Genomic DNA, 54,588 nt, shown 5'->3' on the forward strand with positions numbered 1-54,588 from the left:
TCTGGGCCAGGAGTCCCACCTCAAAATCGCTGTGCACAGTCACGAAGTCTCTCCTGCTGTAAGGACCATGCTGGTCAAAGGGACTGAGATGGGACCATCTCTGGGAGAAGATACTAGCACCGAGTGTGGCCCTGCAAGATCTCCTACTGTGGGCCTGTCTCCCTGACCCCAGCACAGAGGTGTCAGTTCACTGGCTTCCGCCTACTTTACAGAGGACCAAAGGTCCCGCTGGCCAAATGGGGTATTAATAGACCCTCAGAGTCTGTGGAGGAAGTCAGGAGAAGGAAGCTTTGCACTTGAGGTAAGATATACCACACACGGCTCTTGAAGTGGAGGCAGGTGGATTGCTGTACATTTGAAGCCAGCATGAGCCACACGGAGAGTTCCAGGCCAGTCAGGACTGCATAGTCTCTCTCTCTCTCTTGCACTCTCTCTCTCTCTTCCCCCTCTCGCTTTCTTTCTCTCTCTCTCTCTCTCTCTCTAGCACACACACACACACACACACACACACACACACACACAGATTCACAATGTATATCCTTCACACAAAAGCAATGAGCAAACTCAAAGATTCCTCCAATCCTCCAGCAGCCAGTGAACCAAACAAAACAAAGTAGTGTGACCAACAGGTGCAATTGGCCTCTTGTAAGGGACAAAGCCTGAGGATCAGAGTGGATGGATCCTTAATCTGGCTGCAGGACCTAAACCATGTGCTGTTTAGACGAAGAGGAACGTGAGAAGGAGAACAGTCATGGACAGTGATGAGGTCAGTGAGTGGGGTGTTTGCCTAGCATGGGTGAGACCTACCTGCAATTTATCCCCAACAGCATTAAACTGGTATGGCAGCCTACCCACAATCCCAGTAATGGGGAGTTGGAGCCAGGAGAGCTGGAAGACGAAGGTCACCCTCAGCTACGAAATGAGCTGAGTCCAGCCTGGAACACAGAAGATGGTCTCACAAAACAAATACATAGCCACACACAGGCCTGTCATTCCAGCACTTGAAAGAGAGATGCAGGAGGATTTCTATAAGTCTGAAACCAGCCAGGTATACTACACAGCAAGTTCCAGGCCTATCTGGACAACATAGTGAGATTCTGTATCTAGAAAGCAAAACAAAACAATAAACAAAAAGAAACAGAATAGAACAGAATAGCAAAAGTACAATACAGAAGCTGGGCAGTGGTGGCACACGCCTTTAATCCCAGCACTCAGGAGGCAGAGGCAGGCAGATCTCTGTGAGTTCGAGACAAGCCTGGTCTACAGAGCTAGTTCCAGGACAGGCTCCAAAGTTCCAGAGAAACACTGTCTCAAAAAACAAACAAACAAAAAAGGGAAAATACAGTGTCAGCATGAAATGCTGGGGAAGGGAAGCAGTGACTTTCATGGTGGGTGGAGATGGAAGTGGCAAAACAACCCGGAACACAGACGGTTCCTTACACCCTAAGCATATACGTACACCATAACCCAGAAATCGTACTCCCGGGCACTTTCCCAGACAAATGAAAACATATGTTCACACGAAAACCTATATACGAATGTTTATAGCAGCTTTGTTTTGCACTTTCCCCAAACTAGAAGCGATCCAGCTGTCCTTTAGCCAGGGATTGGCTAAATAAACGGTGTGTGCCCATCCCCTGGAAGACAACTCCAAAAGCAAAACAAGAGGCAGGTTCTTGACACCTGAACCCAGTTTGAAGGAACACAAAGAGGGCCGTTGACTTCGAAATAACCTCACAAGGGTTGGACAGGTCATTTTCTTTTATATTTTTATTTACATTGTCGTGGGGGAGGGCATGCTGGCGCCATGGTCCATGTGTGGAGGCCAACGTCTTAGGAAGTGGATTTTCTCCATCTGTTTTACTGCAAAGCTGAATCTCTCTCGTTTCTGCCTCCAGACTACAGGATTCCAGGCTAGCTGGCTCTGTGATTGCTGGGATTACAGATGCCATCCATGGGGATGGAACTCAGGTCTTAGGCTTGTGGGACAAGTGCTTGTGAGCCATCTCCCTGGGCCAACATGTGACCTCTCTGAGCTGACAAGTTGTAGAAGTGGAGAACAAGGAAGGAAATAATGGCGTAAGACACACAGCATGTTCTTGCAGTGACCGAATGTCCTCTATCTTGACGATAGCTTTTGTCTGTGTGCTGGTTATGACCAGCAGGGGAAATGGGTCCAAGAGAGCTCTCCATTGTGTATCTTGTCTTTTTCTTTATTTTTATTAAACAGGATCTCATGGAGCCCAGCTACATGTCATCTAAACCCTATTCCTTCTGCCTCTACCTCCCTAGTGCTTAAAGTGTGCACCAACATGCCCAGTTCATTTTTTTTAACACTTATTTATTTATTGGGGATGAGGGATGTGGCATGATGCCTGTGTGTAAGACAAAAGATAATTTTCAGCCAGACAGTGGTGGTGTATGCCTTTAATCCTAGCACTCAGGAAGCAGAGCCAAGTGGATGTCTGTGAATTTGAGACCAGTCTGGTCTACAAAGCAAGTTCCAGGAGAGTCAAAGTTGTTACACAATGAAACTGTCTTGAAAAAAAAAAACTCTCAGGAGTTGGTTCTCTTCTTCCACCGTGGAGGTTTTGGGATTCAGACTAAGTTCGTCAGGCATAGTGGCAAGTGTGTTCACTGCTGAGCCACGGCGACAGCTCTGTATTCTTTTTTTTTTTTTAAGATATTCTTTATGGGGCTGGAGAGATGGCTCAGTGGTTAAGAGCATTGCCTGCTCTTCCAAAGGTCCTGAGTTCAATTCCTGGCAACCACATGGTGGCTCACAGCCATCTATAATGAGATCTGGTGCCCTCTTCTGGCCTGCAGGCATACATGTAGACAGAATATTGTATACATAATAAATAAATAAATAAATAAATAAATAAATAGAATCTTTTTTAAAAGATATTCTTTATGTGTATGACTGTTTTGCCTGTGAGTATATGTGTGTGTACCGTGTGTGTGTCTGGTGCCAGTGGAGACCAGAAGAGGATATCAGATCCCCTGGAGAAGCGAAGCTACAGGCAGTTGTGATCCACCATTGTGGGTGCTGGTGACTGAGCCTGGATCTTCTGCAAGAGTAGCCAGTGCTTTTAACTTTGGAGCCATCTCTCTAGGCCCCTGCATTATTTCTTATAAGTTCATGTTATATCTACAAAAAATCTCAAAATGAGCCAGGCACGGTAGCACATGCCTTTAATCCCGGCACTGTGGAGGCAAAGGCAGGCAAATCTCTGTGAGTTTGTGGCCCGGGCTGCTGGACAGTTCCAGGCAAGCCAGGGCTACGTAAGTAAACTAAAAAGAAGTTTAATTTGAAAGAGAGGTGGTGAATGTGTGTGTTGTCACACTTAGAGGGCACCTGGATGGCCTTAAGGTCCCGCATCACCATAACCTTTGCCCCCATGTCCCTATAGCACCTCAGGGACCTCAACCCCACCTCAGACCCCCTTTAAACACAGCCTACTCAGCCTAGATACCTCATAAACACTTAGGCCCCAGGTTTTGCTCCAGCCTGGACTCTGCCAGGTGAACCTTCCTCTGCCCTGCAGGAGCTTCCCTTACTCCTGGGCTGTGTGGACCCCTGAGTCTACTCAGGATTTGTCTGGGTCAACCCCTCCTATGGTGTGGTCACCAAGAGAGCTGGTACCTCAGCCGTACCAGAGGACACTAACTTCTAAGTCTGGGTGATTTCATTCCAAATGAGCAAATGATGGGAGAGGAAATGTGTTGTGAGGAAGGACACAGATGGGCACAACTGTGTTCTAGAACTTTCAACCATATCTACACATGAAAATACAATAGCCAGGGACAGTCTGCACTGAGTCTCGCACCTGGAAGCCAGGACCCTGGATAGGCTTTCTGGCCTGGGAATTCCTGATCCTGGAGTGACCTCTTCATTTCCTACCACCACACGACAAAGGGAGAGTGGAGGTAAATAAAAAAAAATCACCTGAGACAAAAGGGTGAGGCGTGTTAAGGCACGGAATGGTGTGGAGTGTTCGGTATTCCCACAAGAACAATTGTTGAGCTGCAAAATGGGGATGGCAGAGAGCCGTGGAACTGTGCTGGGTCCCCGGTAGACAAGGCAATCCGTGTTTTTCTTCTAATCAAGAGGATACTGGTGTCGCCCAGATCGCTACAAGCTTTTAAAACCTTAGCCGGGATATTTGCAAATATGCCCGTGACTCAGGACAAGGACTGTCAGCTCACAGCTGGGAGCTCTCCGAGGGCATTTAAGTGCCATCTATGAATGGGTTCTAGGGGGTTCTGGCACAAGGGTGACCTGGAAGCTCCCTACCAGGGGGATGGAACACACAGCTTGCGCAATGAACGCAGTGGTATACAGGGAGGAGCCCGCGCTGCCCGGATGATGGGCGTGTCCGCAGCCCCTTGAGCGCCCCAATTCTTCTAGCTAGAGACAGAGCCTTCGCCTGCTGGGCGGGGCCTCTCAGGGGCGCGGGATCCGCGGGCGTGGTCTCTGGTGGGCGTGGTCTCTGCAGTTCCTCCTCCTCCCCTCGCCCCCCCCCCAGCCTGTCCTGGCTCTGCGCGGTGGTGGCTGCTGCGGCGGCGGCTCGGGGACGCAGGTGAGCGGCGGTCGGTTCTCGAGGCCGGGAGGGAGGGAGGGTCCCGGGTCCGGGGAAGGGGGCGGCACGCTCGGTTGGAGAAAGCGAGGCCGGGGCGGCGCCGCGAGTGCATGTGTGCGTGTGCGCGAGAGTCCCGCCGAGCGCCCGAAGGTGGGATAGGGGTGGGGGCGACCTCTAGGCAGAAGCGGCCCCTGGAGAAGTATAGCCTCCCCGTTAACCTCCTGGGACCTTCCTCGTTCGTCTCTCAGAGGCCCCCGCCCCGCCCCCTTCTCTCGGTATCTTGAGTTTCTCTCCATCTGTGTGGGTGGGTCCCGTTGGGGTCGGTACAGCCCTCTGCCCAGATGCCTAGCCATCCTATCAACCTCCCTCCATACCAGCGTGTCTCCTCCCTATCGCAGCTTGCCTCTTCCTCTCCATTGCCCCCCCCCCCTTAGTAGAGCAAACAAAGATGGTCGAGGGAGGGGGACTCTTGTTTCCAAGCTATTCCTGGCTCAGGTTGTGACCCCCCCCCCCCCACACACACACACACATCCTCTGGCCTGGGTCTCCAGCCACCTCCTGGCAGGGAGCTGGACAAGGGCAGTCGATAATCCCACACAGGCAGAGGCCCCAGGGTGGGAGCCCTTAGGGGGTCTGTCACCCTCACTGGCCATTGACAGCAGATAGGGACACCTGGCAGATCAGCCTGGCCAAGGTCTGAGCCAGTGACCAAATATCATCTCATATGAGCAGGCCCTAATGCTTTCCAAGATTTTCCTTGCCAGAGCCAGGGTGAACAAGAAGCGCAGGGCTGTGGGAGAGTCCCTGGCCTGCAAGCCCCAGGAAACCGACTCACTCCATCCTGCCCCCTGAGCTTCCAGATCGCCATCTGGCATGGGTAGGAGAGACACTATAAGGGATTGTGGAGACTGTGGCTTGATCTCAAAGTTAGGTGATTAGAGATACGCTTGGCTAAGAGCGAGCCTTCACCTGCCTCTGTGTCCAGGATCCCAAAGGCCCGGGCCTGTTCCCTGGACTGCATACAGAGAGGCCAGCATCTCACTGTGGCCCTCCTAGGATAGGCTAGGGGTTCTTCCAGTCAGGTCTCTGGCCATCCCTGGTCCTCTCTGAGGATGCTTGATTCACAGACTGCAAGCTCCTGGGTTATCCTGGGATGTTGCCGGGGCCCTAGGAATCTGCGTTTATCACATGGTCCCTCAACCCTGGTCAGGTGCACATTGAGGTGTGAGCCTCGTTGAGAGAAGGCTGGTGGACAATGGCTCAGTCTCAAGAAGGGTCCCTGTTAGTGGCCAAGGCTCGGCTGTGTCCCTGAGCCGGCCATTGCTCTCTGAGAACTTAAGTCCCGTTGTCAGGGGCTATGACCTCCTGAGTGCTCCTGCACTCAGTATCCACTGCTCTTTGTTGAATTGTGGGGCACAGGTTGCTATGAAACCAGGTGAAACTGAGCAAACTCTGAGGCCCACTGCCGAGTGAGTGTGTGGCTCTAGGCAAGTCGCTCTGCTTCTCTGATCCTCAGTGTCTCCATCTGAAAACAAGGAGTGTTTCTACCCACACTGGGTCCCTCGGGAGGACCCACTGATGTGCCCAGAACGTGGAGGTACCAGCCACCGGGTGGGTAATGATTGTTTTCAGGATAACTGTGTTAATGGAGGGTACTAGGGACAGTTGCATTTCCTCAGTAGCAGGGAAAGTGTTTGTGCAGATGCTCGCTGGCGAATGGCTTTTGTTTCTAATGGGTAGCTTGAAAGGCCAGGGCTGGCCTGGCCGGAAATGCCTGGGGAGGCTGAGCAAGGAGCTCAGTGTGATGCCAGCCACTGTGAGTAAAGCGGGGCCAAGGGGTGACAGTGGAGCCACCTGGACGACGCCCCACCCAGTCGGAGAGTCAACCCCAGACCCCCTCTAGATGTCCCACATTCCAGAATGCCCATGAGACCTCCATTAGGAAAGTGATCGCTTCTTAAAGACCTTCCCCAACCCCGCAGGTGGCTGGAGGGATGGGGGATGGGGCTGAGACCTACAGAGGAAGCAAGGCACACACGACAAAAGGATGCAGAGCTGGAGATTCAGAGGAGACTAACCCTGGGTTAAGCAGCAGGGTCAGGGAATCCTGCCCTGAAGCTCAGGGTGGCCACAGGGACCCTCACTCCCCATTCAGAGGCGGGAGATGGGAAGTCAGAGTTTGTCTGGAATGAGGAAGTGGCTCCATAATGACAACGTGGTGCTTCTCTCTGTTAACCGCATTCCTCTTTCGCGTCTCAAAACTGGATCTGGATGCGGGACTTTCTAAGAGCTGGGGCTGGGGCTCAGTTAGTGGGTGCTTGCCTAGCATCGACAAGGCCCTGGGTTCGACGCCCCGCACCACAGATGATGGTGCATACCCATTACCCCAGCACTAGGAGGTGGGAGTGGGGGGCAGAATGATCAGAACTCTAAGGTCGACTTCAGCTTCGTAGTGAGATTGAGACCCTGACATGTCTCCAAAGGGGCCTGACCTCCCCCCACCCCCATGCGTGTGAGCTGTGGTCCTCTCCTGCAGAGTGAGAGCTGAACTAGATGGTTTGGGGACTAACTGTCGGGATCTAGTCTGCACACCTTCACTAGCCCCCGCCTTGGCATATTTCCCAGCCTCTGGCTGCCTCCTGTTTTTTCTATCTAATGATGAGAATGGCCACTTTACGTTCATCACGAGAACTAAAGGGTAGTCCCAGCCCAAGTCGTAGTGTCGTTGTGGGTCTTGATATCGGTGCTGAGGTTGATGTAGGTGAGAGAAAGGAACACATATCCATGCAGTACAGGTACAAGGAACCTTCCGCAGCTCTGTGCCATCTATCACCCCCCTCCCGGAGCTTCACTGCCCTGAGCCTACTATAAGCCTGGGTCTGACTCGAATGAACCAAAGCCATCCATCATGGTCACTTCTTGGTGGAGAGACATGGCTCCAGCTTGATTATGCCAGGTGTGAGGGAGCTCTCTTCCCTGTGATTGTTAGTCTAGGACTTGTCCAGATACCAGTCCCTGTCTCTGTTCCCTGGACGGTGGCTGCTGCCACCTGCAGCCATACTGGATGTCAGCAAAGTCCTCGGTTCTTTATAGCACTGGTTATATCTGGTGTCCAGCTATCACGTAACCTACGCATACCTTGTAGCTGCAAGGGAGTCCGAGAGACTGAGGGTCTGTCGCTCCTCTTTTAAAAGATGAATGGTGTTTCACAGAGATGAAACTCTTCAACTACACAGTGAGGCATGTGAGGAGGCCCCTTATTAGAAGATTGTCCAGTAGGCATACAGAGACTTTGTCCCATTTGGTTCTGCCCCAAAGCTTGACTCACTCTGAAAGGAACAGGTGTCCCTGTGTCTTGATCATCTGCTCTGAGCCAGGCTCCGTGGGAGCTTCCCTGGCCTCTGTCTGCTCTCCCAACAGTCCATGAGGTTGTTGTGACTCTGCCCAGTTATCAGATGGGCAAACTGAGACCCAGGGCCAACAAGGAGAAGGGCCAGGGCTTAGACCCAAATCTCTGTAGCCAGCCACGTGACACTTGCCATACTGATATACTTAAAGATAAGGACATGAAGCCTTGCCGTCAGGGGCCACCTTGTGGGCTCCTTGGATCCCAGCATGAATCACATGCATTTTTCTAAAAGGTTCTCAAAGTTTGCCTACTAGATTGAGGCCATCTTTAAATTATAAAAGCATTTTGTCAAGCAGAATGAATGACCCTGCATCCAGGGGACAGTCGAGGAAGAAGACACAAGAGAACACCCAGCCTAGAAGACAGCCCTCCTCAACTCTAGATCCGAGTTTGAGACCTGGCTCTATGCTGGACACGCTCTTTGAGTCTGAGGAGTTACTGCCTGTGCTTTAGTTTTCTCGTCTATGAAACAGCTTTCTTCTCCGTGTAGCTGCAGAGAGTGTGATGGGCAGCCTACAACACTGGGAGCCAGCATAGCCACTCTTGGCCTTAGGCATGCCCTAGCGAGGCAAATCAGAGGCACACAGACCTGCCTCTGTGTTGCCCTCTGTAGGCCCTGTGAGGCTGCGCTATGGTGACCCCACTGTCCAGATGCAGATGAGGCAGTGAGGTCAGTATCCAGGACCCAGGTCACATGGCTGGAAGACAGTCTGACTCAGATGGACCGAAAGCCGCCTGTCATGGCTACGTCGTGGTCGGGAGATACGGCTTCTGCTTGGTATTTCCAGAAGCGAGGGAGCTCACGCCCCTCTGACCGTTAGTCTAGCACTTGGATTGTGGTGGTCACAGCCCCTGGTGCGTGGTCTCAACGGTGCCAGGAGAAGACAGAGCTTTGATCTTGCGTCATGGGAGGGGCCGCAAGGCTCCTGTAGAGAGGGGAGACGCCCCCACGTACCGTTCATAGCTGTGTCCACCCTGCTCCTCTTCAGCCAGCGCCGGGACTGAGAGGAGAGAAGACCCTCCGGTGGGCCAGTCCTGTGTCCCCCACGACACCAGCCCAACTGTACACAGCCTGGAAGGAGACTCCAGCCTCACTGCACCCATACCCTCAGACCTATACCATTATTCTGAGAGTTTGAGTTTGGGCTCAAAACGGGGTCTTACTCTCTAACCCAGGCTGGCCTGGAACTTGTTTTATAGTCCAGGCTGACTTCAACATCTCAGCAGTTCCCCTGTCTCAGACTCCCATGTGCTGGGGTTAAGGATGAGCAGCCACCATGCCCAGCTTCTGTTTTCATTTTTGGCATTTTTTCCCCAATAGATTCTATCGTGGGGTTGTGTCTACAGCCCCCAGCCTAAATATGTCACCAGGTGGCACGTGTGTCCTGCTTTTTCATAGGATGTCACTCTAATTTCTTCACTATTTCCTAGACAATGCCCAGTTCCTACCACGCCTGAGTTCTTGGCAGTGCAACACCTGCACTGTGCACATCCTCTTCTGCAGACAGCCCTTTGCAGGATTCTCAGGGCACACAGATGTGACAGTCCTCTGCATCTGTCAAATGAGACCTAGAACACTGTATCTCGGTGGCCTTGGGAGGAGTGAGCCTTTGATGGGGTGTGATGGGAGGTGTCTGGCAAGCTGCAAAGGATTGCATGGTAGCTGCTATCACTGTGGTTGCCGTGGCTGAGTTGTTGTTAGAGCCTTTCTTCTTACAAAAGTGGTTGTCCCTGCAAGAGGGGACCAGGTCTTACTTTCTGAGCCCACCTGACTTGATGTTCTGTGGTTTCCCAGCTTGAATGAACCTCTGTATGGACAAAGGTCCAAGAGCCACTGCATTCCGCAACCTCTTCTTGTCCCCCACGAGTGGGGAACATTAACCCCACTGTAGAGCCAGGTGCCAAGATAGGCCTTCCCAGGATTACGTGACAGGAAGGGACATCCAGGAAGGCTTCCTGAAGGAGGTGGCTAGTGTGGAGCCAGCAGGTCAGAGTCTAGCTGGTATTCTAGGTAGAGTGAAGAAGGGGGCTTTATGTGAGGGGCCTGGCTAGGCCTAGCATCAGCAGGGTGCAGCCGGATAGTGGCGTGGTGGGGTTGTATGCCCTGAAGTCACCTTGGATCAGGAATGAAAGGAGCTGTCCAGCTGCACGTCCTGGCACCCGCCTCTCTCATGACTTCAGGCCTGGACAAGAAGGGGTGTAGTACGGGCTCCATGGCTGTAGTCGCCCGCCTGGGACCTCTTCCATAAGCATGATAAAATATTTATCAGGAGGCAGGCAGCTGGGTTTCCCTGCACAGACTGCCATGGGCAGCTCCCACCGAGGCTGCCTGCAGCCTCCCCAAGTTCCGCTGAGTCACAGCCCAGGAGCCCTCTGCCCAGCCCTCCTGCTCGCTGTCCTGTGGCCTCATGGATTCTTCATAATATGTAAGCCATTGGGTAGCCCCATGACCAGGGCACCCAGCACAGTGAAAATGCTGACCCAACTTCAGGCCTCTCTGGACTGTGCAGGCTTCAGCCAAGGTCACGAGCAGACAGGCTACGGGCACCCCATCCCTCGCCCACCCTGCAGCCTCTGACTCCTGAGCAAGGTAGGTCCTTAACCTCTGTAGGATGAGGCCGTGTAGAGGTCAGATGGGTCTGATCTTTGAGGACCTGGTGGCCAGAGGAGACTTGGCATTGAGGACTCGGACTCCGATAAGAACAAGTTTCTGTGTCCACCCTGATGTGACAGTATTGGGACTTTACTTCGGGATCAGCAACGGCAGAAACAGCGGCAGATGGTGCCTTCCCTCTGGTGTGAGGAGTGGGAGCGCGGCCCAGGCTGCCGAGTCTTCTGTTCACCCATTCATAAAACCGTCTGCACATCCGGGCCAGCCAGCTAGCTTGTGTCGTGTGTGCACACTGGGCTGTGTGACCTTGGATAGGTTGCTCTGCCTCTCCGAGGCTCAGTCTCAGATCTGTGACTTTTTGGGGATACATCTGGATCTCCTTCATGCCCTCATATCCCCGAGACCAGATAGTCCTCAGTGGGCCTTTGGAAAGGCCCTGGCAAAGCCTGAGGCAGGTTTGCCAAGCAGCAGACCAGAGGCTTGAGGACAGAATTTGCTGGGCTGGATGGAAATGTCTCCAAAGTTGTCAAGTTCCCCAGGGAAAGTCTGTGGTCCGTGGAGCTGTTGCCACAGCATCTGGGGGTGAGACAGGGAGCTGGCCACACCAGCCACTAGTGGGGACCCTGTGGGCTACCAAGCCAGCACCACGCCCCAGCTCTGGCCAGGCCATCATGCCCCTGGCTCCCTGTGGTGCCTGCTAACCCCATTCCGCCTCCTCAGCTGCCCTTGGTAGCCCTCCCGCTGCTGCTGCAGCTTCTGTCTGTTCCTCCTCCAGAAGGGCACCATGTCTTCAAGCTTCTGCAGGAAGCTGTCCTGCTCCAGGGAGCCCTCCTGGCTGTTCAACCCCCCCACCCAGTCATGTGACCCAGTGCCCTCCCATGCCAGCCACGGGGTCCTTCTCCTGGCTATGAGAGATGATTGCTACAGGCCTCCCTTGCCACACAGGGCTCTGCGTGAAAGCTCCTGGCCCTAGTAGCTCCGTGTGGGTTTCCTAGAGTGTCTGTTAGGTGAAGACAGGGACTGCGGGTGGCAGGTGTGCAGTGAAGGCATCGTGGAGCAGAATGAACCCCTGCCTGTCTGTACAGGCCCCAGCAAATGGCCTCTGTTAGCCTGGTTTTCAAGGGTAGAAGCTGGTGGTGGGTTGAGAATAAGGGCCTGGGAAGGCAGGTGGGCCTGGGGCAGAAGATACCTTGCCCCATGTCCAGTGGGCAGGCTCAGTGTTGTCTACTCTAAGTAACAGGCAGGGGACGGGCAGGCTGGGGCCTGTCACACCCCTAGTGGTGACTGACACATATGCACAGCCTGGCGTGGAAAAGAACGACAAGGAAATGCCCTGGAGGGGGCAAAGCTTTCTCTTGTGGCTCCTTTCTCTTCCATCTGCTTTTGAAAAATATCCTAGAGGTCCTTCAGTGACTTTGGATGTATTGAAAGTCCTGTGACAAACCCTGAATTCAGTGGCCACAAGGACATTCGGGGACACAACCTGACCACAATCTGATGGCAGAGACCCGCAAGCCAGGGTGTCAGGTCAGGTTCACCAGATGCAGCCTGATGGGAGAAGCTGGACAGATAAACTGATGGAGGAAGCTAACCACCAGCCAATCTGATGGGAGGGGTTGACTGATGGTCTGACAAAGCCTAGTGGCTTGCCAAAGTGGCCCTGCAGATGAATTCCTAGAGCAGCAGTTCCACCCGCAGAACTGGGCATTTATCCCAGCATCCACATAAGGGACCTGTGCCTGTCACTTCCAGATGTCTGCTCGATGAGAACTGCACAACCGAGGGCCAGCTCCCCTCAGTTAGGCCCCCAGGAGCCCTGTGCTTTGCAGAACACAGGCACAGTAGGTGTGGGATGCTCTTTCCCTGCGTGGAGAGACCAGCAGGCTCTGCTCAGCTCTGGGGAGGTGAGGGCCTGATTTAGCTAGCCTGCTTCAGCAGTCCAGCCTGGAGGGGAGGACCCTGAACTGCTTGGGAACGCACTGAGCTGTGCCGTTGAGTGTGATGGCTATACAGGTGGTTGGCCAGTAGGTGGCAGCCTATTTCAAGGTGTGTAATCACCCCCCCCCCCCCACACACACACACCTACACTGTGAAGAGTGGGTCAGGGCAAAGGCCAGCACAGACCACTTTGCTATGGCTACTGAGCAACCCCATCTGGTCCAGGTGGTGTTAGGCTGTTTTTTCACTTGACAGCTCTGGGCCTCAGAATTACCTGGCTAGCACCGTGCAGCATAGGAGCCCCGCTGAGTATCACTGCCCATCTAGAGCTTACCCTCTGAGCTGGAGCCTGGCTCCTCCTGTTGGCCTGCTGACTTATCCATCCTCAGAACTCCAGTAGGGTGAGGAGTGGCGCTACAGGGCTGTCACAGCATCTGTTAGATGGCAGATATACCCAAGTGCGTGTACCTCAGCGACATGTACTCGGAGTGGGGAAATGAGGACTGTGCCTCATGGAACACCATGGGGGCTCCACTCTCAGAGGGAGCACCGTGAGGCTCCATGCTCAGAGGGAGCACTGTGGGGGCTCCACTCTCAGAGGGAGACCGTGAGGCTCCATGCTCAGAGGGAGCACTGTGGGGGCTCCATGCTCAGAGGGAGCACTGGGGGGGGCTTCACCCTCAGAGGGAGCACCGTGAGGCTCCATGCTCAGAGGGAGCACTGGGGGGGGCTTCACCCTCAGAGGGAGCACTGGGGGGCTCCACCCTCAGAGGGAGCACTGTGGTGCTCCACCCTCAGAGGGAGCACTGAGGGGCTCCACCCTCAGAGGGAGCACTGTGGGGGCACCACTCTCAGAGGCACTATTGTTGGGGTTCTACCCTCAGAGGGAGCACTGTGGTGCTCCACCCTCAGAGGGAGCACTGTAGGGGCTGGGCATAGGAACTTTTCTGGAACATTTTGTCAGAGGAGCAGGAACAGGTGGTGCTGGCTAAGATGTCTGGGGACAGGGAGCAGAGCATATCCCATGGAGGGAGGGAAGTGGAGAGGGAAGAAGATCATGTGACCAGTGACCAGGAGGAGAGATGAGAGGCAGAGGAGAAGGGGCCTAACATGAGGAAGCCCTGCTCTGCAGTAGTTCAGAGTGGGCCCTGGCCATTTACTTCCCTTCTCAGAAAACAGAATCCCTGGCCCCAGGGCCACCCAGCCCAAGATCCTCAAAAAGCCAAGGGGGAGGAGGCCTGAAAAGAAGGCTGAACTAGGTCAAGGAGTCAGAGGGCTTCTGCCAAAACAGAGCTTGGCGGTTGGGCAAGCTGGAGCCAGAGGTGGCGAAAGTGGGCAGGCCAGCTGCATTAATGGTGTCAAAGTCAAATTGCACTATATTTCTTTGCAGTGCTCAAATCTGTGATACCCCAGCCCATAAAAATCAAAGGTATAGGGCCAACAAAGTGATTCTGTGCGTAAAAGTGGGGACCGTAGTTCGATTCCTGGAATCCACATTGTGGAGAGAGAGAATGTATTCCCACAAGCTGGTCTCTGACTTCTACGTGTGTTCCAGGTGTATGAGTGTGCACACACACAATAAATAATTAAATGCAATGAATATGTTTAAATTAAGAAGTATTTTGGCCAGGCTGCCATGGTACATGCCTTTAATCCCAGAATTTAGGATGATCTCTGTGAGTTCGAGGCCAGCCTGGTCTACAGAGTGAGTTCCAGGACAGGCTCCAAAGCTACAGAGAAACCCTGTCTCAAAAAAAAAAAAAAAAAAGTGCTCTGATGAGCTAAGGACAAGACTCAGTCACAACCACATTGACCCCAGGCTGAGTCCTTTCCTCCTCAGAATCCCAGAATTCTTCAGTGAGGCCTAGCTGGACTGAGCAGAACCGGAAGCATGGAGTCACAGGATTAAAAATGCCAGACCTCGTGACCCATGCATATGATACTTTCTGGGGCAAGAGAAGCACTAAGAGTTTGAACTCTGCTAGCCAAGGCTACCTAGTGAGTTCCAGCCTAGCCTGCGCTACACTGCGAGACTATGTTTCATTTTTCTAAAGATTTTACCTTATTTTTTACTTGTGTGTGTATGAGCATCGTATGCAGGTGCTCACAGGGGCCAGTAGAGGGCGTCAGATCCCCTAGACTTACCGGCGGTTATGCATCCTCACCATGTGGGTAGTGGAAATTGAACTGCCTTCTACATAAGCACCAAGTGCTCTTACCGGCTGAGCCATCGCTCTAGCTCTCCTGCAAATGATTTAAACACATAAATAAGCAGCCCTGGTCGCAGTGTAGCCTGGGTGATCGCTGTCTAGCTTCTGTTCTGCAAGGTGGTCCCAAACTATTCCTGTTATGTGGGAAATGATCTGATTCCCGTAAGACATTCACTTCTGGTCCAGTATATGACCTGGCCACTCTAGAGGAGGCTCTTCTTTGGGGGTGTCCTGTCCCTTGAAGCTCTGAGTTTGCCATTGCTTGGGGGTGCTTCTGTACCTTGTCATAACAATGGTTGTCTCTCAATGTTGTTGGGATTCAAGGTGACTGCAGGTTTAGGGCAGCGATTGGAGACCTTTGGGTATCTTTCAAGGTCTGGAACAGGACATTGTAAAAGTTAACTATATCTGCCTTTGTTTGTGATTTTAGCCTTGAAGCAACATTTCTAAGGGAAAGGGTACAGCTTTTAGGCAACCCTTGAGTGACTGGAGTATCTATGCAGAGAAGTGAGCAGGTGACCCTGAGCGAAGGAGACAGACAAAAGGAAATGAGGGATGCTGTGCTTCCTTCCGCCTGTGTGCTTGTCAGCAAAAGTAGCTCTCGGGTGCCTGTTGCAAGGCTATGTCCAAGCAGGTCCCAGAGGAAGTCCTGAGGCCAGAGGCTGCTGGTCCCTATAAAAACTCTGGGGGGCAGCAGAGAGCCAGGACCCCTAGAGCCCCAGCCACATTGCTTAGGCATCAGTGGTGGATCCAGCTGTCTTCAAGTGAGTTCTGGTCTCACTGCCTGATATTAGGGAAGTTGGGTACAGAACGGGCAACAGGAACTCCAGCATCAGTCCTAGCCCCCGCCTCTCACCAGCTTGTGACCCTGTGGTGACCTCAGGATTTGGAACCTCAGATGGGCTTCAGTGGTCGGGGCTGGGTGTGGCAGGTAGCTGGGTAAATATCACTGCTTTTCTTGACCTTGGTGCCCAGATCCACTGGGGATCCCACCCTCCAGGGATTTTCTCCTTTACGGAGATTTTGAAGGACCCAAGTTTTGACTCCTGGGTTTGTCTCCGCCTCTCCCCACCATGTGACTTGACCCCTCCCCCAACTCAGGGATCTCTAATCAGAAGACCTTTTCTCAGATACTCATTTCTTGGGTGTAGAAGTCCAGGAGTGGGTGGCTTGGGGAATACCACTCTGTAAAGCAGCACCCTCCCCCTGGGAGGCCCCGGGTGGCATCCAGACAACCCGGGGTTGGCTCTTTGCGCTACAACCAGGAAGTGAGGGACACGGGCCAAGGGTTGGTTCTCCCTGTTCCTATCGCCCACATTGGATCTGGATCCCTGACAGGGAGCAGCTCTTCCTACCTCGCAGGGCTGGGTACAAGGGTCAGACAGTCAGAGAGGAAACGGACTTTCTCCATTCAGAGCTCCTACCACGCCTGCGCCTGTGTACTGTCTGCGCTCCTCTCTGGTAGCGCCTGCAGGAGCTGATTCCTAAGTCACTTTCATTCTTTCCAAGAATTCTTCTAAGAAAAAGCTACTGGCAAGAAGGTGCCTTGAGGAGAGCACAGAGCAGGAAGGCAAGCTGGCAACCTGCCGGTCCCCACTGCTGGCATGGGGCCTTCCTCCACGGAGTAGGGACAAGCCCCGTAGTCAAGCACCCACATGAAGCAAGGTTGCCATGTCCAAGGCTAAGGTTGCGGTGCGTTTGGCAGGGCTGGAGCAGATCTCCCTAAGGGAATCAAACCTTAACTTTCTGCCACTTCCAGATTCAGCTCCAGGGTTCAAAACCACCCTCCCCAAAGAACCTTTGGAAACTGATGTCCAAGACCTTCACTGAGGATTAGAGGCAGAGAGTGTCTTGGGGTCACATGGTTATGGTGACGGTGGTGTCAGATCCGAGGGATCTCTGCTGGTCAGAATCCCGCAGCAGCCAGAAACACAGGAGGGAAGACATATTTAGGACAGAGGACCAGGACCAGCCAGGCGAGGTTTCAGGAGGACCTGAGGGAAGATAGCATAGAGTGAGGAGGCAGATGGCACTGTCTGTTGCTTCTCACAAGCCCAGTGGACGCCTGTCCTGTCTAGAACGCTGACTGGTCAGCTGGCTTTGGGGTACAGAGAGAAGGGCCTCCAAGAGCCTAGCTTCGTCTTACCCTATGGTGACAGGTTCCTGGACTTCTGCAGCCCTGGCTCACTGCCCCTTCCCATTGTTCCTCTCTAACAGGAGTTTCCAAGCTCCTGGTTTGACGTACAACTTGTAATTTTCCTGTTTCACCATCTTCTGCACACCAAGGAAAGGATGAGACATGGCCCCGGGGGCACAGGCCAGAGAGGCAGAGTCAGGCATGTTCTTTAGCTACCTACTGGTCCTCTCCTGGGTATGTGGGACCCCGGAGTTAGGAGCCAACTCTGCCACGGCTGCTAGAGACATGGTACTAGTCAGCTTTGGGGAACTGCCAGGCCTTGCCAACCGGGCAAGTGCTCCCTCTAGGGACTCTCAGGAGGAGAGCCTAGTGAGGGTGTGTTTGGGGTGGGTAGGTAACCATGACTGAGCTGGGGCTGTGTCTCTCCTGCTCACCAGGCCAGGCTCCAGCTTCAGCCATGCCTCTTCGGCCACACAGATTTTGCTCATGTGTCCCAAAGCCTCCATTTCTCTCCTGGGACATGGGATCCCCTCACCTCCAGAGAACAGCACAGCCTTTGGAGCACCAGGTGGGGCAGTGTGTTCAAGTCCTGCCTTTCTGCCCTGTCTCTTGTCCTTCCCACCCCTGGCAGGGACCCCTCTTAAACTGGTTTCTTCAAATAAGTTCTCTGTCCCCTGTCATTGTCACGAGCAGGTGAAAGTGCATTGTGATCTTGTCCTAGTGGACAGAGGTCTGGATTGGAGAGTACTCCGCCCTGAATGTGAACCATCTGGGCCAGCCCCTCAGTACCTTCATACCCCATCCGTTGGAGAGGGCTGTGGGGAGTGCGGGACCCCTGCAGGCTGGGCTTCAGTTTCTTCCTTGACCCTCACATTCTGAGAAGCTGTCCATCTCCCAAATGGATTCCCTGAGTCCCTAGAGGTCAGCTGACCTGGCAGCAAGGTTAGATGGGCCCCAACCCCGGCTGCTCACTCAGGGTTCACTCCCAGCAAGACAGCCCTGATGTTCTTAGAGTCTCACTTCGTGGGCAGGATCCTGTCTCAGGGTCCTTGCTGGCCAGTTGGAGGTTGGATAACACTTGAATCCCATGAGAGGAGGCTGTGGTTCTGAGGTGGGGACACTGGCATCTTAGGGGATGTGTGAATGAGTTCACTTGTCTCCCACGTCCTTAACCAAGAGCCTTAGACACAGGTGACTCTCGTCAAGGTTGTTCCTAAAATCCCACAGGTCCCCATTGGTGCCTGGAGGGCCCAACAGGGCACACGAAGTCCCTGTGCCTACTTACAGGGGTGATAGCTATACCAAGAGCTGTCTAGGAATTCTGCCAAACGGGCTCTCTGACCCTTTGACCTACCGACCTACCAAAGCTGGCTTCTTAGGGGTTGGGTTTGTTCAGGCCCCAGGAACAGTTTTGGGGGTCACACTTGCTCCAAACTCCTCGGTTGTTTTTTCCAGGGAACTGTAACAGCCTGATCTCCTCCTAGACTCTGCCTTGGATTTCTAGGCCCAGAGAGCTTTGCCCTTTGCTGCCTACCGCCAACTCTCATCCGCGCTTCCTACCACCAGCCCCAACACCTGGCAGCACTGCACCCCCGCGTCTCTGTCACACTTCTGCGTTGGGCTGTGGGTGTAGCCAGTGTAAGTCTGCTGGGGCGGGGACAGCTCATTTCTTCACTCTTTCCGGAGATATTTTCTCTCTTCTTTTCCTTACTTTGAGACATTGTTGCCTAAGAGTCTGTGATTCACTATGGAGCCCAGACTGGCTGCAAACTCAAGGCAATTCTCCTGTCTCAGCCTTCCAACTACCAAGATTACAGAGGAACACCCCTACCCTTGGCTCTAGATATGTCTTCTGATTCTCACAACTGTGTACCCCGTACCCCTATTCAGCATGTTATTTGTCCTCTGAGACCCTGGCTGCTCTCTAACCTCTTCCTCAGGAGCGCCCTGCAGCTCACTCCCCACCCCACGCCCCTGTGGTCTCCCCTCACCTCTTCTTTTCCTCTGGTTGCTCTTCCAGAGCAGCCCAGACTGCCTCCCTGTTCCCAGCCAGCCACTCCTTCGAGACAGGTAGCCAGAGGTCAGTCCTGCACCTTACCCTGCCCATCTGTGCTGGGTACAAGGTCAGGCTTCTCTGAAGAGCCCAGGGTTCTTCTGCAGTTACATCAGCGGTAGAGACAGGGCTGCCTCACGTCTGTCTATGGGTCTTGGTTTCCACCTATATGGCCTAAAATATGAGATGAGTATATCTAGCCATTCCTATCGAGCACCTACTATGTGCTAAGGATAGAGAATGGGGTTATGAGCATGTCACAGCCCCTGGCTCTGATAGGAAATGTTTAGAAAGCCATCCTAAGTCTGAACAAGGGCAGAGGCGGTCAGAAGCGGGAGATGACCTTGATCTTTGGTGTTCACTGAAGGATGTTCTGGAGATCAGGGAGACATGGAGGTCTTGTAGGCATCTCATGGATTGGCAGCCTCAGACTTGCTCTTCAGCACAGTGGGAACTCAGGAGGGCAGCGTGTGCCACGAGCAGCTCCAGCTACTGTTCGTGAGGGCAACAGGTGTGACTTGGAGAGAATGGTTGGGAGGGGTCTGTAGTCCAGACTAGAGATGCTAAGGACTAGGGATAAGGAGGAGAGGGACAGTTAGAGTCAAGAGGAGGGTCTAGGAAGTGTTTCCAACCTCTTTTTTTATTATTTACAATGTTAATTACGTGTCTGTGTGTGTATCTGAGTGTGGACTTGTGTACTTGCATGCAGTGCCCGAGTGTGTCAGATTCCTAGAGCTGGAGTTACAGGTAGTTGTGAGCTACCATATGCAGGAGCTGAGTTAGGGTTAGGCTTGCGAGTTGATATTGTCCGACATCCATAGCTATCCCCATAAAGAGTTCGTGGGCAGCAGATTGGACACCTCTGATACAGGATGAAAAATCCTCAGGGCCTGGCCTGCGTGTCCTGAAGTGACGGGGTGAAGCCAAGATTTTGTGGCCTTCACTTTCCACACAGGAAACCGAGACCCTAGAGAAGTGACTTACCCTAAGGCTCCAGCTAGTCCAGGGGCCGAGAGCACCCACCCAGCTCTCTCAAGGCTAGTGCTATAGGACAGCTACTGCTCTCTGCCCCAGCCATGTTGGCCACCACTGCACACCAGCATGGGCCGATGGGTCAGTAATTCATTTGGGATTTTCACCGAAGTGTTTTTTTACAATAAGATGGGAAATTTTTGTCTAGCTGTGACAAGTGTTCGTGCATGTCAGTACAGCTGGAAAGTGTGCAAGCTGGCTTCTTCCTGCTCCCTTGAGCAGACAGAGTTCCTGGCCAGTATGCCCTGCACTCCATAGTTGGTTGGGCACTTTACACCTCTCTGGGTGAGCAGTTTCACCCCTGCTTTGATGAGAAGGAGTGAAAGCTCTCTGAACATCCCCTCCCCCGACACACACCTGAATGTCTCATCCTTCCAGACCTGGGTTCCTTGCAATGGACCACGAATCAATGGTCCCTGCCATTGTCACCTCCACCCTTGTCTGGGGGCTGGTGAGCTCATTGCTGTTGACCCTCCACCCCCAATGGGGTCCTCGCTGGCATGGGCAGACAGCCTGGAGCCATTGACTGTGAGGAAGGCTGGGAAGCCCAGCCCTTCCTAGTCAGTCATTTTACAGTAGTTTGAGTGGCCTTAGGCTCGGTGACAGTTCTTGTGAACAAGGAATTGTCTGTTTATCGCTGCCTCCTACCACAGGAATGTGGGGGTGTCCAGTATACAGTGGGTGCTTAGGAAATGCTGGCTGGTTGTAGCTGAACCTGATTCTGCTCTCCTGAATGCTGCCCAGGGCCATGCCTGTCCCCCTGTGCTTGGAGATGGCAGGCAAAACTAGTGGGACTCCCAGAAGCCCCTGTGTGAAGGGTTGGGCACTGTGTTACATGAGGCCCGGGTTAGGTTCATCTTGGCATATTTGAGTGGCAGAACCCTGGAGAGGTTCTTTTGCCCTGGGTGCCACAACATCCCCAACAGGTAGAATTTATATTGCTCTTAGTGCCCCCAAGGCTTTGGCATTATGTCCCAGGAGCATATTGCCCACGCACAAGGATTTAGGATACTCTCTGACTTCTACCAGACAGTGGAACCTAGGATTCAGGGGGTGTCACTGTCTTCCATTCCTTCAGCTCCCACTGCAGCAATCCCTCTGGCCAGTCAATCATCCAAGATCCCTGCCTGAGAGGACCCTGTCCCTGGCCCATCCCCTAAGAAAGGGGTTTAGGACAGACTGGTTCATGCTGGACTCTGGTGGTGTGGGGCTGATGTTTGAGGCACTCGGCTGAAAGCTTTGATCCGCAGTGGGAGGAGCTTGTGTCCACGTGAAGGGGTCTGGATGGATCTCTGTGGGCACAGCTTTTTCTCCTGGGACGGATGGCTGGCGAGGGAGTGACTTCAGGAGACATTGATGGGAGACCATGGGTCCCTATGCATGGGGTGCGTGTGTATGTGTGTGTGACTATAGTGTTGGGTGCCGGGTGGGCAGTTGGGGTTGGACTGCTGTGTGGCTCTTGTGTGGTGGCTTCCGCAGGGAAGGAAGGAGGCGGCTGAGAGCGCCCCCAGAACTGGCCCTTTGGCCGCTGAGGGCTCCAAGACGCCAGCCCCGCCCTCCCAGCGAGAGACCACGCCCACCACATCCCCGCCCAGAGGGAGGCCCCGCCCCCGGCCTGCTTTTGCGCTCCGAGCGCTCCACGCTTCGCCGCCGCGAGCGATGGTTCACAGGGCCCGCTGCTGGGCGCGCGGCCCCGGGCAGAGGCGCGGGGCCGGGGCGGGACCCCACGGGGTCGCCGGGCTTGCTGCTAGCAGCCGAGTATAGTCGCAGGGGACGCGGAGCGCGCCTGGGCCAGGGTGAGCATGAGGACTCTCCGCAGGTTGAAGTTCATGAGTTCGCCCAGCCTCAGTGACCTGGGCAAGAGGGAGCCGGGCGCGGCGGGTGCGGACGAGCGGGGCACGCAGCAGCGCCGAGCCTGCGCCAACGCCACCTGGAACAGGTAAGGCGCGCAGCCCGGAGCGGCGTGGCCGGAGACGGTACCGCGCCACTTTGCGCGCAGCTCGCCCCGCCGCCGGGCCGCGCGCGGGGAGGGAAGCGAGTGCAACGTGTCGGCGGCTCGAGCCCGCGATCGCTCCCCGGGGGCGGGTGGCCCCGAGCAGGAACTGCCTCTGCGCCCCCACTTCGCAGGGGCGCACTTGAGCTTCGTGGGGCCCCAGCGGGGCGCCGCTGCACTTCCTGTATGCGTGTCGGGCTTTCGGCGCGGGGTGGGCGGTGGCTTCCCCCTAGTTGGACCCCGGGCCTCCCAGCTGTCCGTGGGGGTGCGGCAGCTGCCAGACATTCCTTACCGGACCCTTCCGGAGGCCCATCCCGGACCAGCCGGGCTTGGGAAGCCCCTCCCCCAGCTGTACTTTCAGAGCCAGAGTCACAGATAGTTCTTTTAGCCGAGTTCCCCAATGGGTCTCCTCTTGGCCCCTTTAAAAATAAGTATTTCTACCCAGAGTAAAATACGGATCGAGGGAGTGTGAGGCAGGCTGTTGAGGGAGGTCTATGGATGCTGGCTCTCCTCTCCACCCCTCCACCTGGCGGTGAAATCCTGCCAGGTGCTTCGCCCGCTGTGGTCTGCCACCAGGGACCCGGCTGTCACTTGGACATACATCTTCTGTTCATCTAGTCTTCTGTTCATCTAGTGAGCAGCCCGGTGAAGATAGGGCTGCCAACTGGGACCCTATCTTCCACCCTCCGCTAAACTGCAGATCCCTTGAGAGCCAAGACTACCTTCCTGCCTCGGTTTCCCTCTATCTTAGGCCTGTACAATTTTCCTCACTGGCCTGGGAGCAGAACAGTAAGAAGGAAGGTTCCTTTTGCCCCAGAGCTGCTCACTGGTGTCTTCACCCTCTTCCTTGTCTCTGGCCAGGGTTTAGTGGAGCCACGCTAACTTTGGCTCAGATTTCAACTCTTCTCTGCTGGGTGACCTTAAGTGGTTTGCTTACTACCTCTGGTCCTCAGTTTCTTTATCAATGATATGGGTGAGTGGCTGTTGTTGGATTAACTATAAAAATGTGTAATAAAAACTCTGGACATGGCTTCTGGCACAGTGGGAACCCTGTGACTCAGAACTCAGGTCAGGGCACATTGAGAGAACGCCTATAGGTGTGATGTCTGGGGACTTAAATAAAAGTGACTTTGTGGGGACTCTTTCACTACCACCTGGGAGGTCTCTAGCTCAGAGGACTTAGATGGCTCCTCATCTTGTGTGGTTGTGAGGGGATCTGCTTTTTGCCAGAGCTCTGGGGGCCTTGCAAGGAGAGATCACTCGAGTCTCCCACAGGCTTTTCCTTTGGTGGCCTGTCAGACTGCAGAGGCTTGATTGGAGCTCCCACAGTATCCAAACAGCTCCTATGTCCATCCTTTAGGGTGGAGGCTCCCCCTGCCTGCGGCAGCAGGGCTCTGCTGTGTTCTGTTCTCCTATCATGTGCCAGCCTGTTCAGGGCCCTCAGTTCACCTTGTCATGATCTGAGCCAACAAGGAAAATTCTACCCTCCACCCCAGATGAGAGACACATGGTTACCCAGAGCACCCAGGACCCGTACTGCACACCACTGCACGACTTGGTTCCAGGTCCGCTACCAGACAGGTGTACCCTCAGACACAAAGTAGTGATGGATTTGAGACAGTGTGCCCAGAGTTCCCTCCCAAAGTCCCCTCCCAGCCCCTGCCTGTCTTCCTGCTCCTCTCCCAGTGTGCAGCCTGCAAGGGCTCCAGGACATCAGCCTCAAGCAGGGTCACAACAGCTGTATCAGCCTGTGGATCCTGGCTAGCCCTCCAAGCTGTGGCCCTCATTCTGAGCCCAGGCATGGCCCCCTTGTACCTCCTTGACCTCATTAGTGTCCTGGGACTGTAGAGTCATGCCACACTGGACCACCCCAAATAACAGGAGTGTGTTCTGGCACAGCTAGATGTGGGGGGTGGGTGACCTGGCTGCCTCCCTCTGGGGACTCCAGAGAGGGTTCTAGCTTTGCCTCTGCTGGCTCTGTTGTCCTTGGTTGATGGCAGATTTGTTTTAGTTCCGTCTCTGTCTTCAGAGCTTTTTTTAGCCAGGTCTCCGAGTTTTGGAGGGAATGTTTTTTTTTTCTTTCTGTTGTTTCTTGAGATTTCTTGTGTATGAGTGCGTCCCCCCCCCCGTGTGTGTGACTGGTGTCTGCAGAGGACAGAAAAGGTGTTGGATTCCCTAGAACTGTAGTTACAGGTAGGTGCTGCGAACCCAGGTCCTCTGCATGAGCAGCCCAGTGCTCTCAACTTCTCAACTGCTGAGCCTCTCCAGCTCCCTAGGTTTTTGTTTTGTTTTGTTTTGAGACAAGATCCCAACATATCCCAGGATGGCCTGGAATTCACTAGGTAGCCAAAGATGATCTTGAACTTCTAGTCCTCCAACCTCCACCTCTCCTAAGGTTAAGGTTTCTATGATTGCAGGCATGTGACCTAAGTTTCTTTTGTGTATGAGGCCACTAGCCACCATTTGAGGGCCACCTCAACCCAGGACCACTTCATCTCTAGGTTTTAGCCCATTATAGCTGTAAAGAGCCTCTTTCCCTGTCAGATTTGAAACTTTAGCTATACACAAACACCTGGGGACAGTGTCTAGCCCACTATAGTGACAGTGAGTACATCCCCCAAATACCCTGCAAAGTCGTTGCTGTGTCCTAAGATAGTCCACGCACTCAGTCATGTATTCATTCATTCATTCATCCATTCATTCATTTTCTCGGTGTTGGCTGGACCAGGCTAAGATCTTGGTTTAGCAGCAAACAGCCTGTTCAGGCTGACCCTAGACCAGGTCAGAAAGTAAACAAAGGGGCTGCCAGAGCAGGAGGTAATTACTGGTGGCACTTAGCACTTGGAGGACATAGAACAGGGGACACTGGACTGCTGGCTATCAGGCCTGCCCCTGCTCTCCATGTCTGTTGGGTGTGCAGGAGCTTGGGACGTTCTCGGAAAGAGACATGGCAAGCTGCCTTGTCCCCCACAAGCACCTGGAATTTTGGAGCTGTTTCCGAAGCACCTGCTGCTGCCTTCCCAGAGCTCAGGGCCACAACAGGCCTCCCCACCTACCAAAGATATGCTCTGTTGTCCTAGCCTCGCAGCCCAGGGGTTCCAGAAAAACTCCCCGAAGATGTCAAGACTCCACAACAGTGGGGGCTGGAGAGATGGCTCAGCAGTTAAGAGCACTGCTGTTCTTCCAGAGGACCCAGGTTCCATTTCCAGCACCTACATGGCAGCTCACAACTCCAGTTCCAAGGGATCTGGTAAAATAAAGTTGAATAAATTATTAAAAATATAAAAAAAAGAATTTAAAAAAATCCACAGTAGTCCCGAAGTGCTTGGGGGTCTCCTCCTAGCCTTCTGAGCCATCACTCAACCAGTTCCTCACTCACCTCTGTCCCCCAGCAAGTGGAAGCCCTGGGCAGGCAGGGGCAGAAGGAAGTACACCCCAAAGTGTGGGACACCCCCCCACCGCCAAGCAAGGTGTGCGTCCCTGCCCCCAGCCCTCCTCCCAAGGGGGCTGTCCTTGTCAGTAAAGAGAATGAGATAACCTGACTGCAGTGTCTGGGACCTGAACCCGGCTCACCCAGGACAGTGTCAGGGCTGCCTCCAGGGATGCTTCCTGTCTCCTCTGGGGCAGGGTGAAGCAAGCATTAAATAGAGCTGTCTTTCCAGGGAACTCTGGTGGGAACAAGGAACAGGACCGCTGGGAACCTTAGGAGGGCGTTAGTATACTTGATGTACAGATGAGAAAATTGGGATTAGGAGAACTACAGGGGCCACATAGGCCCAAAGTGTGAGAGGGATCAGAGACCAGATCCCATCCAGGCTCGACTCTGAAATATTCAGAGCCCCTCATGGTGTCTTTAAAGACCAGAGGACTGAGCCAGAGCTTCCAGGCAAGGGTCCTAGGGCTCCGGGCCTTCACTCACCCTGCCTTACTCTGTCCCGGCCCCAGTGTAGGTATGGTCAACTGAACAGTGGCCCCAAAGTGTCCCCGCCCTAGTTCTCAGCCATGGGTGTGGGCTTTCACGTGGCTAGGAGGCTTAGCAGATGTGGTTACACTGCTGTTGCTGGGCCCGAGGAGATGGCCCCAAGCCTGTCTAGGTGGTTTTATGCAGACTCTGTGATGGGCGGGATATCTCACAGAAGGAGATATAACCAGAGAGCTGAGACCTAGAGTCCTCCCTCGCCATTCTTTTTTTTTTTTTTATTGATTTTCGAGTCAGGGTTTCTCTGTAGCTTTTGGTTCCTGTCCTGGAACTAGCTCTTGTAGACCAGGCTGGTCTCGAACTCACAGAGATCCGCCTGCCTCTGCCTCCCGAGTGCTGGGATTAAAGGCGTGCGCCACCACGGCCCGGCCTCCCTCGCCATTCTTGAAGACAAGGAAGAACCTGGAGCCAAGGGACACAGGTGCTTCTAGAAGCTGGACAATGTAGAGCATTTCGTCTGGAGCCTCCCTAGGAGGCAGCCGTGCTGTGCTGGGCTTTAGTCCAGTCTGGTGAGTGACGGGTCCGCCGCCTCCCAGATGTCAGAGCAGATCTGACTTGCTGTAGACTGCTAAGTGGTTTTAGCAGTCATGAGATACTCCTGGCTCTTCTTCCCTACTTGGGCCAGGGTGTTAAGAACCAGGTCTGAGGTGGGAGGCATGGCCTCCTGTCATCCAGCTTCCTGGTATATAAAGGAGGGCCACTGGCAAATAAGAAACAAGCATTCATTTCCGTGTCCCCAGATGCCTCCGAGGAGTCCAGAGCAGGCTGGGATCTGAGAAAGATAGTGCCCCCACCCCTCCCTGCAGGAATCAACCCCCTGGTGACAGTCCTCAGTGGAACCAGGGTAGCCATGGGTGAGTGTCCTGGAGCCTCAGGACTGGGCTGTTCCTCCTCTGGTGGCAGTCTGCCTCAGGCTGAGCTTCTGCATCTCCCTGTGTTCACACAGTCAGGTGATACAGGATCCAAGGCTAGGGCCTGGCCTACCTGCACTGAGAGCCTGGTTTTTTAGTGGAGGCTAGAGAGGGGTGGGGATCTACACCTGAGGATGCCCTCCCCTGTCCACACCCGGAAATCCCTCTGTTCCTGTGGTTTCCTGGGGACCGACCCTCTGCAGATGTTCTGACTGGGCTTGTCACTCTGACCAGGAGGCTGTTGCTGAGATAGGAAGGGTTTCGCCTCTGTGTTTCAGGGTGGCAAATCACATGGGGTCCTCTGGCCCTCTCTATCCTCCCTCTCTCCAAACTGGCAAGGGCCCACAGAGCCTCATAGAGCTGAGAGTCAAAAGGAGCAGGTTCTAACCTGTGTACCCCTAAAAATAGGATTGGGAGGACTGTGAGCCATTGCTTCATCTCAATTCTGGTCCTGCTGAACAGAAGATGTGTCCCTTGACTTCATTAAATCTCAGTGTTTTCTTCTCTAATTGTGGTCTGACTGTCCCCACCTCTTGTTGGTGGGGACCACATACAGTGAGTGGCCCCTGGTTGGATGTGGCCAAAGTGTCCTGAGTACCCATCCCTAAAAGGCCTTGTAGGCCCCCAGGAGGTGGACAGCTGTGTTCACTCAGTTCATGTATGGAAAAGAACACCAAGGTCTGGAACCTAGAGCAGGATTCATCCCAGGCTTGTCCATCAGGCTGGAGTTAGTGAAGGGCCTGGGGGGGCGGGGGCTGAGCAGCCCGGACTGGCCTAGGAAATGGTCAGCTGGCTATGTTAGGGGTGTCAGGGGGAACTGTTGGCTCAGCCATGGCAGCCTAGGTTAATTCCTAGGTAGGGTCAGTTGAGGGGTTCCCTGACATCTATGCAGGGCTGCTGAAGCAAGCTCATGAGCCAAACCCCATCCATCATCTGATGTATGAATAATAAAGTTTTATTGGTAAACATTCCCAACTTCACAATTTTGAAGCAGATAGCTGACTAGCTGTGGGAGACTGGGTAGACCTCAGACCTTTAACAGCTAACCCTCTAGCCCGTTAAAGAAAAGTGTTTGCAGCTTCCTGCTTCAGAGAGATATAATCAGCAGGGCCTGGACAGGGTCAGTTTCACTGTTGACATTAGAAAGGGCTTGGGGGCTGGGCCCCCAGTGACTCTTGGGGGCTCCATCATAGGGGCTGGAAGTCTTGGGATGTGGAGGCAAAGTTAGGAGGACATAAGGAAAGCAGAGAGAGAAGAGATGTAAAGGGACCCCAATATCTGTCCTGGCCGGGAGGATTAAAAGCATGCAGGAAGGAAGGGAAGGTCTACCCAGGTTGGACTTAAGGGCGTGCAGGATGCCTGGCAAGTTCCGGCGAGCCAGACTTTGTGTCAGGAGCCCAGACCTGGAGTCTTAGCCGGGCATGGGCACACCCATGATTTCAGGAGGGGCTGAGGACTGGATGGGACCGGAAAGGCAGGAGGGGACAGGCCCAGAGGGAAGCGAGAGGCCCCATGCCTCTGGGTGACCATTCTCCTGTCTGCCCACAGCATCCATAACGGCGTGATCGCTGTCTTCCAGCGCAAGGGGCTGCCCGACCAGGAGCTCTTCATCCTCAATGAGGGTGTCCGGTGAGTGCAAGCCAGTCCTGCCTGGGAAACCCATCTGTGTGACTGGGGTGAGGGAGGGAAGGCCCACACCCACCCTCCTGGAGTCACCCTTCTAGGGCCAGCAGGGTGGAACTTAGTGGCTTGAGATAATGTCCACATTCCCTGCTGCCTGGTGCCTTCCAGAGGATATTTACTCTGTCAGAGAGGAAGGGCCCACCTGCTTAATGACCCAGTGCCATTCAGGAAACTGTCCAGCCGCGAACACCCCTCATTTCCTGCGACTAGCTGGGAACCAAGCTGTGAGGGAGCTGAGGACAGAGGAACGCTCTCGTGGCTTTGAGAGAGCTCGCAGCTGCCATACAGTCCAGGGTAGCCATGCTGCCTCCCCACAGCCACACAGCTGGCTCAGTGAGGTGTTGCCACCCTGTGCTGTTAACCTCTAGCCCTGACCCAGAGCATCCTGTCCTTAGACTCAAAAGTTTATCTGGGAAAGTCAGCAGCGAACCTTCCCCTCGGTTGTGAAGGCAGGGTGTGAGGATAAACCCACAGGGGTCAGCAACCCCACACCCACCTGAAAGGGCCCTTGTGTGGGTAAACTGAGGCCTGGGACACGAAGGGGGCTGGCCAGAGTCAAATAGAGAACAGAGCAAGGTGCGTCCCCAGGCCCTATGCTTATTGCTTACTTGTGGCACCCCGGTGTCCCTAGCGCATCTGGCCAGCCCAGGGTCCCCATTTTCCTAAAGGTTTCTTATAACAAATCTAACCAAATCTGCTGGTTGGTCTGGTGTTGGCCCGTGAAGAGCTCTTGCCTGGCATGTGCAAGGCCGTGGTTCTGTCGCCAGCACTACACACAGGGAAAGACTGTGCTGAATGCAGAGGGCAAAGAGGACATCTTTAAATCCACAGAGTAGGCGGGGCCCAGCACTCTTGACCCTTTAGTTGTGGCTGCTATCTCCTCTCTAAGAGGCCTCCAGCTCTAAGGGGTTACCCTACTCCCTAGGATGGATTGGGAGGTAAGGTTTAGAGAAGACACCCTGTGTCCCAGCTCCTGATTAGAAAGTAGGTAAAAGTCAGGGTGATGGGAGATGCTGGGTTCAGCACAGAGCAAAATGCCAGAAATCCTTACATAATGGCAGTAGACAAGCCTATTGCTGTGCTGGCTGTGGACTCCAGGGTCCACGGCCGTTCAGAACTATCCCTTTCCACTCTAGCTCTCCTCCGCAGTAAATCAGCTAGGTCAAGGGCATCCTCAGCTATATAACGGGTTTAAGGCCATCCTGACGTATCTTGACCCTGCCTCAAATGAAAATTAACTGCAGCTGATTGTGCTTCCAATGCATAGCTGGTCATTGGCTTTGATCCAGCAAGAGAGTCTATGGATGGAGCCATTAATGGCTCCATACAATAGTTACCCACCACCTTGTAAGGGCTCGTCAGTGACGTGAGCAGGGGTCTGTCCGCCCTACCTAGGAGGGACAGTCACAGTTGAAGTCTGCCATTTGCATCACACCTTTCTCCCTTTATATGTGTATGTGTGTGCACGCACATACGCATGCCCGTGTCCATAGAGCCTCATGCATTTTGGTCACAGGACACCTTGGCATCCGCAGACACTTCCACCATGTGAGGTAATCACAGAGTGTGCCTTTATAAGCCTAGATTGTTGATCCATCTGCACACCTGTGGTGCAGAGTGTAGCCTTCCCCGTGCTCCCAGGCACCAGCAGGTCACTGTCCTGAGCACTCAGACACTGTGACACGGTGCTGTGTGTGATGGAGAAAGTACAGGCACGCTCAGTGAATTTCCAGCCCCACGATGTACCTGCACCGCCACCATCCTTGAGGGACCTGCCGCTTGTGCACTGGCTGTATGAACTTTTATTCACATATAATTCATATACCATAAAATTCCCCCATAAAATGCCCTGGTAAGTCTTGAGTGTGCCTATGTGGTTGTATGATCATCACCAAACTTTCAGTTCATTTTGCATCACCCCAAAAGAGTGATGCAACAACCGCCCGTTATTCACCCCACTTGGCAAGCATGTCCACTTCCTGTCCCTGCTGACTCCCTCTTCTGGACATTTCATCTGAATGGCATTTCATGACAGCCTGCGGCCGTTCCCTTGGTGCTTTTGAGGTCTGGCTGTGGTGGAGCCGGATTTGCCCTGATTCTGCTCCATCTGATTACCTGTGTGGCCTGTGACTGATGGGGTGCTGGGTGCTGCTGCTGGGGGAATCCTTGTACAAAGGGTTTGGGCGTTTTCATTTAGTTCTGGGTTTTGTTTTGTTATCTATTTGTTCTTTTGAGACAATGTCTCATTATGTATCAGTGACTGGTCTGGAACTGTCCATTTGGTCCTAGCAGGCCTTGAACTCATAGAGATCCTCCTGTCTCTGCCTCCTGGGTTCTGGATGTGGGCCACCTGCCTATGTTTTGTTTTGTTATTGTTGTTTTGCTTCATGTTTTTGAGACTGGGTTTCTTTGTGTAGCCCTGGCTGTCCTGGAACTCTCTCTGTAGACCAGCCTGACCTCGAACTTGCAGAGATCTTTCTGCCTCTGCCTCCCGAGTGCTGCAGTTAAAGGTGTGAGCAATCACCGCCCGCTTGGTTTTGGTTTTAAAGAGTGAATCTGGTGACTTCTATAACCTAGGCTGACATTGAACTTGAGATTCTCCTCCTTCAGCCTCATGAGTGTCAGGATTGTAGGTGTGTACCCAGATTCTATGTTCAAGATTCTACAAGGATGTGTAGTATTGTTTCTCTTAGCATATGCCTGGATCTTCTAGGTGCCAGGGTTTCAGTTTGGAGAAACTCCTGCTGCCTGCAGTGTGAGCTGTGAGGTTGGTCCCCGCCTCTCACTACATTTCTTTCTGGTTGAGATTCTCACAGCACTGTGGCTGCCACAGTGGCTCCTTGTGGCTTTGGTCGGCATTTCTAATGGCGTCAGGCATCTTTTGGGTGCTAGCTGTCTGCTCATGCATCTTCTTTGGAGAAGCATTGTTTTGCATTGTTTTTTTTATCCTTGGCCACTGAGCTGTCTTGACTGAGTTGGCCTTTTTTTTTTTTCAGTGTTTCTTGGTCTACCAGGTGTATCCAGCCTGCAGCCTGTAAATGGAGGTTTGTCTCGTGCCCACCTGTTCCTGAATAAGCCTCACTAAGAGGCTTATATTAATTATAAAAGTTTGGCCAGTGTCTCAGGCTTATTACTAACTAACTCTTACAACTTAAATTAGCCCATATTTATTAGTTTATATTTTGCCACGAGGTTTGTGGCTTATTACCTCACATCTTGCTTCACCGGTGGTTGCTGGAGTTTCCCTCAACTCTACCTTCTTCTCCTTGTATTCAGTTTGGCTTTCCTGTCTAGCTATATTCTGCTCTGCCATAGGCCAAAGCCACTTCTTTATTAACCAGTGATAATAAACACATTTACAGCATACAGAGGAACATTCCACTTTAGCAGCCCTGAGGCCTCATGCATCCCTGGATAACTGTGAGTGCAGCTCAACACATTCATGACGAAAACCCCCGTAGCACATTGTCAAGTGACTGGAGGCCTCTGGTGAAATCTAAGCCCTCATTGGGTACCACCCTCAGTCTTTCCTCCACATACCATATCCCTTCACCTTCTCATTGGCTTCCTTCAAGGTACAGAGGGGTTACTATTGAGGAAAGCTGATTACCTCCCCATCTTCCTTTTTCTTTCTGTAGCTATCCTCCTGTCTCTGCCTGCCCCCGAGTGCTTGCATTACAACTGGCATCCGTGTGCCTGACCATTCCATTTTTAATCCACAAGACTAAGGAGCAGCTTTGAGTCCTGGGGCCTGACTCTGCCCACATTGTGTGCTTTCTGAATTTCAGTGTCTAGTTCTGACAACTGGTCACCGTGAGTTTAAGACCAGCCTAGGTCTCATAGTGAGCTGGAGGCCAGCCTGAGCTGCATAGCAAGACCCTCGTCTAAAACCAGCAGATGAACAAAGCTTACAGGGACGGCTCTGCAGTGTGACTTGTTCAGAGCTTCCCACTTGGAGCACAGCCATTGTTTTTCAATGCTCCAGACAAGATTCGTACAATTGCCTGAGTCAGCGCTTCATGTAGGTTTGCACCAACGGGAGACTGAGTGTGTTCTGAACCTGTCCAAGGTGGGTCCAGCCATGTTGTTGTGTTCATTAAATGGAGTACATGCATTTATTTGCTTTTTGAGACGCAGGATCTCTTGTAGCCCAGACTGGCCTACAGACTCACTATAGCCAAGGGTGACCGTGATGTCCTGACATGTGTTCCTCTGGACCTGGTTTTGTAGGTGTATTTTGGATGTGGGCATTTTTAGCTTCCTGTTCATGTGTGGAAACAGCGCCCGGTCCACCTGGCTGCGCTTGCTTTGCTTCTGTTGGTCACTTCCTCTTTTTGTTAGGTTTTGTGCTTGTGTTTGAAGTTTCAGCCCTCATGTGTTTCCAGTTCCTGTGCAGCTTGTCCTTATTTCTGTTGTTTGCTGTTCTGGGTACGGAGCCCAGGGCCTTGTACATGCAAGGCAAGTTCTCTACCCCTGAGCCAGCGCCTGGTTTGTCTGTTTTTATAAAGCGTCTTGTGCAAGTTGTTACTGGGAGACAAGGAGAGGATGGAGCCATGTGCTGGGTTGAGTGTGAGCGGAAGGACAAGTGATGGAGACCAATCACAGAGCAGCTTTGAAGGAAACGCCATGCTCGGCCACCAGCCAGGATGGAGAGGAACTTACGCTGTAGTCAGTCACTGCGGCAGCTGACAGAGGACCATGTTGCTGGGAGCGGGGGTTCAAGCCCAAGTGACCAGGATTTGTGTGTATCAGAGCCGTGTGATGAGAGCTGTCCATAATTCAGGACAAGTTACATCTCCCAAGTAGCTAGAAAAGTTAGGACTCCTGCTTGGTTTGGCTCAGCACATGAGGACTCTGTGGATGTCGGGCTGTGTCTGTTTCCTTTCTGGTGCTGTGATTAAATACTGTGACCAAGAGCAGCTACCAGAAGGAAGAGTTTACTTGACTTGCGCTCTAGAAGAATAAGAAGCCATCATGGTGGGGAAGCATCAAGGGGTGGCCCTGGAGGCGGGAGCAGGAAGCTGAGAGCTCACATCTTCAAACCTAAGGGTAAGCAGAGAGTAAACAGGAAGTGGGCCTGGCCCAGTGACTTAATTCCTCTGTCAAGGCTCCACCTCCAAAAGGTTCCACAGCCTCAAATAGCGGCACCTTCTGGGGACCCCAGTGTTCAAGGACCTTAGCCCATGGGGGGCGGGGGGGGCAGTCTCATTCAAACCCTCACAGTAGCCATGCTTTCTCAGAATAGGATCAGGGCAGAAATGATTTCACTATACATAAGCAGCTCTGTTCACAAAATGGAGATTCCTTTGTTAATCTGGCATGGGTGTGGACCCCAGGCCAGTAGTTGACTCTCTCTGAGGTACTCCTGCCTCAGCTGTATACGGGAGCCTCAGTCAGTGCCTGCCTGCCGCTCTATGAAGACTCAGTTTGCTACTGAGAATAAAGGGGAAGCCACTTGGGAAAGGAGGGCTCTGCCCGCTGTGGGATTTGAGCAGGTAGAAAATGGATGGAGCCCAGTGTTGCAGGGTCAGGCCTGCAGGTGTCTGTTTGAGGAAGTAGAAGACGTCATGGTCCCTCTAGGACCCTCAGGCTTCTCTTACGTAAGATACATAGTGAGCCAGCCATTCTGTGGGTCACAGAGGGCAAATGTTCTCTTGGGCCGCTTTATGTTGCTGTGCTGAGCAGGTTGGTCCCTGGCTGCCCTGATGTTGCTAGCCCTTACTAGCAATGCATGGCCTCAACTCATTCTCATCTCCCCTCCCCACAGGCAGCTGTTGAAGACGGAGCTGGGGTCCTTCTTCACTGAGTACCTGCAGGTGTGTGGGCCTTGCCACGGAGGAAGGTTTGGTCTGGCTCTCAAAGGATGTCTTTATGTCATGTGACCTGTGACAGCCCGAGCAGCTTGCCTCTCAGGGTGGATGGGGTTTTGACTGTGGCAGGAGGGGGTCTCATGTCTCAACTGCTTATTGGTGGAGTCATGAGGGTCCTGTGGGCCAGACCACCCTGGAATAGCTGCAGGCCAGTGATGGCGCCTCTGCTCACTTTCAGAACCAGCTGCTCACAAAGGGCATGGTGATCCTTCGTGACAAGATACGCTTCTACGAGGGTGAGTCTGAGGGCTGAGGGTAATCAGCCTGGCTGAGGCCCTTGTGGTTGACATTCTGGAACGGTGGTGTGGCAGGTGCTGGGAGGGAGGGGTGGCTGTCTGGTTAAGATGGCTGAAAAGGAAAGAAAAGAAAGGTGGTTTCTTGGGCAACAGGGCTAAGAGGGGACCTTGGAGAGAGTCTGTCCCCCACACTTGGGAACCCAGGAAGACTGTACAACCCCAGGGAGAGACCCTCTGCTTCATCTCACTGTGCCCCTCAGCTTTTCGTCACCATGACAAAGCCAGCGCTTTAGAAGAGTATCCTGTCCTAGTTTCATTTCTGTTGCTGTGGTCAAACCCCCTGCAAAAAAGCAACTCAGGGGAGAAAGGGTTTATTCAGCTTATAACTCCAGGGACTAGGCCCTCATAGCAGGGACATCACACAGTCACAGTCAAGACCAGAGAGAGGTGAACACATTCGCGCTGCTGGCTGCCATGCTCAGCCCTCTTACGCAGTTTAGGACCCACTGCCTAGGGATTGGTGCCACCCACAGCAGGCTGGGTCTTTTCTTATCAATTAGCAATCCGGGCAATGCCCCCCAGTCATACCCAGAAGCCAGCCTGATCTAGATGATTCATGATTGCGTCTCTTGCTGTGAGATTGTAGGTTGTATCAAGTTGACAAAGCTAACCATCACAAAGGGACAGGGCTGATTTTGTCTCACAGAGGTCCAGGGACATGAGACCTCATCACGCTGAGCCTGGGATGAAGCCAATAGCCTGATGGAGAGAGCATGTGGCTTAGCAAAGCTATTGTCCAGGAACAACTTCTGGCCAGGAAGAGACCAGAGGCAACGTGTAGCTTTCATAGGCCCTCCGACAGTGCATGTTATGTTTCTTGTTGCCATGGAAAAAGCAGCTTAAGGAAGGGGACTTTTCGCTCACAGTCAGAGCCTGCAGCCCATCATGGTGGGGAAAGCGTGGTGGCAGAAACAGGAGACAGGTCACATGGCACCTCCAGCCAGGAAGCAGAGAGATGAATGATGATGCTCAGCTCATGTTCTCCGTGTTGCTCGGCCCAGGACCCCAGCATCTACATCCAGGGCAGGTCTTCTCACCTCAGTTAACCCAGTCTGGAGACTCCCTCGCACCCAGGGCGGATAGATCTCCTGTTCAGAATCCTGTCACGTTGACGGTATTAACCATCACACCTTCAACCCACTTCCTCCCACCAAGCCCCGCCTCCTAAAGCACATTCAGCCCTGATCCATCCTGTGATGGAGCCAGTGTCCTCGCGATCCAGTCACCTCCACAAGCGCTGCTGGCTGGGAACCACACCATCAACACGCAAGCTATTTCAGGGGCCACCTTATAGCCAGACCCTAACAGGAACCCCATCCATTGTCTGAGAGATCTCATGTTGAGTCTGTGAATATCCAAAGACCAGAGAACTAGATTATGACAGGTCATTGTTCCCACACGGGGACATCAGAGACAGAAGGCAATTTGTTCATAGCCACAATACAGGGAAAGCCGAGGCAGAATTCGATCCTTGGTGTGATACCAGGCACCACTAGTCCTTTCTCGGGCTTCACGGCTCGGCCCACATCATGAAGCAGAGGTCTTTGATTGACTTCCTGGTCACAGCACTTGAGGCCCCTGGCGTCTGATAGTCTTGGGGTCCTGAGAGGGGCTTGGCACTATGGTGAGGCTAGTGTCCAGAGGACTTGGCATATACAGATTCTCCTTTGCAAATTCCTGCTGTGTGCCTGGCCCTGTGAACATGTGATAAGTACCTGTGTGTGCCAGGCCTGGGCACATTTGGTGAGCACCTACTCTGCACCAGGTCCTGTACTGGCTTCAGGACGCGAGCATTTTATAGGTACCACTTTCTGTATACTAGCACCCGTGCTTCTGTTCCATAAGTACCTGCTGTGGCCAGGCCATGGTGGTGCACGCCTTGAGGCAGAGGCAGCCGCATCTCTCTGAGTTCGAGGCCAACCTGTTCCACATAGTGAGTTACAGGCCAGCCAGGACTACCTAGAGACACCCTGTCTCAGAAACCAAACCAATCACAACACCCAGAAAAATAAAAAAGAAAGACAGAGGTCGGGGGAAAAAGGAAGGAGAGGAAGAAAGGAAGGAAAGAAAGAAAGAGAAAAAAAGAAAGAAAGAAAGAAAAGAAAGAAAGAAAGCGATTAACTGCTCGCTGACTGTGGTGAACATTAGTTGAGTGCCTCCCGTGGGCCAAACACCAGATGTGTGCTCCGCTTGGTTATGTCCTGGTTGGTTTGCTTCTGCTGACTGGGTGGGCGCTCCAGCAGCCCTGGAAAGTAGCCACAAGCACTCAGTCCCACTGGGGTCGCCCTTGACACATGGCAGCCCAGGAGCAGAGCAGGATAACCCTGCAGCCCACTCAAGCCGCTCGCTGCTCCGGGTTCCTCTTCCAAGTGCCGGGCTGGGCCCTGTGCAAATGGCTGTCAGTCCCCTTCAGAGTCCTGCCTCATTCCAAGGGACCCCCGTTCCCCAACATCTTCCTCTATGTATCAGCTAAGGCAGGCCGAGGCAAGAATGAGAAAGCCTGAAAACTGGGTGTGGGCAGGAGGCCCAGGGCAGGGGGCTTCCTGGAGGAGGCAGCAGCCAAGCCCTAAGAGGGTGAATGTTTGGCACCTGAGGAAGAGGCCTCCCACACCCTCCTGACCCGCCTGACTCAGCACATTCCTTGAGGTGCCTGTGCCTCCCACCAACGCAGCCCAGGGGAGCCAGGTCCTGGGAGAAGGGCAGCTTTGTGAGGCCCGTGGAGCCTCATGCCTGTGACTCAGGGCCTCCCAGGGAAAGGGGAAAGGCTGCCCTGACGAGCACTGTCCACCTCGGCCCAGGGAAAGCCACAGTCTGTGAATACATCTTGGGTGTCACATATTGCAGCTGCCCTGCCCTCAGGGCCTCTTTCTTAACTACCGTAGCAAGGAACCAACTGTGTTCAAGCCAGGGCTCCGGGGAAGTCTCCCTCAACCTGGAGATAGGAAAGATACAGGCCCTGCCCTGCAGGGACTTATGAGGACTGAGACATAAACCAGATGCTGACAGGCCACTGTGATGAATGTCAGGTGAAGGGAAACTCCCGGGGCAGGAAGCGTGACTCCATCCTCGCAGCAGGGAGAGCTGTGTGGAGCTGCCGCTGAATATGGCCTCCAAGTGTGGTTGGCTCAGGAGTTTATCTGTCCCTTACAGCCGCACTGCTGCCCTGTGGGTCAGCCATCCCAGCCCCTCTCCACCTCAGGAAATCCATCCCCTGTTCCCTGAAGCCAGCTGTGCCCTCAGCCTGTAGCTGCTGGAGGGGACACATGGAGGTGGTAGCCTCCAGAGGGCAGTCCAAAGCCTGGCACCTGCCCCCTTCTTTGCAGCGTCCTGTGAGGCCTCCGTTGTCATCTAGTTTAGGTGGTTCCAGGAAGCCAGTTGGAACAGGAGTGCTCTCTGCAGGGGAATAGCCTGACACCTCACAGAAGGTTCCCAGCTCAACACCCAAGAGGCCACAGAGGTCCGGGGCTGCTGAGGCCGGGGTCTGTGTCTTCTCACCCAGAAGCCAACCTCAGCGTAGCTGATGTGTCTGTGCACCCAGCAGCCTCCCCTCTCTCCCTGGCTGCCTGCCTGCTTGTGCCCCTGCCCCTGCCCCTGCTGTACAACGTTAGCCCTCACCTCCATTATTTCTCTGTGGTTATTGCCATCCCTGGAGCCTGTGAATTGGAGCTGTACCCGCCTACCTCTCTCCTGTTCTTACTACCCTGTGGCCACATAAAGGGGAGACTGACTGCCCAGTGAAAGCCTTCATGGATCCTCAGCCTGGCCCTTCCCCAAAGCTCTCTGCTCCACCTCTGACTGGGGCCTAGGCAGGGTACACACATTGGCTGGCTGTGTCATGCCAGCAGCAAACACAGGGTACCTTGTCGTTCTTCCCTAGGGACTTACCCTGTTCCTTACATAGAGGGTGCCGCTAGGTCTGGTTGGAAGAACTTTCCAGGGCTCCTCTACAGCCACAGAGCAAGGCATCAGCCTTTGTGTCTGACTTTAGCCTCTGATGACTCCACTCCTCAGCACACAGCCCAGTCTGCAGTCCCAGGCAAGAGCCTAGCCAGGGACCAGGCTATCCTTCCGGGTCCCTGACAGCACATGGCTCCAGCTGGGGCCTGGATTCTGTGTCTTACAACATCTGCTTTCTGTGGGGTGTCCGCCCTGTGGGCTGGAGGACGACCTTCACTTGGTGGCACACTGCCCTGGCCGGCGCCCAGGGCCACCCCACAGCCAGCCAGGACTGAACAGTCTTTCTTCCTGTATGATGGCAGGAACTGAAGGGACTTTGTGTTCAGGCAGGGCTCTGAGGGGCTGTGAGCATCCGCCTGCCCGGGGCATTCCTGCAGCCTCCTGGCCCCTGGAGCCAGGTGTGGGCCACCCGGGACCGCCGGCAGGCAGCCCTGGGCGGCCACACACAGAGGCCAGCCTGCTCCTGAGGCCAGCTCTCTGTGCCCCCCATGTCCTCACTCTGTATGAACTTGGGGCTTTCCATGAGGGAAAGTTCCACAAGTACTGGAAAGCTGGGCAAAGACTTTCACAGGCTTCCTTCATAGAAACCTGGAGACAGGCAGGCTGGTCAGTAGTCAAGGACCCTCCCCCAGCCCCCACTCAGACCCACATGGCAGCAGAGGCCTATGGGACACATACTGGACCTGTTCATTCCTAGTCCCAGTGACCATTTGTCTCAGCCGTCTGCCCTGGTGACCACAGTTAGGTGCCCCATTCCCCAATGGCAGGCAGTGCCACTCTGCCAGAGGCCAGCTGAGTCCCTGCAACTTATCCAGTTCCTCACACAGCTGCTCCTTTCTCTTGGTAGAGGTGGGAAAAGGGTGGGGTAGGGGGAAGATGTCACATGCCCAACATATATCCATCTGAGAAGCCAGCTCAGACACCAGACAACTCCAAGGAACCCTCCCTGCCAGTCCTTGGCTCCATGTCCTACAAGTAGGCCTGGGCCCTCGAGGGGGAGCCAAAGATTGCACTCCGGGTCACTGGCCCTGGGAGCTACCCTTTACCCACTGTCTCCCCATGGCTGTTCTGTATCCTGCTTCCCTGCCACATAGTAGGGGGTATCCAGAGCCACTCGGGGCTTGACTATCCCCAGTGCCCAAGATTGGGCCTGTACCAGTTAGAGGTTCTCCAAGTGGATGGGTGGGGAAGAGGGAAGCTGATGAAGGGCTTGTGCCAACGCCTGTGCAGGCATACTCAGGACAGGAATGAGTGCCAACCTTCACCGTCACCCAGGCTGAGCACCTTCATGGGTTAGTCTCATTGTGTCCCATCTGCTCTAGATTGTAGGCGTTGTCCTACCTATTTCACAGGGGCTCAGGGCGACAGAGCTGCCCTATGCTGGGGGCCTCAGGGACCTCCCACTCCTGCTTAGCTTCTTGTCCTGGATGGGTCCGCGGTGTGTTCAGGACATGCTGTAATGGCTCCTCTCGCCCACAGGACAGAAGCTGCTAGACTCGCTGGCGGAGACCTGGGATTTCTTCTTCAGTGACGTGCTGCCCACGCTGCAGGCCATCTTCTACCCTGTACAGGTATATGGCTGAGTGCATGGGCGTTAGGGGAGTCTCAGTTGTCCATACACACTGCGGGTACCTGAAATAGCTCCAAGAAGAAGGACTCCAGGCCTGATGCTCCTCTCCTCTGCACTAACCCGGCATGTCCCTTACAGCCCAGCGGAGCCTGGCCTGGAGAGGGGAAGCCTGGTGGCAGAGCTGGGCCCTGCATCTTACATCTTTGTGGCAGGGTTCGTGTGGGAAATAGAATGGGGGAAGGGCTGGGTGTCTCTAGGGTCTGTTCCCTCATCCCACCCCTGGCCTGGGAAAGAGGATAAAACTGCATGGTAAAAACGGGGCTACCATGCCTCTGCCTGTGTCCACAGGGCAAGGAGCCGTCGGTGCGCCAGCTTGCCCTGCTGCATTTCCGGAACACCATTACCCTCAGTGTGAAGCTGGAGGACGCACTGGCCCGCTCCCACGCACGCGTCCCCCCTGCCATCGCACAGATGCTGCTGGTACTGCAGGTGGGACGAGGGTTTGGGGATCCAGGACCCCAAGACTGGGAGATGATAGAGACCAACTGGGTAGGAAGTGGGCAAGTAAGGCCTTCGGGCCAGGATGTGAACCAGACCAGAATTAATTACTCATGACAGCAGCTGGCTTTTGTATGTTCAGTCCCCGGGAATGGACAAGGGCGTGTGCGCCTGTGTATGTGCGCACACACACACATACTAACACATACACTGGTTTCCAGAGCTGGACATACAGATAGACAGACAGACACACACACACACTGGTTTCAGATACTTGGTACAGATGAACTTCATCAACAAGACTGGCTCTGGAGGAGGAACAGTAGGCAGCTAGTTCAGCTGGAGTAAAGGGAAGTGCCCCAGGACAGAGAAGGAACATCTGACATATCCCCTTACAGTTGGCCAGCTCACCTTACTGAGTTCTCACAACGTGCAGTCCTTACAGAGGGACCAACTGCCCCGTTTTACTGACAGGGAAACATTTTACTGTTCGCAGGTGTGCAGCCTTACTTGGATGCTCCCAGGCATCAAAAGCCTTGTAATGAGTCCCCCATATGTGTGGAAATCCTTTTAAAGTTAGGGTTTGTTGGGTGGGGCCTAGAGCAAGGAACAGGCTGCTGTTTTCAGGGTCTGCAAGGTCCAGGGCCTGCCCTGGGTTGGGGGATGTGGTCATCTTGGAATGAAGCCAAGTGCAAGCCTTTGGGTGGGATTTTCATAGACTGGATCCAGCCAGGCAGGGTGACTGAGAGATGGAAGGAAGTTCAGGTCTCTCTAGTGTTGTGGCCAAAGAGGCAACCAATGCTCAGGGTGGTGCTGCCACCTGCTGGCTACTGTGCCTCCTGCAGCTTTCCCGCTATGGTCTGCATCCCAGCCTAACCTCTCTGCCACAGAGGCTTCTATTGTCCCACCTGCCACCTCTCCCCAGACTGAGTGACCTTACCCTAAGGTTGCTATGAACTTGTCTGCTGACCTCACGTTGGTCCCCAGGTGAATCTGGCCCTCACTGTTTCAAGTCTTGAGTTGTTTGGAGGTCACAGTTGCTGGTCAGTGTGTATTGAGGGCCTACTCTGTCTCCCCTGCCTCACAACCCAGATCACAGCTTCTGCTGGGAGTCCGAGTAGTAGGGAGCCAGTCACACTAACAACCATGTGTGGGTCAGGTTTGTACCATAGGCAGGGGGAGATGTGACTTCATAAAATTTCAGAAGTGTGTGGGCAGGGCATAGGGGCACACACCTGCAGTCCCAACCCTCAGGAGCAGAAGCAAGGGGATCTCATAATCAAGGCAGCCTAGGACACATCATGAGACCTTATCTCAAAAAGATCATGGGCTGGGGTCCTGTCTAACCCTATGGGCATCCTCGCCTGCCGGTGTCTGCCCTTCCCCGGCCCCCAGGCGTGAGCAGTGAGAGTAGGACCTCCGGTGGTGAACTTGATGCGCCTGGATATGGCCAGCTGTCTCTCAGAGGACCACCCAGGACACCAATGCCCGTGACTTTGGTGTAAATCACCTTATGCGACTATAGGGCACCCGGCCATGGAGGAGACTGCAGCAGCATCTGCCTGTCTGGGGTCCTCCTGGGGAAAATGGGGCAGAGACAAGCTGCTGCTAGGCCAGGGGATGACCTCCGTTCTCTTGCAGGGGGTACATGAGTCCAGGGGTGTGACCGAAGACTACCTGCGTTTGGAGACACTGATCCAGAAGGTGGTGTCACCGTACCTGGGCACCTATGGCCTCTACTCCAGCGAAGGGCCCTGCACCCATTCCTGCATCCTCGGTGGGTACTGCCTGGGGCAATGGTGTGGGCAAAACCAGGAACCCGCAGGGGCCCAGCTACAGTTACCAGCCAATCTGTCCCATGCACCTGCCTGGCCCTGCCGTGTGCAGATCTTGACCTCCAGTAGAGAGGGGGTGTTGGAGGGTAGCAGGCAGTCCCCAGAACAGTGTGGCTCTCCTGCAAAGACCCACCATGCAGAGAGCCTCCTGCATTTCCTAGATGTCACATCTGTACTAGCTCAGGGAGGGATGAGGTGACAACAGGCCCTATAGAGCCTGGTGCATCCCTCAGAAGCCAGCTTTGCCATCCCTTGTTCATTCACCAATGTCATTTGGGCACTTGCTGTGTATCAGCCCAGAGACCAAGCCACACCCTCCTCCACAGTTCTGGTCTAGCAGGGAAATGTGTCAGTGAGTCCCTGTGATGACCACTGGCCTGCAGGAAGAGATGCAAACTAGATCATAGGAACAGACCACATGGGTTCACTTGGAAGGCTCCCCTTCATCGGGACTGCTACCTAGGGTGTAAAGTCTTAATACTTGGGTGTGTCTCAGCTCAGGCAAGTTGTAGCGGGAGAGCTTTCCACCTTCAAGGACCAGCAGGATACCTGGTGGTCAAGAAGGCAACCCCTCTTGATCCAGAGAGGCTCCCTTGACAGCTTGCTGTACTCAGGAGTGCCACCTCATGGTCACTATGGGGCATTGCAGGGTCCTGCATGGAAGCCTTTCTCCTACATGGTCAAGTCTGTGTCTCCACAGCCAGGGAGGCCTGTAAAAAACTGCTTCATAGCACTGCCCACCCTGCAGCTCCTCCATGTAGGTTTGTCCCCTGGGTGCCAGCCTGTGAGAATAGGAACCCAGTCTAACCTAGGAAAGCACTGGTACCTAAGATCCGTGAGCTTCCATGGGTGAGGACAATGAGACATGACTGTATGACTAACGTGGGGTCATTCAGAGGTCACTGGAAGCTTGCAGATTTGAACCGGGGCAGCTGAGGTCCCACTGCCTGTTCAGGTCAAGGCTGGGAATGTTAAAGTTCTCTCCAGCCTTGGCAGGAGGCTTGTATCCTGGGCTGGTGAGGCCGGTCCAGAACTAGCAGCCACTGAGCCTTTTACTGGGTGGGTTAGACACTTGACCCAAAGCTTCTACCCAAAGGTGGGACTTGGGACATGTAGGGACCACGTGGGTCAGCAGCCGCCATCCTGACTGTGTCTGTTCCTGCAGAGAAACGGCTCCTGCGCCGCTCCCGCTCTGGGGACGTCCTCGCCAAGAACCCGGTGGTGCGCTCCAAAAGCTACAACACACCCCTGCTCAATCCCGTGGCTGAGCACGAAGCGGAGGGCACAGCGGCCGGTGGTACAAGCATCCGCAGGCACTCCGTCTCTGAGATGACATCTTGTCCTGAGCCCCAGGGCTTTGTGGACACACCTGGCCAGGGCCCTTCAGGGACCTTCAGGTCCTCTCCAATGCCCCACTCGGGGCCTTGCCCCAGCAGACTGTACCCCCCTGCCCGTTCCCCCGAGCAGGACCCGGCCCACGGCTCCCCACCCACCTCCAGCCCTGAGACACTGGTGGACCAGATCCTGGAGTCCGTGGACTCAGACTCCGAAGGAATATTCATTGACTTTGGGCGGGGTAGTCGCTCCAGTGTGTCTGACTTTGGTGCAACCGGAAGCCGGCCTAGTGTTGTGTGATGGCCTGAGGTTAGTTCATGTTTTTACTGAACCCTGCCTGTGGGTTTGTGCATCTGTGGGTGTGTGTCTGAGAGAGAGACTTGTTTGTTACTCTTTCCTAATTTCACCAGCCCCCTTGTCACTGCCTTGGTCACAGTATGCTCCCAGTCTGTTGGAAAATCTAGCCACCTCCCCCGCTCACCCTAGGTCTGATTGGGATGTCCAGTTGGCACCACCCAGATGCACACTGAACCACCTCGAGGATGGGGCCACCATGTGCCCTTCTGCCTGCCCCACCCTTGGTGCCCACACCTACCCAGAAAAATGTGAAACCAGTGGGTTCTGCCTATGCCAGCCCAGCTTGGCCCCCACAGTGACGGGACTCCAGCCACAGCCAGACCTGCCTCCCTCTGCCCTGGGTAGCCACAGAAAGGCGTGAAATAAAGTTACAACTCCAGGCTCCTGTCTTCCCCCTGGTGTCCTTCTGGGACCCCCACCTCATTCACCGCGCCCTCCTGCCAGGGGCACATTTCCAAGTTGAGGGCATGGCCACTTGCCCATTGTCCACTCCTCCACTTGCTTTCAGGTCCAATGTCGCTATGTCTTCTTGATGGAAGGACCTAGAAAGCATATAAAGAAGGCCTGACACCTTAGAGGATGGTATAAGACAGGCCCTACTGTGGTCCCTGGTTCCAGCCCCAGACATTGGCTGGGAGGCACCCACTGCAGCCAGGGAGGGAAGGAGGTTGCTTGCCCTTTGTTTGGAGGGCGTTGCTGAAGGCCCTGGTGGTACAGGCAGCCCAGCCTTCCCAGCTGCTCTAGGGGTGGCTCTTTGCCTCCAGAGAGGTTTGCTCAGAGTCTGAGGGTGGTTAGGACCTCGGTGGTCCTCAAATGAGCTGATTCTATCACCTGGTAAATGGACGTAAGTGTTCTTGAGTGCTGTCAGGGTGGCTACAGGCTTGTACCGGCCCAGCAGCTTACCCCAATATGCCATCCCTGGAGTAGGCCTCTGTCGTGTTGAGATCCTCTTTAGAGAGTCAGCAGGAGTATGGTCCTCTTTGATCACATGCTGACCCCTGCCCCAGACACTCAGGCCTTGATGGTCTGCTGGGAATGACAAGCGAAATAGCAGCCCCAGGGGCAGGGTGACCAGATCTGACCAGGACACAGGATAGGAAGCAGCTATTTCATTCTTGGGCTGCAAGGCCTTGTGGGTCCAGGGGATCTGCTGGAGATGTTAGGATGAAGGTTCCCCCACCCCCCAGGGTGGGAGAAACAGCCTGTTCCAGCGAGGGGTGGCCTGCTTGAGTTTCTGAGCCTGTGGTGAGGGTACACACTGGACTCCCAGGCTGTCACTATTGCTGTGATGAAACAGGCGCAGAAGCAGCTTGGAGAGGAGAGGGTTTGGTTTACAACCCAGATTCACAGTTCATTGCAGGAAGCCAAAGCACGAACTTGGAGTCAAGGGCCAATGTGGAGGCCATGGAGGATTCCTGCTTGCTTTTTGTGACTTGTTCAGCCTCTTCTTTCTTTCTTTCTTTCTTTCTTTCTTTCTTCTTTCCTTTCTTTCTTTCTTTTTTTTGTTGCTGTTTCATTTTGAGACAGGGTCTCTCTAATAGCCCTGGCTATCCCAGAACTATGTAGACCAGGCTGGCCTCCAACTCACAGAGATCTACCTGCCTCTACCTCCTGGGTGCTAGGCTAGGATTAGAGGCATGGGCCACCATTTCCTCTTTGCTTATAGAACCCAGGACCACCAGCCTAGGGGTGGCCCCCTCCCACAATGGGCTGCTTCCCACCTCAAAGAATCTGGAGAGAATGCTCAGTTCCCTGGCTAGAAGCTCTCTGCATTGCTTCAGGCTCTCAGGGAAGTGAGACAGGCCTGTGACCTGGCTAAGCTGTGCCACCCTGTCTCCCTCAACACCAGCAAAGTTTAATCCTCAACACCCCCTTTGAAGGGTGGGAGTGGAATTATGGGCAGAGGGCTTCCACTGTGTGTGGGGGGGGGGCAGGGAGGGGGGTTCTACTGTAAGCAGAGCAATGATAATCAGGTGTATTCGGATTCTCTAGAGGACAGAACCGACAGACTGTATGAAAAAAGTAGGCTCTAATGTCAGTGAAAGGATGGGCTCGCCAGTAGGAGTGAAAGCAAGCAGCCCAAAGCGAGCAAACCTTCTTCCATATCGTTATATAGGCTGCTACCAGTCAGTGTAGCCCAGATTGAAGGTGGTGGGTCTTCCCACCTCAAAGATCCATACTAAAAGTGAGTCTTCCCAAATTCAAACGATTTAATTAAGAAAAAAAATCCCTCACGGGTGTGTCCAACTTCGTGTGTTTTAGTTAACTCCAGATGTAATCAACTTGACCACAGATCAGGTGTGCAAAGATTGGCACACAAGGATGCACCGTACACGAATTTATGGCTAGGATACCCCACCCACTCTTGGAGAGTCCTGAGTCAGGGGGCCCAAATTCCTGGCTGAAACGTCATGATTTCATGGTTTGTAGCTCCCCATCCAGGCAGCTCCATTGCTCTTTCTCTGAGCTCCCAGATCTGTCCTAAGGCCACCCCCGTGTCCTACTGTTAGCTACTGCTGGATCAGCACGGGGCTCCAGAGACGTTCCGGTGGAGGTCTCTCGGTGTCCTAGGTTGGTTCCATTGGTTCCCTGGGTCCACCTCTCTCTGCAGATACGCATGTTTGTTTCTGCCCACCTTGGGCTGGGAAACAGATGTTTGTCACAAGTGACAAGCCCTACTAATTGATCAACACACAGGGAAAGCGTGAAGAAGGGCTGTGCACTGCTGACTGTCACGGGGTGGGACACCAAGCCCTGCCTGTTGACCATCCGCTCTGAGCCTCAGTTCACTCTCCTGAGGGGAGGTGTTGGGGTAGGGAGCATACAGCTCTTGGAGATTTTTATTATGTTTTTTAATGTTGAGTAGGCTATGATGGCATTTGCCCTTAATACCAGTACTTGGAGGCCAAGGTAGATGGATCTCTGTGAGTTCAAGGCCAGCCTGGTCTATATAGCCAGTTCTAAGTCAGCTAGAGTTACATGATAAAATAATGTCCCCAAACAATAATAAGATGACGTTGAAAGCATGTTTCAACTGGAGTGACTCCTGGTAACTGACACTGCTCGGTGAGGCTTCCACTCCCATCTGAGGCTCTTGCCTTGTTCTGTGCTAACTCCCGAAGGCTTCTGAGACAATAGACAGCACTGCACCTCTCTATGGAGAGGATACTGTCTTGGCCTTTAGAAGCTTGGCCTGTTGGAATGTGTGTCCATCTTTCTTTTTTAAAAACCTTCTTACTGATTTTTTTGTGAATTTCATATCATGCACCCCAATCCCACTCATCTCCCCGTCCTTCCATATCCACCCTCCACCCTTGCAACCCCCACAAAAGAAAACAAAAATAAATAAATAAAAATAATAAGAAGTAAAAATAAAAATCTTGCAGCTCTTTTGCCCAAATGGTTTTGTTTGCAAATGTCCATTGTGTTGAGTCATTGGACGGGTTTGAGGCCTCTGTCTGCTACACTAGCGATACCGGATCCTCATGGGGACTCCTCTCAGACGTCCTGTTGTTGCCCTGTGTCATGGAGATCCTGCAGCTTTTGTTCTTTAGGCGCTCCAGCAGATCTTAGATGGGGCGGATGAGATGTCAGTGAGCCCTGGGAACTCAATCAGGGTAGGTTTCACCCTTCGCAAGCCAAGCCCTCGGCTCTGTTCCCATCACTGGGGTTTGCTCATGCAAAGACACCACTGCTTCAGGCTGAAGGTATGGGTCAGTGGGCAGAGTGCTGGCTTAGTAGGCACAAGGCTCAGGGTTCGATTGCATGGTGACAAGTCATCCTTAGCTACACAGTGAGTCTGGAGCCAGCCTGGGCTACATGGAACCCTGTCTTTTATGTTTTGCTGTTTTGAGACAAGGTCTCACTATGTAGCCCTGGCTGGCCTGGAACTCACTATGTATACCAGGCTGGCTTCTAACTCAGAGATCCCTTGCATCTGCCTCTTAAGTGCTAAGATTAAAAAGGTGTGTGCCACCACCCCCCACTGGACCTCTGTCTTTAAAAGACCCACCACTTTTCCATCAAGTTATCAGACACCCGGGTTTTATCACCTTTATCTGCTGTTTGGAGGCAAAGGCAAGCCAGGTCATGGGTCTCGAGGAGGCTGATGGAAAATTGAGGGGCTTTATGGTCTCACTTGGGAGCTCCTTACTGTTAATATGAGAATCCTGCTTCCCGCCTGGACCTAGGATCTACCAGGTCAGAGGGCCTTGTTACCTGGCTTTGGCTGCTTCCTCTGTCCCCACCCTGTCCTAAGTCCAGTCACCTGTGACTCCTGCACTCAGCCCTCAGCAGCCTGGCACAGATGGCACACACAGAGGGATTAGGGCACAGTGCTGCTTTGTCCCCAGTTCTGCAACGTTCCTTCTGTGCCCTTGGGATAAAAGCCGCTCTGGTGTCTTCGTGGTGAAGGTCATTTCATTCACAGAGATATGCGCTGGCCTTCCCCCCAGCTCCTTCACCAACGTGCTCACAAAGCACAGGATTGAACAGTGTCCACCTGGCTAATGCCTCAACTGGAACTCCCAGGTTCCCCTGCGCCCGTGCACGGGGAGGGGTGGAAGGGTGGGAGTGGGACTGGGTCCCTTCCTCTCCTTCCATTGCTCTCAAAACCTTTGAAGCTTCTTTCAGGGATCTACCTGGGGCATTAGCACCTGCTTCCTAAAGCTCGGGGCTCTTCCCACCCACTCTGCTGGAAGCCTCGCTGTCCCTGTCTCCACAAGGACACTGGGACCCTTCACACACACAGCCCTCCCACACGTCTCCACTCCCATGTTCATAAAGAAAGAAAGCTCATGCAATACTAAAACTTGGGATTGACATTCAAGACAGTAAAGGAGAGAGATAGACTAAAAAATTCTTAGTCTCCTATGGGATATGGAATGTGACCCTTGCAAGTCTGGGTGCTAAAGACTAAGAGAAGGGACACCCATTCCAGCAGGAGAACTTGGTCTCTGGTCTCCAAGAGGGCCCGCTGGTCAATTGGTCATGTCTTAAGGGCATAGAAAGGAATTAGGGTCCTGGGTAGAGAAGCCTACACAGGATCTCAGACACATTTCTTGACAATGAGCCTCAAAAAGCCACAGAGCATCTCCCAGTGACCTCTGTGTTTGCTTTCTGAGTCCATGTCTTGTGGACTCCTTATGTAGAGCAGGGTAATGGGACCGACTCTACCCAGGGAGCTCTCAGGGCTTAGATTGGGGAGCCTCCTGGAGCAGCATCGAGTCATTGAGTGGAAACCCACATGGGCTGTCTCTCCCTCGCTTTTCGGACCAGCAGCACTCCAGGTAGGCTGCAGATGTGCGGCCTGCATGAGGTGTGCACGAAGCGAGGGGAAGATGCTAAGCCTGGGGATTAGGGATAGGAGATGGGATGCTGTCATTTTAGCGATATCACTCAGTGTGACCTGAGTACACATGCCTCCTTCCAGGAGTCCTGAGGCTTATGGGGTCTCCAGCTGAAGAGAAGGCTGATGGGGGAATACTACACTCTATTCATGTATCCCTCACACCCCTTCTGGAGACAGCCAGTACCATTAGCATGAGTCTGAGATGGCGGGTATGAGCTATCTATCAGGCAGACCAAACAGCCTCAGTTTCTCCATTTGAAGCAAGGATCTTTGCAGATAACGACATCGTGTTGTGGTGACTTTGCTTGTCTGTGCCCGTGACTCACATGCAGGGTCATAAAGCTGGAGGGTTACAAAGCCACACCACTGGGGGCGCTGCACGAAAGGCTGCATTCAGCAGCAGATGGGTCCTCAGTGGGCTGTGACCTGAAGGAGGTATGGGCTCAATACTAAAGCACTGACTTTGCCCCAGGACCCTTTTCCTCATTGGTGTTTACGTTTGTAGAGAGGGCAAACCAGCCCTAACCAAGTGTAAAAGGCTATTAAAAGACACATTACTGCAGAGACAATCTCTCCTTGGGAGACTCTCTGGGACTCTCCTCAGCTTGTGTTTGGTGGAGATGAAGGCAACGTGAGGATGCGGATCAGGAAAGGGTCTCATGTTAGCCACTTCAGCAGCCCGTTACTGAGGCAATGCTGATTGCCTGGTCGTAGGAGCTTCCCAAGTTGTCAGGAGTGAGGAGCCACACACTGCTTCCAGAAACAGTGTCTAAAACCACCCCACAGTGGAGAGTAGCCCTAAGGGCAAAGCAGTGACTAGTATAGCAACCCATAGGAGACTCCACTCACAGGAGGCTCCACCCACAGTAGACTCCACCCCCACAGGAGGCTCCACCCACAGGAGACCCCATCCTACAGGAGGTGCCACTCCCAGTAGACTCCACCCACAGGAGACTCCACCTCATAGGAGATGACACTCCACAGGGGATCCTATTCCACAGGAGACTCCAGTTGCATTGGTCCAAAATCAGTAGACACAGTAGCCATACCCAGAAGGCCCCACCCCATTACAGGGGTCTCTGCAAACACCCCAGCCAGCAGAGAGGCAAGAAGGCAGTGGGTTCAACATGCTTCAGTAACTGGTGTTGGTTCAAGCTTTGACTGTCTGACCTTGAGTAGTTTATTTAAGCAGAGTTAAATTGTTTGTTTGTTTGTTTGTTTTTTGAAACTGGGTTTCTCTGTGCAACAGCCCCGGCAGTCCTGGAACTAGCTCTGTAGACCAAGTTGGCCTCAAACTCACAGAGATCGCCTGCTTCTGCCTCCCGAGTGCTGGGATTAAAGGCATGTGCCACCACTGCCTGGCAGTACAACACAATTTGATAAAAGTTTCCTAGTAATGATGAACTCAGTGTGTACAACAAAGTTTAAGACATGACTGTGTCAAAACTCTTTGTAAAGTGGCATCTTCTGTAAAGATAGGTCTTCAGATTAACTGAGAAAACCAGCTCAAGATAAGTGTCTGGGGGAGGAAAGCTTGGCCACACAGACAGCACAAAGGTCACCAGGCTATTAACCATGTTTGCTCCCAGCCTTCTGGACAGGTTGTACATCTCCCCCCTTGAAGAGACAACCCTGTGTGTTTAACATTTCTGGTCCCCTTATGAGCACAAGGGCCTACATGCCTGCTACACACACACACCTAAGCTGGACGCAGTGGTCCTAGTAACACAGTGTGTTCCCAGTCAGCCCCCTCCCTTAGAGTGTACTTCGTTATGGTGGAGCCTGTCACTGTCCATGCCCTGGTGGCAAAGAGGCCTGGGTTAACTAGTTGTTAGGTCACTTTCCATCAATGGGACTGTCTAGTTAGTTTATGTCAACTGGACATAAGCTGGTGTCATCGGAGAGGGAACCTCAGTTGGGAAATACCCCTTTAGGTCAAACTATAGGTAAGTCTATGGGACATTTTCTTAATTGATGATTGGTGTCGGAGGCCCAGGCAACTGTGGTTGGTGCCATCTCTGGATAGGTGATCCTGGGAGCCATAGGAAAGTGAATCGTGCTGGCAGTGGTGGTGCACATTTTTAATTGCAGCATTCCAGAGGTCCAGGAGCAGAGGCAGGCAGATCTATGAGTTTGAGGCCAGCCTGGTCTGTCAACAGATCAAGTTCTAGGACAGCTGGGCAGTCAGGGCTACACAGAGAAACCCTGTCTCGAACACTCACCACCATCACCACCAAATCAATCAATCATCAATCAATCAATCAATCAATCAAACTGAGCAAGCCATAAGGAACCAGCCAGTCAGTAAGCAGTTTCCTCCAAGGCTTCTGCTTCAGTTTCTGCCTCAAATCCCTGCCCTGGTTTCCCTGATGGACTGTGGTCAGGGTATATATGCTGAAACAAAGCCTCCCCAAGTTGCTTTTGGTCATGGTCTTTATCACAGCGACAGAAGCTTAACTAAGACAGAGGCCTAGGAGGTGAGACTCCTTTGATAACAGTGGCCTTTGAAGAGCCGGGGTAGCGGCAGGCCTAGGATACTAGTGGCCACACCCCTGTCAAACAGGAATGAACTGAAGATCCTGAGAAGACAACACCTGTCGTGGAGAGGTTGGAATGTTGCAGATTCAGAGTCACGTTATCTCACGCTATCTTGATAGCCAGCTATTCATTGTCCTCCTCTGTGTCCTTGTGACTGTCGTGAGTGAGATCTTTGGAGACATGCTGACAACAGGACCCTTATCCTCCCCTCAGCCCGAAAGTTTAAGAGAAGGTCATCAGACAGCATCTGAGGTCCTAGCAGAGATGGCCCAGCTTTGTGGAATTTGCTTACCCGATGCTCCCACCATTGTATTTGCAAAGTGCACTGATTTATGAGTTTCTTTGTTCTGTTGCTGTAAGAACTTCATGCAACCATACCACACTGGCGTCACTCATATTTGGTTCTAGAGTAAACACGCATTCCCCTGGAGGTAGTAGCTGGTTTTTGGAGTTAGGGTATCCAGAGCAGAGGCTGCTAGGCTGGGGACGTAAAGGGTTTCCATCCTGGGTCCCAGGGTCCTGGAGAACACCAGGGAGCATGCACCAAGGTTGACCCTTGTGCCGTCAGCACTTGTCTCTGCTGGGAAACAGAGCATGGTACCATTGCTGCCCTTGGCTACCAACAGAGCTTGCTCGGCTACCAACAGAAAGCAGGTCCCTAACTGGTGTGGGTTCCAGTGCCTTGGCCAGCAGAGGGAGTGGCTGGAGGACGCCCAGATTCCTTTCTGCCTGCCTGTCCCCTTGCGTCAGCAGCACGGAAACACAGGTTTCCTGGCTGTAAGAAGATTGCAGCTCCCCACAGCTGGCTGGGTCAGCCACTGGGGAGAGTACAAACAGGAAATCTAGGACCCAGACTGGTGGCCCCGGGTTTTTTCTTCTCCTGTCTCCTGTGCTCCACCCGAGCGTGCTCATTAACTTAGAATTTGCTGCTTGGGAAAGAAGGGACTTCCGACTTCATAAACGTGTAAGATCAAATTGAATAAAACCGGCAGTAACACCATTTGGTGGTAACTCTTCATTCCGCGTTATCGTCCTTCGTTTTTTTATTGCAGAGCCTTTGAAATCAAAGTTATTGTTGTAGAAACAGAAGGGAAAACCCAACTGCCCGATTACCACAGAAGAAAGGGAGGGTGCTTGGTGTACAGTTCCTTTCGGGAAATCTGCCCTTTTGCATCACTGGTTGTACACACACATCTGTGCTCCTGGCCATACAGTCACTATAAATGGTTGGTTTTAATTTGTGTGTGTGTGCGTGTGCATGCGTGCACGCGTGCATGTGTGTATGCAAACACACATGGTAGAAGTAGAGAACTAATTCCCAAAGGTTGTCCTCTGACCTCTACACACGCCCTGGTACATGTGTGCCACCGTTTCGCCCCCAAATATACTAATAAATATAATAAGAAGTAGAAAGAATTCAGCCCGGGTTCTTTGCTGCCTGTCACCTCATGTCCTCTGCGGGGAGGAAGATGTTAGGTAATCATATCCAGGCTGTGCTGTGTTGGTTTACGGGCCCACGTGCCAGGATGATTGAAATGTCTTCACAGGAGGAAGCAGCTGTGAGGGCACTGAGGGAGTGTGGGGAACCACTGCTCTGCCACCCTATTGTGCAGAGGCAGTCCTACTATGTGCTGGAGCAGTGAGCAAATGGCCTCACCCTGGCCTCTGCTTAGACAGGTCACTGTCGTCCCTTCCTCCTACCACATAGTGATTTCATGGTTGTCTTCAGCAAAACCAGTGACCAGTCTTCTATGACCCGTGTGTGTGTGTGTGTGTGTGTGTGTGTGTGTGTGTGTGGTGTGTGTGTGGTGCGGTGTGGTGTGGTGTGTGTGTGTGTGTGTGTGGTGTGTGTGTGTGGTGTGTGTGCATGTGTGTGGTGTGGTGTGTGTGTGTGGTGTGGGTGTGCGTGTGTGTGCGTGTGTGTGGTGTGGTGTGTGTGTGTGTGTATGTGTGTGTGATTGTTATTCTTGATTATCAACTTGACTACATCTGGAATTAAGAAAACCCTAAAACCCAAATGGTTGGGCACACCTGTGAGGGATTTTTTTTTCTTAATTAAACCATCAAAGTGGGAAGACCCACTTTTAATCTGAATCTTTTGTGGTGGGAAGATTCACCTTCAATCTTGGCCTCACCTTCTCTCTTTGCCTGCTTGCTCTTGCTGTCAAGTCCATTCCTTCACTGGCTTTAGAGCCTGCTTCTTTGGGATTCCAGTGTGCACTGAGGACCATCTGAGACACTAGCCTGATGGACTGAGCGACTCCTGGACTCTTGGAACTTCTGTTGGTAACCGCCATTGTTGGACAGGCTGGGCCACAGACTGTAAGCTGTTCTAATAATAAATCCCCTTTGCATATAAACATTCTATCAGTTCCGTTCCTCTAGAGAACCCTCACCAATACACTGTTTCTTCAACTCAGCAGATTAGAGGCCCCTCCTGGGG

General features: G+C 53.3%; 1 protein-coding gene across 4 annotated transcripts; it reads left to right on the forward strand.

The window, feature by feature from the left end:
- The first annotated feature begins 4,538 nt into the window (after positions 1-4,538).
- Positions 4,539-44,636, forward strand: Prr5 (proline rich 5). Of its 4 annotated transcripts, XM_075960222.1 has the most exons (10): positions 4,539-4,583; positions 21,793-21,912; positions 28,405-28,485; positions 34,307-34,355; positions 34,588-34,645; positions 40,142-40,233; positions 40,581-40,721; positions 42,372-42,507; positions 43,731-44,209; positions 44,387-44,636. In XM_075960222.1, the coding sequence occupies exons 2-9, from the start codon at positions 21,803-21,805 to the stop codon at positions 44,198-44,200; spliced, it is 1,137 nt and encodes a 378-aa protein (XP_075816337.1). In that variant the 5' UTR covers positions 4,539-4,583; positions 21,793-21,802; the 3' UTR covers positions 44,201-44,209; positions 44,387-44,636. The 4 variants fall into 4 exon arrangements, with proteins under 4 accessions (XP_075816337.1, XP_075816336.1, XP_075816335.1 ...); XM_075960221.1 differs by lacking the exon at positions 4,539-4,583 and having other exon boundaries at positions 21,592-21,912; XM_075960220.1 differs by lacking the exon at positions 4,539-4,583 and having other exon boundaries at positions 21,592-21,912; positions 43,731-44,636.
- Positions 44,637-54,588: the final 9,952 nt, after the last annotated feature.

The sequence above is a fragment of the Microtus pennsylvanicus genome, chromosome 2 (assembly GCF_037038515.1).
Source record: "Microtus pennsylvanicus isolate mMicPen1 chromosome 2, mMicPen1.hap1, whole genome shotgun sequence".
Lineage (NCBI taxonomy): Eukaryota > Metazoa > Chordata > Mammalia > Rodentia > Cricetidae > Microtus > Microtus pennsylvanicus.

Bases quoted from the DNA above. Each gene is read 5' to 3' on its own strand.
- Prr5 (XM_075960220.1), top strand. From the start codon at position 21,776: ATGAGGACTCTCCGCAGGTTGAAGTTCATGAGTTCGCCCAGCCTCAGT. The intron at 21,913-28,404 runs GTAAGGCGCGCA...GTCTGCCCACAG, and splicing joins GCCAACGCCACCTGGAACAG to CATCCATAACGGCGTGATCG. The intron at 40,722-42,371 runs GTGGGACGAGGG...GTTCTCTTGCAG, and splicing joins AGATGCTGCTGGTACTGCAG to GGGGTACATGAGTCCAGGGG.